Source organism: Pinus tabuliformis, chromosome J (assembly GCF_031772625.1).
Source record: "Pinus tabuliformis cultivar Carrire ecotype Pingquan chromosome J, CPIR1, whole genome shotgun sequence".
Lineage (NCBI taxonomy): Eukaryota > Viridiplantae > Streptophyta > Pinopsida > Pinales > Pinaceae > Pinus > Pinus tabuliformis.
Window position 1 is genome coordinate 1,510,694,711 of NC_142295.1, and position 72,089 is coordinate 1,510,766,799.

At 38.7% G+C, this 72,089-nt stretch overlaps 1 pseudogene; it reads right to left on the bottom strand.

Annotated features, from left to right (window-relative positions):
* Window positions 1–29,835: 29,835 nt before the first annotated feature.
* LOC149233188 (uncharacterized) lies at window positions 29,836–49,240 on the bottom strand (annotated as a pseudogene).
* Window positions 49,241–72,089: the final 22,849 nt, after the last annotated feature.

The following is a 72,089-nucleotide window of genomic DNA, read 5'->3' on the forward strand; positions in this document are numbered from 1 at the left end:
TTTCTTACCAATTCTCTGATGTAATGAAACCTTGTGTCAATGTGTTTCGTTCTCTTATGAAACACTAAATTCCTTGATAATGCAATAACTGAGCTATTGTCGCAAAAAATCATTGTTGCTTTTGCCTGCTCCTGGCTTAAGCTCCTTAACATTCTTCTCATCCAAACTGCTTGACATGTTGCTGCTGTAGCTGCCACATATTCAGCCTCTGCTGTAGACAATGCCACAATAGGTTGTTTCTTAGAAGCCCATGAAATGGCTCCTGAACCCATGTGAAAAACATAACCGGAAGTGCTTTTCTGATCATCTACACTTCCACCCCAATCACTATCAGTGTATCCAACTAAATCTGAACATTCTGAAATAGTATATAAAATGCCAAACCTTTTAGTACCTTTGACATACCTCAGAATCCCTTTTGCTGCCTGCCAATGTGCTTCCTTTTGCCTCTCCATGAATCTAGAAATTAAACTAACAACAAACATTATATCTGGTCTAGTTGCAGTTAAATACATAAGACTGCCAACTATGCTCTTGTACAAGCTAGGATCAAAATCCTTGCTGCTGTCCTCTTTGCTGAGTTTTAATCCCATTACTGTGGGAGTGATTCCTGCCTTGCACTCTTGCATATTAAATCTGTCCAACGCTTCATTTACATATTTAGCTTGTGAGATGAAAATTCCATTTTCATTTTGATCTACTTCTATTCCTAAGAAGTATCTCAACAAGCCCATGTCAGTCATTTCAAATTCTTCCTTCATGACTGATTTGAAATTCTCAATGAGATAAACATCATTGCCAGTGAAAATAACATCATCAACATACAACACAACAATTAAAATTTTACCATCTTTTTCTTTGATGTAGAGGGTGGGTTCTCCCTCACACTTTTCAAATTCTTTTTCCAGTAGATAGGAATCTATCCTACTGTACCATGCTCTTGGCGCTTGCTTCAGCCCATAAAGAGATTTCTTCAATCTGCACACTTTGTGCTCTTGGACTTTCTTTTCATAGCCTACAGGTTGTTCAATGTAAACCTCTTCCATTAACACTCCATTTAGGAATGTTGACTTCACGTCCATTTGATAAACTTTCCACTTGTTTTGAGCTGCTATGGACAGCACTGCTCTCACGGTTTCCACTCTTGAAACCGGTGCGAAAGTCTCCTCATAATCTCTCGCATACTGCTGCTTGTATCCCTTGACAACCAGTCTTGCTTTGTGTCTTTCTATTTTTCCTTCAGCATTACTCTTGGTCTTGTAGACCCATTTAACTCCAATGACTTCTTTACCTTTTGGTAGCTCAACCAAATCCCATGTCTTGTTTCTCTCTATGGCATTCATCTCCTCATCCATAGCTTCTATCCATTTCTTATCTTTAATTGCATCTTCGAAATGAATAGGGTCATCAACATGACAATACAAAGCAAACAAGGAATTCATTCCTTCATCATAAATATCACTTAAGTTTCTAAATTTCTTACCTCTTTCATTTGGTGTGCAAGTGCTTGAAGATGCACTTGAATTTCCTCCTTGTGGTGTGCTTGGAGAAGCACTCTCATTTCTCCTCAAGGGTGTCTCTTGCTGTCCTTGTGTTGGTGCTGTTGTTTGGGGATGTATTTCAGCCATCTCCTCATCATCATCATCATGAGACAAACAGTTTTTAACATTCACTGTTTTCTCTATGCTTCCATCCCAAGCTTCCTCCTCAATGAATTGAACATCTCTGCTCACAAAAAACTTCTTGGTAGATGGGATATACAACCTGTAGGCTTTGGATTCCTCACTATATCCAATGAAAATACATTTCTCCCCTTTGTTGTCCAACTTCTTCCTTATCTAATCTGGAATGTGTGCATAGGCCACACATCCAAAAACTTTCATGTGGGTGACTCCTTGCTTTCTCCCACTCCATGCTTCTTCCGGCACTTTGTTCATCACTACTTTTGTTGGACACCTATTCAAAATATATACTGCACAGTGTACAACTTCAGCCCAATAATCATTTGGCAAATGCTTTGACTTTAGAATACTTCTCGACATATCCATGATGGTCCTATTCTTCCTTTCAGCAACTCCATTTTGCTGCGGAGTGTGCCTTGCTGTAAATTGCTTGTGTATTCCATTTTCTCTACAAAACCATAGAAAGTCTTTGGAGATATACTCACCTCCTCTGTCATTTCTCAGAACTTTGATATGCAGCCTCCTTTGATTTTCTACAAGTTCTTTGAAATTTCGAAAATTTTCAAACACTTCGCTTTTTTTCTTTAGAAAATAAGCCCAAGTCTTTCTGGTGAAATCATCAATGAATGTTAGAATATATTGGTTGCCTGCTAGTGATGGAGTTTGCATTGGTCCACATAAGTCTGAGTGGATAATCTCTAAGGGTGCTTTTGCCCTTATGCTTTTCCCTAATGGAAAACTTTCTCTGTGTTGTTTTCCCAAGATACAACCTTCACAAAGGCTATCCGGTTTCTCTATCAATGGTAATCCTCTTACCATTCCTTTTCTGCTCAGCAAGTTAAGACCTCCAAAGTTGAGATGTCCAAATCTCAAGTGCCACAAACAATTTTCATCCTTTGGTACGCTTTGGAAAGCCTCTTGGGTCACTGCTGCAATTTCTTTATGTTTCAAATCTGCCCTTATTCTTAGAGGGAACATCTTGTTCCTCGTCATCTTCACTTCAGCAATGCATCTTTTGCTAGGTGCTCTATCCATGATGGTGCATACATAATTCACAAAGAAGACATTGTAACCCTTTTGAACAAGCTGTCCAATACTCAAGAGGTTACATCTCATTCCAGGAACATAGGAGACATCTGCTATGGTTTTCTTTTCACCTTTCTTTGTAAATATCTTAACTTCTCCTTTTCCCATAACAGAAATTTTGCCATCAGTTCCTAGTGTGACTTGCGATTTCACATTCTGATCTAAATTGGAAAACAAGGCTATGTTTCTTGTCATATGGTTGCTACAACTGGAATCTAGAAACCATATATCTTCACTGTTTGTTTCATCCATGTTACAAGCTAACAATACATTATCTTGGCTGATATTTTCTCTAGTGATATTTGCACTAGATCTATTATTCATATCATGTTGTTTCTTCCTACATTCACTGGCATAATGCCCATATTTTTTACAATAATAACATTGGACATTCGATTTGTCATACCTTTGTCCTTGAGCATGATGTTGTCCACTTTGTTGGCTGCTGCCTTGGCCTTGGTTTTGATTTGGATTGCTGCCTCTTCCTTGAGCATTTGTTGGACTGTTCCTTCCACCTCTATTTTGGCTTCTGCCTCTTCCTCTCTTGCTTCCTCTGCCTTGACCTCTTCCTCTTCCAAAGGACATCTCGGTCTTGAAGGCTTGATCTAGAGATGAGTTCTCATTTCTACTCAACCTTTGCTCATGTGTTATCAGTGACGCATGAATTTCATCAATTGAAAAGTTTGAGAGATCCTTTGTCTCTTCTATGGTGGTGACAATCACATCAAACTTTGAGGGTAGGACCCTCAATATTTTCTCCACAATCCTCTTTTCTTCAAGAGTCTCTCCATGAGTCCTTATCTGTGTGACCAGAGCAATTACATGTGTGAAGAATGAGTCAATATTTTCTGACTCCTTCATGCACAGATTCTCAAAATCTTTCCTCAGCAATTGTAGTTTTGTTGTATTCACTTTCTCCATGCCTTGATAGGCTGTCTTGAGGGTTTGCCATGCTTCTTTGGATGTCTTAGCTACTGCTATCCTTGGAAACACACTCTGGTCCACTGCTTGATACAAAAATACAAGGGCTTTTGAATCCTTCTTCCTATTGCTCTTCAACAGATCTCTCCCTGCCTGAGTTAACCTATTAAACTCATTTTCATCTATTGGTTCTTCAAAGCCATCTTCAACTAATTCCCATAAATCTTGAGAGACAAACAAGGATTACATGGTTATTGCCCAATAGTCATAGTTTTTCCCATTAAACTGTGGGAGCTGGGTGTTAAACATACCCATGCTAGTGCTTGTGCTGGCCATTCCTTGCATTCTCAGCTATGCTTCAAATATTGGACTGTGTATTTTATAATACTGATTGTTTTTTTTTTCAGCAGTAACACAAAAAAACTTTGAGGAATACCTGGATTCTTTTGCCTGAGACTTCACTTTGCTGGAGAAGATTTACTGTTGCAACAAAAAACTCCTCCCTTCAGCTTCTTTAACACCTTTAAAGAGCCTAAACCAGCTCTGATACCACTGTTGGGGATTTTTCTGGTAAAATCCCAAAAACAAAATAAACTGAACATAGAGACAATGCTCTATTTTTCTCCAGGATCTTTAACACAGGGAAGCTTAAAACATTTCTGAGCAGAGCATTACATACACCCACAAAATCTTTGTATTCATTAAAACAAAATTCCTGATACAAGATTCATCCTCTTTCACTCAGAGGGATTCACCAAAAAAAAAAAATCAACAACAAAAGTTACTCTGTCTCCTCCTGAGATTTCACACTGTTGTGTATAAAAATCTCTTTTACATTTACTGCTGTAAAAACAAACTTTTACATATACTGCTGTAAAAATAAAAATCACATTATGCACTTTGCATATTACAAAAAGCTTCCAGCACACAAGCCATTACATGCTCTGTTCTATTTCATTTCATCTTTGCACAGTTGTGCGGATCTCCTCTCACAATACAAAGTCAACAACCAAAAAAAATTAATCACGCTGCTGCGTATTTTCAAATTACATATTCTCAAAAGAAATTACAAATTACGTATTTTCGTCTTCGCCTTCGCCCGCGCACTGCTGTGCGTTCTACTGCGTCATTTCAGAATGGTCAACACACCTTACATTACAATGAGCAACACTCTTCTTATGCACTGTTGTGCATCTCAATAACAAGAGACTCTGGTAATTTTTTGTTCGCACGAGCTGTGCGTTTCATTCCCTTTTCATTTCATTTGCAAAATGAATACAAAACATTACATATACCAAAAAACAAAAAAAAAACTTAACAGTATGTTGACTTGCCCATACCTTTCGTAAATTAAAAACATTAAAATTTAAAGTTTCTACCAACTTTTACCTATCACAATAAATTTACATTAATTACTTTTCCGGTCAAAAAAACAAAAACTTCACGCGAACTCCATGATCAACCTTGTATGCATCTTTGACTTCAATCCGACGGTCATTATCCATCCTCGTGATCGAGCGATCATTTCTTGCCCAAGCAGAACGAGCGTTATGTCCCGATAGAAAAGTGGTTTTGAAAACGTACAGTTGACACGCGTCCAAAATTGATTGCATCGGATGAGTTTGTACGAATATTGCTTGCTGACCAAAAGCGGTCCGATAAGGTAGTGGTTTTCGGGAATGGTTGTATGGTCGCCGTTTTAATGCTGCTGCACGGCAGGTTGAAATTAATGTTTCAACACTCCCCTTTAATTTCAACTGCTGGGCATTCAGTCATACCCAAACATTTCCTCAAAAATTCGAAGCTTTTTTGGTCCAATGGCTTTGTCAAAATGTCTGCAACCTATTCCTGAGTCCTACAATGTTGTAAAGTGATTTCTCCATTGCTTACCAATTCTCTGATGTAATGAAACCTTGTGTCAATTTGTTTCGTTCTCTTATGAAACACTGAATTCCTTGATAATGCAATAACTGAGCTATTGTCAAAAAAAAGCACTGTTGCTTTTGCCTGCTCCTGGCCTAAGCTCCTTAACATTCTTCTCATCCAAACTGCTTGACATGCTGTTGCTGTAGCTGCCACGTATTCAGCCTCTGCTATAGACAATGCCACAATAGGTTGTTTCTTAGAAGCCCATGAAATGGCTCCTGAACCCATGTGAAAAACATAACCGGAAGTTCTTTTCCGATCATCTACACTTCCAGCCCAATCACTATCAGTGTATCCAACTAAATCTGAACATTCTGAGACAGTATATAAAATACCAAACCTTTTAGTACCTTTGACATACCTCATAATCCTTTTTGTTGTCTGCCAATGTGCTTCCTTTGGCCTCTCCATGAATTTGGAAATTAAACTAACAGCAAACATTATATCCGGTCTAGTTGCAGTTAAATACATAAGGCTGCCAACTATGCTCTTGTACAAGCTAGGATCAAAATCCTTGTTGCTGTCCTCTTTGCTAAGTTTTAATCCCATTACTGTGGGAGTGATTGCTGCCTTGCACTCTTGCATATTAAATTTTTCCAACACTTCATTTACATATTTAGCTTGTGAGATGAAAATTCCATTTTCATTTTGATCTACTTCTATTCCTAAGAAGTATTTCAACAAGCCCATGTCAGTCATTTCAAATTCTTCCTTCATGACTGATTTGAAATTCTCAATGAGATAAACATCATTGCCTGTGAAAATAACATCATCAACATACAACACAACAATTAAAATTTTACCATCTTTTTCTTTGATGTAGAGGGTGGGTTCTCCCTCACACTTTTCAAATTCTTTTTCCAGTAGATAGGAATCTATCCTACTGTACCATGCTCTTGGCGCTTGCTTCAGCCCATAAAGAGCTTTCTTCAATCTGCACACTTTGTGCTCTTGGCCTTTCTTTTCATAGCCTAGAGGTTGTTCAATGTAAAACTCTTCCATTAACACTCCATTTAGGAATGTTGACTTCACGTCCATTTGATAAACTTTCCACTTGTTTTGAGCTGCTATGGACAGCACTGCTCTCATGGTTTCCATTCTTTCAACCGGTGCGAAAGTCTCCTCATAATCTCTCCCATACTGCTGCTTGTATCCCTTGACAACCAGTCTTGCTTTGTGTCTTTCTATTTTTCCTTCAGCATTACTCTTGGTCTTGTAGACCCATTTAACTCCAATGACTTCTTTACCTTTTGGTAGCTCAACCAAATCCCATGTCTTGTTTCTCTCTATGGCATTCATCTCCTCATCCATAGCTTCTATCCATTTCTTATCTTTAATTGCATCTTCAAAACGAATAGGGTCATCAACATGACAATACAAAGCAAACAAGGAATCCATTCCTTCATCATAAATATCACTTAAGCTTCTGAATTTCTTACCTCTTTCATTTGGTGTGCAAGTGCTTGAAGATGCACTTGAATTTCCTCCTTGTGGTGTGCTTGGAGAAGCACTCTCATTTCTCCTCAAGGGTGTCTCTTGCTGTCCTTGTGTTGGTGCTGATGTTTGGGGATGTATTTCAGCCATCTCCTCATCATCATCATCATGAGACAAACAATTTTTAACATTCACTGTTTTCTCTATGCTTCCATCCCAAGCTTCCTCCTCAATGAATTGAACATCTCTGCTCATAAAAAACTTCTTGGTAGATGTGATATACAACCTGTAGGCTTTGGATTCCTCACTGTATCCAATGAAAATACATTTCTCCCCTTTGTTGTCCAACTTCTTCCTTATCTGATCTGGAATGTGTGCATAGGCCACACATCCAAAAACTTTCATGTGGGTGACTCCTTGCTTTCTCCCACTCCATGCTTCTTTCGGCACTTTGTTCATCGCTGCTTTTGTTGGACACCTATTCAAAATATATACTGCACAGTGTACAACTTCAGCTCAATAATCATTTGGAAAATTCTTTGCTTTTAGCATACTCCTCACCATATCCATGATGGTCCTATTCTTCCTTTCAGCAACTCCATTTTGTTGCGGAGCGTACCTTGCTGTAAATTTCTTGTGTATTCCATTTTCTCTACAAAATCATAGAAAGACTTTGGAGATATACTCACCTCCTCTGTCAGTTCTCAGAACTTTGATATGCATCCTCCTTTGATCTTCTACAAGTGCTTTGAAATTTTGAAATTTTTCAAACACTTCGCTTCTTTTCTTTAGAAAATAAGCCCAAGTCTTTCTGGTGAAATCATCAATGAATGTTAGAAAATATTGGCTGCCTACTAGTGATGAAGTTTGCATTGGTCCACATAAGTCTGAGTGGACAATCTCTAAGGGTGCTTTTGCCCTTATGCTTTTCCCTGATGGAAAACTTTCTATGTGTTGTTTTCCCAAGATACAACCTTCACAAAGGCTGTCCGGTTTCTCTATCAATGGTAATCCTCTTACCATTCCTTTTTTGCTCAGCAAGTTAAGACCTCCAAAGTTGAGATGTCCAAATCTCAAGTACCACAACCAATTTTCATCCTTTGGTACGCTTTGGAAAGCCTCTTGGGTCACTGCTGCAATTTCTTTATGTTTCAAATCTGCCCTTATTCTTAGAGGTAACATCATGTTCCTCATCATCTTCACTTCAGCAATGCATCTTTTGCTGGGTGCTCTATCCATGATGGTGCATACATAATTCACAAAGAAGACATTGTAACCCTTTTGAACAAGTTGTCCAATACTCAAGATGTTACATCTCATTCCAGGAACATAGTAGACATCTGCTATGGTTTTCTTTTCACCTTTCTTTGTAAATATCTTAACTTCTCCTTTTCCCATAACAGAAATTTTGCTATCAGTTCCTAGTGTGACTTGTGATTTCACATTCTGATCTAAATTGGAAAACAAGGCTATGTTTCCTGTCATATGGTTGCTACAACTGGAATCTAGAAACCATATATCTTCACTGTTTGTTTCAACCATGTTACAAGCTAACAATACATTATCTTGGCTGATATTTTCTCTAGTGATATTTGCACTAGATCTATTATTCATATCATGTTGTTTCGTCCTACATTCACTAGCATAATGCCCATATTTTTTACAATAATAACATTGGACATTGGATTTTTCATACCTTTGTCCTTGAGCATGATGTTGTCCACTTTGTTGGCTGCTGCCTTGGCCTTGGTTTTTATTTGGGTTGCTGCCTCTTCCTTGAGCATTTGCTGGACTGTTCCTTCCACCTCTATTTTGGCTTTTGCCTCTTCCTCTCTTGCTTCCTCTGCCTTGACCTCTTCCTCTTCCAAAGGACATCTGGGTCTTGAAGGCTTGCTCTAGAGATGAGTTCTCATTTCTACTCAACCTCTGCTCATGTGTTATCAGTGATGCATGAAGTTCATCAATTGAAAAGTTTGAGAGATCCTTTGTCTCTTCTATGGTGGTGACAATCACATCAAACTTTGAGGGTAGGACCCTCAATATTTTCTCCACAATCCTCCTTTCTTCAAGAGTCTCTCCATGAGTCCTTATCTATGTGACCAGACCAATTACATGTGTGAAGAATGAGTCAATATTGTCTGACTCCTTCATGCACAGATTCTCAAAATCTTTCCTCAGCAATTGTAGTTTTGTTGTCTTCACTTTCTCCATGCCTTGATAGGTTGTCTTGAGGGTTTGCCATGCTTCTTTGGATGTCTTAGCTGCTACTATCCTTGGAAACACACTCTGGTCCACTGCTTGATACAAAAATACAAGGGCTTTTGAATCCTTCTTCCTATTTCTCTTCAACAGATCTCTCCCTGCCTGAGTTAACCTATTAAACTCATTTTCATCTGCTGGTTCTTCAAAGCCATCTTCAACTAATTCCCATAAATCTTGAGAGACAAACAGGGCTCTCATGGTTATTGCCCAATAGTCATAGTTTTTCCCATTAAACTGTGGGAGCTGGGTGTTAAACATACCCATGCTAGTGCTTGTGTTGGCCATTCCTTGCATTCTCAGCTATGCTTCAAATATTTGACTGTGTATTTTAAAATACTGATTTTTTTTTTTTTTTTTCAGCAGTAACACAAAAAAAACTTTGAGGAATACCTGGATTCTTTTGCCTGAGACTTCACTTTGCTGGAGAAGATTTACTGCTGCAACAAAAAACTCCTCCCTTCAGCTTCTTTAACACCTTTAAAGAGCCTAAACCAGCTCTGATACCACTGTTGGGGATTTTTCTGGTAAAATCCCAAAAACAAAATAAACTGAACACAAAGACAATGCTCTGTTTTTCTCCAGTATCTTTAACACAGGGAAGCTTAAAACATTTCTGAGTAGAGCATTACAAACACCCACAAAATCTTTGTATTCATTAAAACAAAATTCCTGATACAAGATTCATCCTCTTTCACTCAGAGGGATTCACCAAAAAAAAAATTCAACAACAAAAGTTACTTTGTCTCCTCCTGAGATTTCACACTGCTGTGTATAAAAATCTCTTTTACATTTACTGCTGTAAAAACAAACTTTTATAGATACTGCTGTAAAAATAAAAATCACATTATGCACTTTGCATATTAAAAAAAGCTTCCAGCACACAAGCCATTACATGCTCTGTTCTATTTCATTTCATCTTCGCACAGTTGTGCGGATCTCCTCTCACAATACAAAGTCAACAACCAAAAAAAATTAATCACGCTGCTGCGTATTTTCAAATTACATATTCTCAAAAGAAATTAAAAATTACGTATTTTCATCTTCGCCTTCGCCTGCGCACTGCTGTGCATTCTACTGCGTCATTTCAGAATGGTCAATACACCTTACATTACAATGAGAAACACTCTTCTTATGCACTCATGTGCATCTAAATAACAAGAGACTCTGGTAATTTTTTGTTCGCACGAGCTGTGTGTTTCATTCCCCTTTTCATTTCATTTGCAAAATGAATACAAAACATTACATATACCAAAAAAAAAAAAAAACTTAACAGTACGTTGACTTGCCCATACCTTTCGTAAATTAAAAACATTAAAATTTAAAGTTTCTACCAACTTTTACCTATCACAATAACTTTACATTAATTACTTTTCCGGTCAAAAAAACAAAAACTTCACGCGAACTCCATGATCAGCCTTGTATGCATCTTTGACTTTAATCCGACGGTCATTTTCCATCCTCGCGATCTGATGATCATCGCTTGCCCAAGCAGAACGAGCTTTATGTCCCGATAGAAAAGTGGTTTTGAAAACGTACAGTTGACACGCATCCAAAATTGATTGCATCGGATGAGTTTGTACGAATACTGCTTGCTGACCAAAAGCGGTCCAATAAGGTAGTGGTTTTCGGGAATGGTTTTATGGTCGTCGTTTTAATGCTGCTGCACGGCAGGTTGAAATTAATGTTTCAAAAAACCTCATTCACGAGGTGGTTCTCCACGCTCAGGCGGATGATTTTTCCATATCCTCCCAATAATACACACACCAACTTGAAAAGGCATAAAGATCTCGGCATCTGCAGACCCTCATATCCTCCCAATACTACATACACCAACTTGAAAAGGCATAAAAATCTCAGCTTTTCAAATATAAGTTGATTACAAAATTGATTTTTTTGAATATATTTTGTTACGCATCTCAAAACATTCCCAAATTTTGATGAATATTAACCAAATCAATCATTTGACTTCGACTAGCATCATAAAATTTTCAAAATAACAATTTCCAAATAGCCACAATTTGTCTGGTCCTTTGTATTTTCCATCAATTTTTTATGAGAGAATGGGAAGGTACCCAGCTCAGAACTTTGTTCCAAATGGGGTAAATCTGTGTTTTGGATTGGTGAGAGCTGGAAAAAGTCACGACACATCATTGAATTCCATAGTTGGATAAAATTTGTAGATTTATATATGGAAGTCACAGATGATATTTGTAGATTTCTATATGGAAGTAACTGGTGTTAAACTAATCCTTTAGGCTTTGTTTGTATAGTCTAGGATTAGTTAGTTTTTTTAGTTTTTTTCCCGTACAGAGGAGTTATCCAGACATAACAGTCTCTTTCTCTTTTTTTTTTTCTTTTTTTTAATTTGTATAAATTACTTATCTTTGATCACGAATTCAACGATTTGTCTTGGTGAAGTTCATTACGGGCCTGACAATGGTATCAAAGCGAGGCTTGGAGGCACCGACTGCATTGTGTCGTGTGAGATTGTTACTTCTAGGAGAAAAGGCGATTGTCATTAGTGGTTTTGGAAACCACTGTCTTGGTGGTTTAACAAAGCGGCTTAGAATCCGCGTAGGAGGATTATAGACCTGTCTCGTGTGAGGGTTTGTAGGTGCGACATGACCTGAAGAAAAAATGGGGGCCAATTAAGAGGTGAAGACCTCGTTCATGAAAGATCCTTTATGTGATCCCAGTGCGAGAAGAGCCCTCCATGAATTAAAGATCCTCTGCATCGACCGGTGCAAGAATTGAAGATCCTCTGGCCTGGACAAGGACTGTTTTTCATTACCAGTTTAAGTGTGAATTCATAAAGTGCTGCCTATTGAGGCACAACATTGATTTCGATGCAGAAGTGACTGCCAACGATCAAACTTTGGAGGGGGACTGGTCCAAAGGTGAAATCGCCAGTGGCTATCCTTTAAGTTAAAAGCATAGTTTAAAAAAAATTGTGCTTGGTTGTGATTAAAACAAAAGCACTGAATTTGTTAGTTAAAACCAAGCTCTTTTAAGAGAAATATGTGCCTTGTGATATTGCGGTTGGAGCATAAGTTTTTTTTTGGTTGAATCATATTTAAAAAAAAAAAGGAGTTTTGTGCACAATCAGTTTTTTTGGCAGTTCAATAGCTCTTTCTAGAAAGGAAAATTTCCAAGAATGGTTCAAGAAGAATAAGAATACACTTATTTTTAATGATCTATGGGATGGACTCTATGAAGGAAAAGAAGGGAATGCACCAGATGAACCCGACGAGGAAAAAGACAATCTGGAAAAGTAAGAATAAGAAGGATTATTCCTTAATCTCCACTTTAACAAAACTAAAAGAGCTTTATGATTCACATTCTGAATTGGAGATAATTCAGTTATTGTTGTTTAATCAGTTATTGTTGAAGTTATTTAATCTGGAAATGAAAGATAACGATCCTCTAAAACTTGCTTCTAAAATTAAAGCCATCAATAATGAAATTGAATCTACTGGAGTTAAAGTTGATCTGCAACTCACTGCCTTTATAAAAGCTATTTACCCTAGTCATTCACACTACTTTGAATCTCTCCAAGCTAGTGGGAAATTAAAAGAATTAGATTTTGATAAATTAGTAGGGAAAATTGCAGAAAGAGAGAAGGCTTTTGGCAAGAAAGAAACATCACATAATTCTAATCCAAAAGAATTAGATTTTGATAAATTAGTAGGGAAAATTGCAGAAAGAGAGAAGGCTTTTGGCAAGAAAGAAACATCACATAATTCTAATCCTTTCTTCGAATCCTTTCTTCGAGCCCAATCACCCGTGTGCCATATTACAAGGCTAAATTTTGGATTACATGGGATAAACCAAAACATAACCAAACAAGGAATCTAGAGGAAATCCACCTCCACCCTTAATCCATAGTGATTTAAACTTAAAAGCAAGCAAAGTTTAGAAATAACCAAAACCACTACAATCTTGGATGCCTCATTCTTTTTTTCACCATACCCAAAGGAATTTTCGGCTCCACCTTCCTATCAAGGGCTCACCTAGAGAAAACCTTCTGCACCCTCAACCCTTGGCATTTTCTTGAGACCACCTCAACTAGGATCTAAAATCTATTTGCATCCAAAGCTCAAAAGCTATTTGCATCCAAAGCTCAACCAAACAAGGAACCCACTACATCATGGCTATCTAGGAAATGACATAAGGCAAGGTTGTACATGACTGTCAATCTAGGAAAATCTCCATGCCAATGACAACAAAAATAATCGGCAAATCAATGCATGAACCATACAACCAAATCCCAACAAGATAATAAAACATGCACACTATTACCTACAAAAATTCTCGTGCTAGCCACTCTTTTCTCTATTCTTTTCTGCCCTTTCTAGCTGTTGTTCCAACTTTCTTCTTTGTTTCCACTCAAATTCCTCTTTTGCTCCTTGTTTTCCTTGCTTGTCTCTTGCTTGTGTTGTTTTTATTCCTTGTCTCTTGTTTTTTTCCCTTGTGCCCAAGTGCTCTAGTGTTGTTGTAGCTTCTCTCTCTTTCCTCTCTTTTCCCCAAAAAAGAATGCTAGAATGTTCTCTCTCCAATTTTCTTTTTCTTTTTTTTCTTCATTTTCCCTTGGATGTATATTATTTTACTAGTTTTATCCTTTTCTTGTCTCTTATCCCCACTTGTTGAAGTGGAATTTCAATTTGGTTCATTTTCCTTTATTCTTTTTTATTTTTTGTGTCATGTCTTTGCTAGTCTGTAATAATTAATTTTCCATTTATTGTCTTTTGCCTCTTGCCAATGCCAATTTCCATAGCCAATAAATAGTTAACCACAATTTTCCCCTCATTCAGCTTGGAATACATGTCCCATGACCTTGGTTTGATTTTTTCTTTTATAATGTCCATACATTATTTATTTACATGGAAATTTAACTGGGGGTTGTTACACATGAGAAAAACCAGAGTTGTGGAAACCCAGAGTTCAAACACTACTAATGTTTACATGACATGACAACATCTCTTCCGTACTGGGTTCGAGAGAACCTATGCATGTAATTAAATTATTGTTAAATGTTAATATGCATCCATCCAACATTTGGGTTGGTCTCTACCCAGACTTACCTTAGAATGAACCAAAAAATAAAATAAAAAGGAAAGAAAAGAAAGAAAGAAAGAAGACTAAATTCATAGTATGTATTAAGACATTTACCTCATAATACATCTAACATGACCCATTTTTTTTACTAAATTATAACTTTATTTTAAACTACTACTATTATTATTAATTATAAGAAGAATTAAGCATATATATATGCCAAGATTTTTAATTGATTGATGGTAGAGATTTAAAGTCCATAGAGTATTTTAAAATATTCTTTATAGATAAAAGGTTACATATTTTTTTAAATGTATATTTGTTTCATTCATATATTATTTTTTTTAATAAATAACAACAACAATAATAATAATTTAAAATAAAGTTATAATTTGATTGATTTTTATGGTTTATTTTTTACTTTTTTTGGTAATGAGAAATGTATTAGACTGATGCTTCTCCACATTGTCTAGTTATTTATTTTATATGGTTGTGCTAGTTAAATTGAAAACTAAAAATATTTTTTGCTAATTTTTTTCCATGAATATTTATTGGAGGTTAAATCCCTACCATCCACCTCACGATAATCGATAATTCAATTAAATTTTTTGAAGCCTATCTCAAAATAGACACTATGCCTATAAAAATGGCGTAGCCTAGTTTTTTTTAGCTTTTTGTTGGATGCAAACCTTTCGAACACTTGGAATATACAAATTTCACATCTAAAATTTGTGATTTTAACCATCTCTATTAAATTTAGGACAAAATAGACTAGAAAATATTCCAAAAAAAAATCCAAATCATTTACATAGACAACAAAACTTAATTTAAAGGTACCTTGAAAATTTGTAGTTTGAGAATTTTTTTGGCTCGGAGACTGTTTTGAAAACCTCTGCTTCGTGCGCGCAGTAGCCCTTGGTGTGATTTGACTACTCCCTCCATTTCCATGGCCCCGGGAGGGGGTCTTGAGGCCCCTCCTCCTTCACCTCCTCCACTAGAGATCCTTACGTTCAGGAAGCTGATCGATGATAGTAGTAAACGCCCAACAAGGGAAACTCAGCACAAGTTTGTAAAGAAACTTGACAACATCCCCATAGTTTCCCTGCTCGTTGAAGATTCTTGTAGATCTTCTTTGAACTTAGCTGAAAGAGGGCTCATCGATCAATTTACAGGGCTATGGCCTTCCCCCAAGGTTGTCGAGGCGTGGGTACAGAGGAACTGGCGACCACTAGTAAAGGAAGGCATCAGAAGTTTCCTGGTTGGTAAGGGATTTTTTTTCTTTGTTTTTGATTCATTAGAAGACAAAAATCTCATCTTTAGGAATGAAACATATTTCATGGGTCCTCAGGGTTTGTATCTAAACTCATGGTCACCAGATTTTGATCTGACACAAGATGTGTCGTCAGTAGTTCTAGTGTGGGTGTGCCTCCCTCATCTTCCACTACACTGCTAGAACCCGAAGTCACTAGAAATGGTTGGTAACACCCTGGGAAGATATATAGACAGAGCAAAGAGAAGGGATCAATACTCATGTGCAAGAATATGCATCGAAGTCGACTTGGAAATAGGGTTACCTGAAGTCATAAAGTTAACAATAGCATACTGGTCTTATATCCAAGAGTTAGAATATGAGAAGCTACCATTCAAATGCAAAAATTGCCATGAATATGGGCATTTCGCAAGATACTGCAAAAAAAAAGGAGGAGGAGGAATATCTATAGAAGTCGAAAGGAGAAAAATGGATCCAAGTGCAAAAAATAGTCCAGGCCAAGGTGAGTAACAGGAATAAAGGGAAAGAGGTACCGATGGAGTCTGGAACTCCCTTAATAGGAATGGTTCAAATGGAAGGAAGAGGAGAACAACCAAAGACAATAACCTCAATAAACCCATTCGAAACCCTCATCACTTCAATCGAAATTCCAGAAACAGAGATAGAGGAGATTGAATGCCAAGTTACTTCACTCGAAGCAGAAAAGAAGAACATAGAAGTAACCCAACTTGACTCCCCAGCATGAACCTCCTCCTCACCTACATATGCAAAAATGATAAGGAAAAAACCCCTGGAAACCTCTGGGTCATCAGAAGACGAGACATTCGAGAGACCCTCTAAAAGAGTTGGAGGGAAATCTCACAAGGAAGCCAAAGAAGAAGAGGCGGAGAGGCAAAAATGCAAGGCATGCAATCCACCATTGAAATGTCTATAAGGAGAAACACTAGAACGAGGCCCTCTAAGGGGAGCAACTCACTCCAATCCCGTTAAATAATGAAACTAGTCTCTTGGAATTGCAGAGGCTTGGGGAACCCTTTGAAAGCTGAAGCAGTCAAAGATCTTCTGAAAATAGAAACTCCCGAGATCCTCATGCTCCAAGAGACTAAGATTGAAGGGGAAACCCTTCTTGAGATCAACAAATTAAAATGGGGAAAAAATGCAGGAAAGGCCATTAGTGCAAGAGGTTCCTCTGGTGGCCTAGCAACATTGTGGTCGGAGGACAAGTATCAACTAGAAAGCTCCTTTGGGACCCAACATTGGATATTCAACAAACTTCAACACCTCTCTAGTAAGCTCTCCATCTCTCTCTTCAACCTTTATGTTCCAGTCCACCTTACAAAGAAGAAAGAATGTTGGCAAACCTTGTCTAATTTCTTAGACATTTACTCCCCTCAGAATATAATAGTGGCTGGAGATCTCAACCTCGTCATTGATACAAAAGAAAAGAAAGGTGGCAATAGTGGCAGGAACCAAATGCTTCCATTAGTAGAGGAGCTAATACTTCATTGGGATCTTCTTGACTTCAGACTAAAGAAAGGTCTTTACACCTGGAAAAATAATAGAGTTGGGGCAGAACACATGTTTTCTCGCCTAGATTGCTTCCTAGTGCAGAGCTCTTTGTTGCTAGGAAAAAGACTGATCTCCTCGAAAATTCTCCCAAAGCTAGCCTCAGATCACAAACCTATTCTCTTACAGCTAGAAGAGGAAGAAAATTTGGGCCCTATCCCCTTTAGATTCAACCCGCTTTGGTCAGGGAAACAAGGGTTCATGGAAATTATTCTGGAGGCATGGTCCATACCCGTGACAAGATCTCCTAGCTTTGTGTGGGAGAAGAAACTAAAAATAACCAAGAGAGCTCTGAAAAAATGGATTAAAGAACACTCAAATTCTCCTACCAACAATAGAAAGGAGATAGTTCAGTTTTTATCAGATCTGCAAATGGACTTGGAAAGTAAGGAGATCTCTGCTTCAGATTTAGAAAAAGAACAAGCTACCCAAATCAAATCATTTCGCGCTTTCTGCCATGAAGAAGAGACTTGGAGGCTTAAGTCTTGTAGCCTGTGGCTTAATGCTGGAGACCAAAATACCTCTTTCTTCCATAGGCAATATAAAGCCCGAATATCTCGCATATCTATGAAATCACTTGATCAGATGGGACTGTGCTCAAAGGTCAAGAATGGCTAAAAAAGGCAGCAAAAGATCATTTCTAGAATCTGTATAAAGAGGATGGGAATGGGAGTGAAGAATTCATCTTGGAATTTCTCTCCCACATTCCATCTTTGGTAAGCAAGGAGGACAACACTAGTCTTACGAAACCTTTCTCCAAGGAAGAAATCTGTAAAATAATATGGTCCATGGAACCAGACAAGGCACCAGGACCTGACGGCTTCTCAATTCATTTTTATAGAATCTATTGGGAAATAATAAAAACTGATCTTCTGAGGATGATTAAAGCTTGTCATCAAAAAGCCAAAGTGGGAGGCAGTACTAACTCTACCTTCCTTGCATTAATACCAAAAGAAGTGAATTCAGGCACTTTTGACAGGTTTAGGTCAATCTCGCTCTGTAGTGCATCATACAAAATAATGACAAAATTGCTGGCAAACAGAATCAATCCATTGCTTGGGAAACTCATTTCTCCCACCCAAGGAGGCTTTGTCAAAGGGAGACACATACTAGACAATGTAATACAGGTGCAAGAAGTCATACACTCCAATTACCTTCGGCAGGAGCAAGGTATGCTCATAAAGTTCGACATGGCAAACACATTCGACTGGGTAAATCTTTGTTTCCTGTACAAAATCCTCCTTTCCTTTGGTTTTAGCTCTAACTTTGTCAATTTGATTAAAGCTTGTATTGAAAAGCCATGGATAACACCTTTAGTTAATGGCAGGCCAACAAACTATTTTCAAGCCTCAAGGGGAATAAGACAAGGTTGCCCCCTCTCCCCTTTCTTGTGCATACTGATGGCAATCTCGTTAAGTAGAAAACTGACAACTGAAAAGAAAGCAAGGACGAATCCAGGAGTCTGGTTGACAAAAGAGCTAGAGCCTTTCAACCATGCATTATTCGCAGATCATTCTCTTCTTTTGGGTGAAGCCTCCATCAAGATAGCCAAAGTTTATACTGGAATCCTTCAAAAAAATTGCAGTATATCAGTAGCTCTTATAAATAAAAGGAAAAGTGCAATATATGGGTGGAATGTGGATCAAAAAGAAATTCAGAGAATAGCCTACTCCTTAGGCTTTTTGGGATATGCTTCTTGGGATAAAATCAAATATCTTGGGTTACCAATAACCCTGGGCTCTAACAAATTATCGCTGTGGAAAGAGGTAATAAGCAAAATTAAGTCCAAGATTATAGCTTGGGGAGGGAAATGGCTCACCAATGCTGGCAAACTCATCTTTATAAAATCTATTTTTTCCTCCCTACCAATCTATCAGGCCTCCTTTCTGCTGGCTCCAAAGAAGATCACAAAACAGATCTCCAGAATGATCAGGATTTTCTGTGGAGAGGAGGAAGAGGAAATCAAAGAAAATTCCATTTAATGAATTGGGACACAGTTAAACATCCCATCTATGAAGGAGGCCTGCAAATAAGAGACCCAGGCTTTGCCAATTTGGCTCTTGGAGGCAAATACTTTGGACCCTCATCTCAAACAACAAACACCCTGTCAGTCAGGTCATAAAAAATATATATCTAAAAGGCTCAATGCTAAGAAACATTCAGATAGATAACAACATCAAAGGGACGTCGATATGGCACCTCTGCCACTGGGGGCTCGAGTTCTTTCAAAATCACTTGTATCGCATCCCAGGCAACAGAAAAAACACGATGTTGTGGCAAGATAGCATAATGGGACAGTTGCCTCTGAGCAAAAATGAAGCAATCAAAGAAATCAAGAACTTCCTCATGCAATAAGGAATCCTCACCCTGGCTGATATTTCGACTTGGGACGACTCCGGAAAATGGAGAAATTGGGAAATTCCACGAGTTCCTGAGCAATTGCGCAGTCAAAAGACTCTCTTGGAAGAAGCGGTAACAGGCCTGACACTAGTTCACATGCGTTCAACAGATAAATGGGGATGGGGAAAGACTGGAATTTACAAGGTAAGGCATGGATTTTCCTCTCTTCAAGCACAACAAGCTTTGAGCCACACTGCATCGGTATGGAAACAGATTTGGGATCCTCTTGGGCTTCCCAAAATAAACTTCTTCACCTAGGTTTTAATGCATGGGAAAGTGCTAACTGGCGACAATCTGAGTAAAAGAGGCATTCATGGGCCACATTGGTGTTCTCTCTGCTACAAAGCTCAGGAAACCATGGAGCATGTGTTCGTGGATTGCACTTTTTCTCAAGAAGTTTGGGCTGCATCCTCCAAGGTCTCAATGTCTCTGCCTCATCGCAAGTCAAAATAGCTAACCTTTTCAGCACCTGGAGAATGCGATATCCTCACAGGACCCAAAGAAAGACAACATGGAATAGAACCTAGAAAGCAATTCCTAAATACGTTTTCTGGAAAATATGGCTCACCAAAATTGATAAAATCTTCAACAACATTTCAAATTCCCCATTGAAGGTGGCAGCAGAAGCAAAAGGACTACTCCTTGAGACTGTGGCCAATCACCCCCTTAAAAAATGATAACATGCTTCTCCCTGAAGAAAAGAAATGGATGGGAACATATATTTTTCAAGACAAGATAAAGAACACCACTTGCCCCAGTAAAACTCTTGTATGGAGATTATGAGAAACAGACTGAGATTTTCAAGATTGGTGGAGGAAACAGGATAAAACAACAATCTTTTTTGATGGTGCCTCCAAAGGCAATCCAGGGATAGCAGGAGCAGGTGGAGTGATCTACTCCTCAGAGGGAATTCGAGAAGATAGCTTCAGCTGGGGCCTTGGATAGAGAACCAACAACCAGGCAAAAATCCTTGGGCTGCTAAAAGCCTGTCAGATAGCACGTGAAAAAGGCAATAAGGAAATACAAGTATTCGGGGACTTAGAAATTTTGATAAAGATATTAAACTTGGAGGACCACTTCAGCAATCCGACACTCAACAAGACACTTCAAAGGCTGAGATATGCGCTCCAGGATTTCTCCTCCTACCTTCTTTTCCATATTCTACGAGGCTCAAATAAGGAAGCAGACACAAAAACAAATCAGGCATGCCTCCTGCCACAAGGAGCTTTCAACAAGAATGATGAAGAATCTACATGGATCCTGATCCCGTAATCTAGAGTAAATCTACACCTATGTAAGGAAAGGATAACTACAACTAAAAGTATTTCTAAATATTGTAATGATGGTTGTTTTTTGCCTCGGCCCAACCGACTTTAAATAATTAATATAACCGTTATAGTTAAAAAAAAAAAATTGTAGTTTGAGGAGGTTGGGATTTTATGCATAGTTTATACCAATTGAAATTTGCGATTTCAACAACCTCTATTAAATTTAGGATAAAATTAAATATAAAATATAAAAAAACGTAAATGGTCAAAAAAAAATTCAAAAAAATTACGCTGTTGTATAAAAAAATAAAACTTACCTTTTTGAAGAGGTTGATATCTCATCTTTTGTATTTGTGGTTTATCTAATAGGAATTAATTCAATGTTAAATGTTGAATATCTTATATTTACAGTGCACTATGTTTATTTTGGAATAGGGTTTCCAAAATTTCAATTTAATTATAAAAATTTATCAGATAGTTTGTAGGGATTTAACTTCCATGAAATATTTTGGAATATTCATAGTAATATGGTTGATATTTATCTTTAAAGTTATTTTGTCCTTTTTAATCTTTTAAATAAATTGATTGATTAAAGAAAATGTCATATTAACAAGTGTCATATGAAGTGAATTATGGTTTTTTGGGCATGTGGTATTGATAAGCCATGGTATTGTAACCAAGCCTATTTAAAATTTAAGAATTTCCATAGTAAAATGAGAGTAAATCTTTATGGTTAAAAATCTTGTTCCATGTTATATATATATATATATATAAACTATTTTTTATAATTATAATAATTAATAATAAAGTATAATTTAGTTAATTTTTATGATTTTTAAAATTTTAACAATGTGAGATATATCATGAAGTATTTTGATGTTTATTATGGATTGATGCTTATCAACATTTATCAACCATTTAATTTATATGACTACTTTAAATTGTATTTATGACAGATAACATTAAATGATATTTTATAATAAAATTGATTTATAGAAATAGTTGTATTTTTAATAAATAAATAAATAAATGTATATAATATCATTTGTTTATTTTTTTGAAAATATATATATATATGAATGAAAAGGAATCTTTCGAATCGTTGGTAATATTGATAAGTGAATATTTATTCTTAAAAGTATAATAATACAATTATTTTAGAAAATTAGTATTTTATTTACAAACAATTTAAGGAAAAATGTTTTTTTTGTTTGTGAATTTTTGTGGTGGTTAAAATTTGAAGAAATTTAGTTTGGAATTTGATTAGTAGTTTCTATTTGTAATCAACTTTTGGAATCTATAATAAGATCTATCATCAAAACGAAATGGTGGAGAGAAAGAGAAAAAAGAAAATACATAAATATAAAGAAAAAAAACACACGGACAAAAACCTAACAATAACAACCACTAAAGATTAAAAACCTAGATAAAAAAGATGATAAAGCAAGTTAAATAATAAGGAAATTAGATTAATACATTAATACTAATGTATTAAATTAACGTGAAGATGAAAAACCTAAAAAACATAAATGGATAAAAAATGATAAAACCAAGTTAAATAATAAGGAAATTAGATTAATATATTAATACATAAGCACTAATGTATTAATATTAATTTAATACAATAATATATTAAGGAGATATATCAATATATAATGTATTAATATCAATGTAATACAATAATATATTAATGTAATAAGATAGTAAAATATATAATACATAAGAATATTAAAATAATAGAGTAATAGTATTAATATTAAGACCTTGATATTAAGTGATATTATTAATATTAAATTTATTATTGATATTGAATCTTCATGGATGAAATTAACTTTAGAGCTTAGATATAAGAGGGAGCTAGTTTCTTCTAACTTCGATTCCACCATCTCTATTGAAGTTGTTTGGATGTCTGTTATGAAACCAGTTCACAAAAAGATAGAAAAGATAGATCAACGCCTTAGAATTCAGCCTCTTCAAGGGGGCAACCTCCTTTACATTACACAAATGAACAATTCTTCGATGATACAAATGACAAGGCCTCCTTTCTATATATAGGAGTCTAAGGGGTCATAATATAATCAGAGCCGACATAACAATAATAATGTAAGGGCATAATAATAACAATAGTGAGCTTCTATGGGGCACAATAATTACAATATGGGGACTACGTGGGTACAACAATATAATAAGGGGGTTGTACTAAGAACAATAAGGGGTTACACTAGTAGTATAGGGGCCTAACATGCCCCTCTCCTTCAAAAAGTGTTGTCCTCAACGCTTGAGTAGTTCTTGATGCTTATGTATAAAATTCGTGTCCTCCCATGTGGACTTGATGAGATACTCTGAAATTGATCGATTTCGTAGCTGTTGGTTTTTGTTTCTGTGACTGCTCCAGGTTCCAATATGATTTTTCCTTCCTCTTCAAGTTTTGGAAATATTGTTTGAGTTGGGATATTCTGCAACTTTTCAATGAGTGGCTACACTTCTTTTTCCTTCTTCCATTCATCCCTTTCTTCATTTATCCAATTTGATTGGATAATAAAAATAGCACAAAACAATGCTTCCACATCCTCATCCTTTCTTGAGAGTGCATCTGCAACAAAAATTTTCTTCCCTTTCCTGTAGATGATGTCAAAGTCATAACCCAACATATTTGTGACCCATTTTTTTAATTATTCTAAAGATAATATTTGTTCTAAAAAGTATTTAAGACTATCATGATCCATATTTACCTTGAAGTGTCTTCCCATTAGGTAAGGTCGCCATTTTTTAAGTGCATGTAGTATTGCCAACATTTCCTTCTCATAAATAGCTTGCTTGAGATGTAGCCGTAAAAATACCCAACTGCCTACATCAAAACTTCTTTTACTGCATTGTTGATCTGCATGTTGTTTCATTCGATTCTGCACCAAAGTGGCGTTATCCTTTAAAAGTTGGAGAACTTGTTGTTGATGCCCGATGTGATCTTTCAATGCTTGAATCTTTTTCTTCTTGATATGTCCTTCTATCTTAAGAGTTTGAGGAGTGGTAATTTCTTCCAATGCATTACAAGATATGGTAAAATTCATTTCTTAATGCTTGATGTGATCTTTCACTTCTTGAACATTTTTCTTCTTGATATGTCCTTCTATCTTGATAGTTTGAGGAGTGGTAATTCCATCCAATGCATTACAAGATATGGTCGGATTCATTTCTTCTTTCTTGATATGGTCATTCAATTCTTGAACCTTTTTCTTCTTGATATGTCCTTCTATCTTAAGAGATTGAGGAGTAGTAATTATTTCCAATGCTTTACAAGATATGGTCAGATTCATTTATTCTTTCTCTGGGGTTGGTTCTTGGTGTATATACTCTTTTTTTGACGTTTCTTGATCCTTTTCTTCCTCCTCTCCACAATCAATGTAAAATAATTTCTTCTCAACACACTTATGACCTTTAATGTATTTTTTATCACAATTGTAACAAATCCCTTTTTCTCTTTTTTCTTCCAATTGTTGTGGTGTAAACCTTGTAGGTTGTGGAAGGCTAGGAGAAACAAAACTTCCATCTTTATAGTTGTGAGGGGTGGACTTCCTTGTTGCCATAATTTTTCTTTCCACTTTGTAACAAAGCCCCTTTTCTCCTTTTTCTTCTAATTGTTGTGGTGTTGCTCTAAATAAGGTGTTGCTCTTTATATCCTCATAATGTGCTATCATTTCCTCCGCGAAAATTAACCATGTAACAAGTTGTTTACGAGAAAAAAGCCCTTTATACCATAAAAATTGATCCAGTTCTAAATATGAAGATGCAATACATACCTTTTGTAATAGTGGTACGCCATGTAGATCAAAATATTGCTCCATCTGGAGTAACCAATTTACCGGATCCTTGCCATCAAACTTCCTCATATTGCCTTTTCTTGATTTTAGGAGCTCGATCTTGAAACGCATGTAACTCTGTAATTTTAGATCTTCAAGTTCTAAAATTTCTTCCTGTAGTATCTCTCTGTGTTCACTTTCTAATGCTGAAAGTATGATCAAGATTGGATTCTGCAAGGAAGTGTTGCGTCAAATCTCCCATGATGACCTGATTATAGACTGGCTTAGTATAGCAAACTTGTACGAAGTTCCACGTGTCATGGTTTCAACCTTAGTACCTAAAACTGATATAAATAAAATTACAAGAAGTCCTCTTTCTGAAACTTCTTACGAAATTCCAATCTGATGCTCAGAACAAAAGTTATGATGCTTTTCCCCAAGTCACCTATTTGGAATGTAATTCGAGAGTCTGCAAAATCTCTAACTTCCTCAGATCACATCTTTGAAAATATAGCGAAACAAGATCTGTAATTTGGGCCTGAGGTTCAGCGTGATTTCGTCTCAAATGGGTTTTTGTTTTTTGCTTCTGAAATGTGGCAGAAAAAAATTTATAGCGAAAATGCCACGATGACCTGTTTGGAGCAGCGAAACCCTAGAATCCAAAGCTCTGATACCAAATGTTATGAAACCAGCTCACAAAAAGATAGAAAAGATAGATCAACGCCTTATAATTCAGCCTCTTCAAGGGGGAAACCTCCTTTACATTACACAAATGAGCAATTCTTCGATGATACAAGTGACAAGACCTCCTTTCTATATATAGGAGTCTAAGGGGTCATAATATAATCAGAGCCGACATAACAATAATAATGTAAGGGCACAATAATAACAATAGTGGGCTTCTATGGGCACAATAATTACAATATGGGGACTACGTGGGTACAACAATATAATAAGGGGGTTGTACTAATAACAATAAGGGGTTACACTAGTAGTATAGGGGCCTATCAATGCCTTAATATCTCCAAAGTCACTCTAAAGATTATTTTAAGTAGTGATATTCTTTTGAGATGATTGTAGTGTCTTCCAAGCATATGCGATTCTAAGTATGGAGGGAATGCCTTGCAAGAGTAGAGGTGCGATTGTGTCGATTTTTGATGTCAGATCCATGTTCTTTTATTCTTATTTTAAAGTATTTCTTAGTTTCACCAATGTATCTCTTTCCATTAGAGAAATTGATTTTGAAAACACCTTTGAGATGATGTTGTTCAATACTGTGTTTTATAGATTTCATTTATTGTTTAGTTGTTTAAAGTGGTTTGAATATATAACTTATATTTCTTTTTCTGAGAACCTTGGCTATTCTTTCAGTCACACCACATATGTATAAAAGATGTGCTCTCCTATTGGAAGGTTGCAAGTTTACTAATTATGCCTATTTTTGTTAATTAAGATTTCTATTGCCTTAAAATATCATTATACAAAACTATAGATTGTTGTTTAGATTGCTACCTATCATAATCTACCACAAAGAAAACCAAAACTATTGATAATTGAAAAAGGTATAGATATATCAAAATTCAAATACAAGTTACTGCTACATACATAACTATTGAAATAAAATATTCTATGGAAATTAAAAGACATAAGAAAAGAGGGTGAATGGAACATCAAGTATGATGAAGTGAATGGGGCTAGATCTTGGGTGCTTGTACTTGCTGGAGTTGTAGGCTCAAGGTCATATTGGAGATGTCCCTCTATATGCACTAAATGAGCATCTAGGATGATGATATATGATCGTTGGTGGTATTGGATTCATTGAATTTCATTCAAACAAGAGATGATATCATTGTGGTCCTCATGCTTTTCCTTTAGGAACCTGCCCAGGAGCATCTTCATTTGCTAGTGAAGGATAATGGAATTAAGATATTGAATTTGTCATCCCATGGTATTCCGAGGGCCAGGAACCCAATTAACTACTTTATTTTGCATTTAAGAATTATAGTATGCTTGGTAGTCATTGGTAGTAAAGGATTCGAGTTGGAAAATTTCGCCTTGGATTTCCAAAGGGGTGGAAGAATGGAATATGGATACAAAATTTTTGATCTTGGGATTGAGCCTAAGGCTAGCCATGTGGGCCTATGCCTCCAAAAGCATGGAAAAAATGCATCCACTAGGATGCCAGATTAAGGACGAACCCAAGTAGATAGAGAAACTAATGAAACAAATGATAAGACCCCTAAAAATATTAACATAAATTTATGACTCAACTTCCAGAAAGGTCTATTGTGTAGTCTAGAAAGTTCCAACAAAGGATACATAAACAAAGAAGAGATTTGGGCAGGGTATGATAACCATAGAAACCCAGGCACACCAATGATAGTATACACCAACAAGACATTTTGTAAACCATGAAACAAAGTCCACTATGCATAGACTAGAAAAATGAAAGAGCTGTAGAGATTGGACATAGAAAAAATATATGTTCAAGATATGTATTCAATAATCCTGTGATAAAATCCATGGTTATGGTTTCCCACTTCCATTCTGGAATTGGGAGAGGTTGCAATAAACCTGTCGGGTGCTTGTGCCCAACCTTAATTTGTTTGCATTCCAAACATCTAGCAATGTATTGCGTGACTTCCTTCTTCATCCTAGGATGTAATCATCTTCTGATAACTAGGGTGTCCAAAATAAGGCTTTTTATGTAGTTCATCTATAATGAGCTTCATTAGTTCAAGGGAATTTGGTATATACAACCTATCATGGTACATTAATAATCCATCATCAAAGTATTGCTCCATAAATATCTCTCCATATTGATAAGAAACTCTTTCTATGACATATTAGTTTATTTAATGCAATTATTTGTCTTAATTCTTTGAAATAATAGGTATACGTTGTTTGTAGACATAGCTAATGCAATTATCTATCTTAATTCCTTGAAATAATAGGTAAATTTTTTTTTTAACCTAGTTAATAGAATGTTACATTGAACCACATAAAAAACAAATTATCAGATTTTTGAATTTCTTTTCCTAAAAATAACATCGCGTTGTTTTTTTTCTTTCGCTTTACTAGCCACAACATCGTCCTTTCACTTGGTGAATTATAATTCATACTTTGTTTCACATTATTAGTTCCAGGATCAAAACCTAGTAGCAAAGTACAAACTTATAATAATAATACTCATTTATTTCATATATTTATGTCATGTTAATGTAATATATATGTAATTGTGTTTTTCAATTGCAACACATATGTGAAAGATGCATATGACTACTCATTGACACTGAATAATTAGCCTTGGGCAATCTCTCTTTGGGTTTGAAAAAAAAAGAAGAACCATCCCAGAAACTGAGCTACTACTTCCAAGACCAAGAAAAAGGTCTATAAGTTGATCATGATGTCCCTTTGGGTTTAAGAGGAGTGTTAGTATTGGGCATTTTTCAATGACTATCTGGCTAGATGGATTCTATAAATGTAGGTAGGATGGTTGGTTGACTCATCTAGTGCTTGCGAGGATTGAATTGTGATCAAGAGTATCAATATTAAACTGGTGGTTATGGTTTTTTGGTAGCAGTATAAGCATTATGATCAGTCCAATGCTTGACAACAACATGAGAATTATGGTCAATCCCTACAACTTAGTTATTTATTTCAAAAGTTAGTATTTCTGAAGTGGAAGCATCCATACAAACTGATTTTCTATGGCAAGGCATGCCTCATGTACATAGTAGAATGTAACACTAATGAATTAGTGTGTGTCCTAGAATGTAGCACTAGTGAATTAGTGTCCTGCTTGTAATGTATTTTGAAGTAGCGTGTCCAGTCCATGGCTAGGTTTTGAGGTTGATGGAAATGGGAAGGTGTAGAGTGTGTTGGATTCATTCATATTCTCTTTTGTAGTGGTCTGACAAGGAAATCCTACAAAAGTGGGCAGGTCTTTTTCAGAGCAATTTTTAGAAATTTACAGGTTATAAAATTGGCAACAATGGTAAGCTTACTGAAGAAATCCTTGCAGCCGGGTAGACTTTTATACTATCCTACTAATTGTGGGAAACAATAAAGTTTGGTGTGAAATATAATAGCAATAATAGAAATAAGTACCATTAGAGCAGAATAAAATATTATTTTTCAAGTTACCTCAAGGGAACCTTGGAAAATCATATTTTTTTGTATGGTTATCATGTAGAAAGTAAGTTTTTATTATGGGCACATGCTCAAATGTTAGAATTTTTGGCTTTTTCAAAAGGAAATCCTTATATTCTTATTTAATTGATGTAACTCTATTTCAGAATGGAACTGTTTGTTCCAGGAAGCAATAAAAGATGCATTTCACCTCCATTTATTTATGCCAAACTATAGTTCTATCATATGGTTGAGCTGTAAATAAATTATTTGTTCGTATTGATTTACATTTTCAGTTAATGGTGGTGGGTTTGTTCTAGCCCTAAATGTGTGAAATATAGTAGACCACATTTGGCCAACTATACAATATCATTTATAGCTGCAAAACAAATACTTGTTAAAAGTAGGAAACATATCCAACGATTTTGATCTTTCCTAGTGTTTTCTTTTGTATTATTTTTTACATGAACCAAGCAAGTGAATTGTATAGGAAAAGTATACAAAATTTATAAAGTCATTAGTAAATTATTTGCATATCTTTTTAAGGTGACAACAAGCATAATTTCATTTTTGTCAGTAATCAATTAACGGTCTTGCTTTTTATTGCTATTGTGTATGTTACCTTAGTTTAAGAATGATATCTACGACATTCCAACCATGTAAACTACATATTTCATTAACAATACATTTGGTTTGAGGATAAAAAATTATCAAAATAACAATCAAAAGGACTTCACATCACCATCTTTTTCTACCAGAACTTTCCATAGCCATTATGCCTCACCCAAAGCTTGGTATTGTAAAATTAGTGATTAGGATAATCCAGCTGAATATATTCTTAAACAAGTAGCATAATCACAATCTAGTAGGCATACATAATGACTGATTCTGGGTGGTAAAATGCTACTTGTTCCTTTAAGATGAAAATGTATACTGAACTTTTGCACAGTCCAACAGGTATCTAAGAATTTCTCTCAAGTTCTTCATCATGACATAATATCTCATATGTGTTTTTCCACAGTTTCCAACATTTAATTTCATAAGACCTTCAAATGGTCCATATTTATCAGTCTATAGACAAGAATACACCTCTTCTTTTGAAGATCACATCTACAGAACTTGCAGGAACTCATAGTTTCGAAATACAAAGTTCCTTTCGCTTCTACACAAGGAAAATTGATAAAAGTTTTCCCTTCTTCAGGTGGAACCAATCATCCTCCATAGTTACCATTGTTGTTGTTGATCACTGAAGAACTGCTTTCATTAGAACGTAGGTAACTAGGGCCATTGAAAAGATTTGATCTAGGAGAGCCATAGGTTGGTATCAAAGTTGGAAGTGAATTGGACTTGTGGCCTGGCCACAAGAAATTAGTGTTATGATTAGACATTTTTTCTTTTCTATTAACCGTGTGTCCTCGTAGTGTGAAAGGTAGCAAATTGTGATCACATTCGTCTTGATACGACTTCATTTTCTTGTTCTCATTCAATTTTAGATTCTTTTCACCATTTAAAACATTACTTGTTTCCTTCCGAGCATCATTAGTTATGCATGAATCGCTTGGAGGTGCAATGACACCTTGACCCAAATACAAATTAGGGGCAGAGTGTAGAAATTCCCACTGTAGATCAACAAATTATGCAATATACTAAAGCAAAATACAAGATCTACTTCTACAACAAACTTTGCAGAAGCTTAATCGAATATGAGCAAGATCAATTAGAACACATATAACTGAGAATGAGAAATCAATCACACATGAACATAGAAGAATAACCCAGGGAAAGCCTCAGCCTAAAACCCCAATCTCTGTATTATCATACAAGTGGAAATATGTTCAAATTACAAAAAGAATCAGCTCACAAGCTATCCTGCTCTCTTTGAAATCAAACAATGCTGCTCATAGATAGTCAAAGGCTTCTCCAAACCTTCTCCTCTGCCCTCCAAGCCTCCTATTTCCTTGCGCAATTTTCCTTGGGGTCCAGTGCTGCCACCTGTGTGAATTGGCCTCTTCACACACTCACTAACCTCTAATCTAACTACGTAATCCTCAAGGAGATGATTCCTTCTGCATGGATGAGTTTCCTATATAGGAAAATTCCTCCAATTGATAGTACACTATCCCTTCCTTTAATCTCAACTGGGTCTTTGTATGAACTGACATGCATGAGTTATTTATGAGAGAATATTCAGTTATATGGAGAACACTAGTTGCATGCATGCATGCATTAACTGACTGAACTCACAATTAGTTCCAAAAAATGTTGGAACTAATCTAACTGGACTTAACTCAGTTAACTAAGCTAACTAATTACAACTCAAAGTACAACTCATCATGATCTCCTTAATTAAGGAATAACTTCCTCAATCAAAGGGATAACTGTTGCATGTTTTCACATAGACTTCATGTTTGATTTTCTCCAACTAATTAACTCAAGATGAATTAATTAATTATTTTTCAAATAGCTGTTAAGATCAAATTCGAATATTAATTCTCAATTTTAGTTCAGGGACTAATTAAAATTGTAATATATCCCAAAATGCAATTTATAACAAAGCTATTTTTAGCATTTATATTTTTTGCTATTTCCAACAGAGTTGGAGTATATCCTAAAACACTATTTATAGCAATGCTATTTTTAGCATTTCTATTTTTTATCATTTCTTGTTTCCATTTCAACACTCCCTCTCAACAAGAAAGGCATTCAACTCGAACCCGATCCTGAACCTTTGGAATGTTCTGCATGCAACACTTCTCTCAAGTGTTGTTGCTCCAACAACTCCAGAAACAAAAAATATCCAACCTGAATCAGAATGATGCCTCTGTCATCAAAGTCTCTTACTGTTATTGCCTCTGTCGACTGAAAAACTCTGCACCTCTGTGCTCTTCAGTATCTAACTACTCTAGCCTCTGTCACTTTGATATCTGACTGCATCAATCACACTGTGTTGGGTCCCTATAATACTAGTGATTACCCCATTACTATTGTAGTTGTATCCCTTATTAATATTGTTGTGCCCCTATTGTCCCCATATTGTTATTACTATTCCCCATAGAATCCCTCTATTGTTATTTTTGTGGCTTTATATTATTATTGTTAGGTCAGCTGGGTTATATTGTGACTCCTTAGACTCCTATATATAGAAAGGAGGTTTTGTCATTTGAATCATTCAAGAATTTCTCATTTGTGTAATGTAAAGGAGGTTTCCCCCTCGAAGAGGCTGAATTCTAAGGCGTTGATCTCTCTTTTCTATCTTTTTGTGAGCTGGTTTCATAACATTTGGTATCAGAGCTTTGGATTATAGGGTTTCACTGCTCCAAACAAGTCATTGTGGAATTTTCGCTATAACTTTTTTTATGAAACGTTTCAGAAGCTAAAAATAAAACCCATTTGAGAAGAAATCGCGTTGAATCTCGGGTCCGAATTTCAGAGGTTTTCACACTATATTTGCGGAGATATGATCTAAGGAAGTTGGTCTTTTTGCAAACTCCTGAATTACATTCCAAACATGTGACCTAGGGAAAATCGTCATAAGTCTCTCTCTGAGCATCAGATTGAAATTTCGTAAGAAGGTACAGAAAGAGTACGGACTTTAGTTTCTTTCATATATTTTTTAGATCCAAAGGTCGAAACAGTGACTCGTGGCACGTCGTACAAGTTCGCTCTACTGAACTAGTCTATAATCAGGTCATCTTGGGAGATTGTGCATAACTCTTCCTTGGAGAATCCAATTTGGATCAGACTGGTGGCATTGGAAAGAGGACACAGAGGGCTACTACAGATCACAATTTCAGAACTGGATGATCCGAAATTGCAGAGATACATCAGATTCAATATCAAGCTTCTACAAAGTGAAAAAAGGTGTGTAGTTTTTTTTAAATTTTTGCATAAGCTTGGTTTGAAAAATTAGTTTGAATCGGTAATTGATGCCCCGAGTAAATAAAATGCAAAAACCTAGTAAGAAACCTGAAAGCTCTAGCATGACTCATGAAGAAGAGGAAGAAATGCAACATGATATATCAAAATCATGAGACCAAGTGCAACAAGTGTCATTTGCACAAAAAGCAACAGAATCTAAGATGGAAGGCTTAAGAAAATATGTAGAAGCTAAGATGGATGGTTTAAAGAAAGGTGTAGAAATTAAGATGGATTGTTTAAAGAAAGGCATAGAAGCTAAGATGGATGGCATGGAAGCTAAGATGAATGGCATGGACGCTAAACTTGATGGCATGGATGATAAGATGGAAGAATTGAAGATAAATATGAATAAGTTGCTACAAGAAATGGTCACTAATGGTGAAAGGGTAGTAAAGGAAACTCATGATGAGAACAAAATAAATGTTAATCATGATTCCATAGACTCTAATGTTGGATCAAAGACCCACCATATTCCAAAAATCGATATGAGGAAGTTTGATGGCAAGGATCCCGCAACATGGATGTTACAGATGGAGCAATTTTTCAATCTCAATAATGTGAAAAACACACAAAAGGTACGTATTGCAACTTTATATTTGAAACCAAATCAGTTGTATGGTATCAATGGCTTTTATCTCGTAAACAAATTATCACTTAGGCAATTTTTACAGAAGAATTGACAGCACATTATGAGGATACAAAAAGCAACACTTTTTTTAGCCAATTGATAAGTCTCAAACAAAAGGGTTCAATAGTGGAGCACATTGAGGAGTTCCAAAAATTGAACATAAGGGTAAAAAATATTCCAGAGGAGCATAGAATTGATGTGTTCATAGGGACTTTAAAGGATAATATCCAACATGATGTTTGCCTTTGGGAACCTGATTCATTAGAGAAGGCATTCAGGTTAGCAAGAAAAATGGAAAGCAAAATTATGGCAACCAGGAAGCATACCACTCACAACTATAAAGATGGAAGTGTTGTTGCCCCTAGTCTTCCACAACCTATAAGGTTGACACCACAAAAATTGGAAGAAAAAAGAGCAAAAGGGCTTTGTTACAGTTGTGATAGCAAATACACTAAAGGTCATAAGTGTGGTGAGAAGAAATTATTCTACATATATTGTGAAGAGGAAGAAGAAAAGGAGCAAGAAAGGTCAAAACAAGAGGATATACTCCAGGAACAAAGCCCAGATAAAGAAGAAATGAATCTGACCATATCTTGTAATGTATTGGCAGGAATTACCACTCCTCAAACCATCAAGATAGAAGGACAAATCAAGAAGAAAAAGGTAATAGTGTTGATTGATTTAGGAAGTACCCACAATTTTATTCATTGTAAGGTAGCAAAAGAATTGAATTGCTTCTTATATCCAGCACCAGAGTGCCAAGTGATGGTTGCAAATGGAGGAACAATAAATTTCTCTGGAAAGTGCCATAATATCAAGCTATCCATGGGAGAATATGATTGACTATCCCAATGCTTTCCATTCCAATGGGAGGTGCTGATGTTGTACTAGGAGTCCAATGGCTACAATCTTTAGGTACAATAGCTTTTAATTTTCAACAACTTTTCATGAAATTTTTTGTGGAAGGAAAGGAAGTTGAATTAAGGGGTATTGCAGGGAAACCGAGAAAGATAATCAGCTCTAACGGTATGACAAAGCTTCTAAAAAAGGAACAAAGAGGTGTAATTTCACAATTATGTTCGCTAGATGTTTCCACATTGGAATCATCTATTTCTCCAGATCTCCAAAAAGTCTTGGACAATCATTTCAAGGTATTTGAGACTCCCAAAGGTCTCCCACCTATTCGTGATCATGATTGTTGTTGGGAAAAGTATCTATTCAGAACGCCCCTATCCCACTTTAAGGTGTGATAGTGCCTTCGCAACAAACAAGGAAAACTACTTGAGTATTCTTCTTTATGAAATGTAAATGAGGAGAAAGGATGTAACTAACCTGTGTCTTTCGCTAGTTTGTTGATCCAATCGCTCCTCTCTTCAATAGCTCCAAGCTCCCTGCTCCTTTACCGGCCCAGCTTCACCGAATTCCTGCAAGATCACAAGAGAGAGAAACTACACGAAGATATATATATACATTCATAAAAAGCTCAGGATCAGATTAAGCTAAACATGCAAATATAACAAAACATCATTGATACACAGCATGTAGGAGAAACTCAAATAGTTTATTGATAGAACAAGAAAGTCCAAGAGGAGATACAACCAAGTGATTCCCGATCCAGCATCTACCTCCCAGCAAAGGAATCCCTTCCTCTCCTCCAACAAAGCATAAATCACCCAATGTACTAATCTCAATCTCAAACCAACAGCAATTCTCTACAAAGTACAAAATTCCAGCCTCTGGATCTCTGGGATGAGGGATCCATATATAGATGTAAGCAGAGAGGATGAGTCAGCTTATGTTTTGACTTGTGGCTCTCTCTGTTAGTTCTTGCTTCCACTTGGAGACTGAGAGCCTCTTACTCATCACTTGGTCGAATTCAGTGAGGCAAGTGTCATTGGAGAAGATTCTGGAAGTTTCCATGGTCTTTCCACCTCGTTGAATGACTCTGCCACTTGTCATTTCCTGCTCAACGCACCTGGGTAGTGCATTCAAGTGCATTGCAATGCACCTAGCCAGTGTATTTGGGTGCTTTGCAACACAAGCAGCTAGTGGAGCTTCTGAATTGATCCTGATTTGACTAGTTCTGAGTGGTTTTTGGTGGAGAACTTCTGGGAGAAGTTGTCATTGGTTGAACTTGTTCCTTTAGGAGCTGTAACAACATCTTCAGGGACTTTGGATCCCTTGAATTATGGACATTTCATGCTCAAAGCTGTAAGGCACAAAAATGTCTATAAACGTTGCCCCTAAAGTATGAGGCCATTTATCGGGTGAAATGCTTTATTAGGAGGATCTGAAGTTCATTCAATGCTGGGAGGAGACCTGTAATAAGATACAATACAATACATTATTTTTCATATTGTTTTCATGATCTAGCTGAGGTGGGCATTCCCATGCTCAGCTTTATAAATTCGTTTTATGTACATAGGACAGACAATCGTCTGATGGTAGACTGATGATTCTGATGAAATCATCATCCTTTTGGTAGGATGATTATCTGTTCTGCAATGTTGTACATGTCAATGTCTTTATTTTTCCTGAATATATATCGCAGCCCGGATGGATGAAACTAGATTCGGGGTCTTCAATCTCGTCCGATCTTCACTCTAAGTACAAGTCGATCCATGTGAGAAATGTTTTGAAGTCGAACATGGAAATACATCGCTTGATTACCAGTCAATGATGTAAACTGTTAACAAGCGCGAGAGGAATCACCGATAATGATAATGACCCTCAAGGTACTGTAGTACAATTCACGTGGTGTGAATAAAGGACTTGGCGTCGAACACCACGCAAAATCTTTCGGTCGAAGGTCATTGATGTATACCTGTCGCCGGAAGTGAGAAACTTGCCATTGAGGCATGCAAGCTTCAAAGTACTGAAGGGGGTGTTCCTAGATCAACTTCTTGGATAATGAGCTGATGTCGACAAGAAGCGATCCGTCAAAGGAGGGCCTTGATGTATCCCACATCAGTGACACGGAACAGAGCAAATTATTTTGATGGAGGTGAAAACGATCTGATGATATATGGTTCAGGGTGGCGGTCATGAAAGAATGGAGTATAATGTATGGTAGTGGATGGGACATGGTTGACTTCTCTGGATGACTTCTCTTGAACATATTGGCGACACTTGTGTGATGGATTGGTAGCATTTACCCCAAAGGTGGATGGTATGGCGAGACCATGGTGATGTGACCGGTGAATGAAACAACCCAACCCGATTCAGGCACGGAGTGGAAGTGTCATGTTCAAGAGCGACTTGCTACCAACAAAGGTTCTTTGAGTTTCTTCCCAATTTTTCCCCAGTCATTGCTGACCAGTACCTCTTTATTTTTGTCAAGCTTGAGGAGGATAACATATGCTTGTTCTATAATTTTCCCTTCGGGCAAACCCATCGCTATGTTTTAACGAGCCTAGCGATAGTGAAACTCGTTCTCGTCTAAAGACAAGTTTGTCGCTATTAATGTTTTTAACGAGTCTAACGACAAAGATAACTCGGTCCTTTTCATTTTTAGAGAGTCTGAAAAGGTACGTAAAGTTAACTCCGAAATTCCTTTTTCGTCATCTAATCCCTTAAGTCCGAAAAAGTATAAAACAATACAGAAGGGATGAATTTTCGATAGTTTTAACGAGCCGAACAAAACAAGTGCTCGATCTTTTTGTGCAATAATCCCTCAGGTCCAAAAAGATTAAAATCTAGAGGAGGGATAGCTCTTCCGGTCGCTTTAACGAGATGGAAGGCCAAAACTCGGCAATCTTTTCATATTTTACGAGTCAGATGAAAAGAGCTTAAAGAAGACTCGTCTTTTGAGGAACGAGTGATAAAATGGGTAGCAGCTGATTCCAGGTAAGGGTTGGAATTTTCCAAGCACGGCAGTGTCACAAGGATGGCTAGTGAAATCACTCTTCGCAGCTGTTCCTCAAAATGGGTAAAAAATCAAATGGAGGTGAATGATCGGCCAATGGAAAAGTGGAGGCGACGGTGCAAACACGACCAAGGCTTTAATGGCTGATAATGCTACATTCACGGTGGTCATTTACCGGAGGGTAGTTTATTTTTTAATGAGCTTAAACACGGGTTGAAACACTTGCTCGATCTTATGTTTATTTTTTAACGAGCATGAACTATGCGCTAAAACTGCTCGATTAATCCAGTCATATGATAAGAATGTCTCATGTAAGATGCCAATTTTTATGGAGCTTGCGCCTTACAAAGATATGCCCCGCATCCTTTCGTTATGCAAGTTCGGAAACGACTAATCCTACGAGTTTAAAGGGTTAGAGGTCTTAAAAATTTAAAAAATAAATAGTCGCCCCTTGCTTGCACTCCAAAAGGTTTGCATGCCCCCAGGTATAAAACAGAGTTTCAAGGTTACCTCTACTTCACTTCCGCCAAAACAATTGTTTTACCGAGAGAGGCCTACCTCTTTCAGGTCACCCAAAGATTGTTCTGTTAATCTTTCAAACAAAACACTTCTTCGGCGATGTCTACCAAGATAAACAAAGGTGAGCGACGATGCCCGCCAACTCACATGACTTTGACAAAAGAATCTTATTCTAGAACAACCCCTCTTCCAACCACGGACGGGGTATGGACTAGTCATATTCTCCCACAGAAACCTACCCTATACCCAGATTTTTCCTGCCGAAGCAGACCAGGACGCATGCCCCCTGGGTTCCAGTCATATCCCTCCGAATTACTCGCGCTCATCGGGAGGACGGACCGTGGGTTGAGACATTTCTTGCGTGAAGAGACCATTTAGGGATGGTATATGACTATTTGCTATGCGTGATCCGGGAAATGAAAGCTGGTCCACGAGCTTGACCACTCTTCCTTCGTGCGGAAAACACATTACTCTAAAGAGTGAGGAGATGATGGCTCCCATGCAATATATATAGTCTCGTCCAAGGAGTAGGTTATAATCCAAGGGTCCTTGAACGACCATCACATTCATTTGAACGGTCTTCCCTTTCAATGTTATGGGCACATTGGGGAGGATCCCTAAAGGTCGACTGGTTCCTTTATCAAAGCCTGTCAGATTTCTCATTTCAGGCAAAAGCGATGGCGAACCAAGCGCTTTCCAAGCAATAGAGGAAAGGATACTCACAGATGCCCCCTCATCAATGATGGTACCAGCCATGACCATTCTATATATTTGGACGATAATTCTGAATGGTATGCTTGCTGGTAAACGGGGTCTGCCTAGTTGATTCCAGTCGAAGGAGACAACTAGGTTGCTTGGAGGTGGGACCGAGTAAACGACCAGGTATCGCTCTGACGAACTTCCTTCCCGTGATAAAGGAATGGGTGGATTGCCCCCATGTTCGTCGGAGTCTGTGTTGATGAAGAGAATTTGGACGGTGTCATCCTTATTCTCCTCAGTGACTGTATCATTCGAAGATAAAATCTCTGAAGGCAAGACCGGGTCAACTGCCGCCTCGACCTTTTTACTTTCGTCGGGTATGGATTCAGCTGGTTCATCTTCAATGACCGGCGCTTCAGCTGACCACTTGAGCGGGCCAGCTGGATTTTCAACTAACGAAGGACTCGGCAAGAGTTTTTTATATCCAGGAGGGAGTCGTAACGGTGAAACCGGACGATCATCCAAAACTCTTTTAGCTTCATCTAAGAAAGGACAACGGTGGATGGTGTGGTTGCCTTCGCACAGACTACAGGGAGATCTAGCTCTCCCTTTTTGTCCTGGGACTTCACTTTCGCTAGTTGACGGTGTGCATTCAACATGGCTATCAGAGGTTGACGCCACTGGATTGTGCAAACGGGGAGACCAGTCCCTTAGTATCCGAGGGATGCAGGGACAATCTTTGTGAAAGTGGTCTCCCTTGCAAATGACACATGGCGATTTAGGCCTGGTCAGTGCAGTGTGTGGATTTTCGTTAGACGACACTCGTTTACCCCCAGTCGCTTTTGGCTCCTTCTTATTCTTCTCTTTCTTCTTCTTTTCCTTCTTCTCCTTAGGAACTTGACTTTTGGCTTTGCCAGCCCCATCAAGCGAAGAGGAAGGAGGAGAGGAAGAATTAGAGGAAGTAGAAGGCTGGTGGGTAACTCTGGACTGGTCTAACTGTTGATTCGACCGTTCAGGAATAGTGGTGTTCTGAACGACATTGGTTGAGAAGAGCCAGACCGGCAAGCCAATTGTCAGTCCTGGAAGCGACAATGTGGCCATATGGGGCGCACCAACATCTCCCCAAGAGGAGAAGGGACTAGGATTTCCACCAAGGGGAATTCCTTGGTTGGTAGGCTCCATTTTCTCAACCTAAAGATCAACGCAGGAAAAAGGGTATGAATATTCCGTTTAAAATAAATTTTAACGACGCTTGGACACAACTTGCTTTTTCAATTTTAAAGAGTCGAGAAAAAGCAAAAAATGACTCTAGTCTCCTTCGATTTTTAATGAGCCTGAAGTGACAAGTGCTCAGATGGACCTTTTCCGTTAAGGAGTCTGAAAAGGAACGAAAGGGACTGCTCTGGAGTTCTAGGTAGAGGGTGTGCCAAACCAATCGCAAAACCGTAGAATACTTTTTAAGGTACAGGTGGTCAATCTTCCCGAATGCTGTGTTCAGTGCATTGCGATCAGTAGGGTGGCCGACACGGCTTCCTATGGATAAAGGTTTTATGCCTATAGGGGTCTCCCAATATATACTCGACGGTACGTGGGAGCACAATCCATACTGGCACTTATTGTCTCTCAGGAGGAATCACCCAACCATCAATGAGGCCGACAGTAACCAGGTTTTACGACGTCGGAACACGTCTCTAGCCTAGACCTCTATGTTATGTGTTAAGTTACAAAGCGTTGTTAAGTTCATTCAATTTATTTTAGGTTGATCTTTCTTAGAAGTTTGCCTTTTTGGATCACCACGAGATGTAGATACAATTCCTAAATGCAGTCTAAAGATGATAAGCAAGCATTTATCTCTTTTCAACAATGAAAATCCTAGCTACAAGGGGAAAAGAAAGACACAATCTTTTCTCAAAGAGCAAAGAGCACACTATAAATGCACTTTTCCTAAATCAAACCATACAAACTATCATTATGCAAATGCACAAATGCATGTATTTGTTTTTACTTTCTTAATATTGATGCCTAAAAAGAAAGCTGTTGTACAAAATTTGAATTCGATTTCAAGTGAAAACACAAACAAGTTTCTTTTTGAAATCAAAAAGACGATTACGACACTTTATGATTTTGAAGTAAACACTTGTTTCGACACTAGAAATTCACAATTTCAAACCAAAAGACAAAATTAAAAGCGCAATCAACTGTCAACAGCAAACAAATTTACTCCTAAGATCAAAACGACACTTACGACAGGTCTAGATCTAAGGGCGACAGTATGACTAGTTTACTTTTGTAATGGGAAACTGCAAATGATGTAACAAATACACAAAAACAAATACAGTTTCTTTTATACAACTGAGGCAGAATCAAGGCAGAGAAAAGGGGTTTTCAGATAGGTACACACACTGATAACAGGCTGCAAAAAATAGAGATAAAACTGAACACAAGGATGCAAAGAACCACAGCTACACAGGGCAAAGGCTAATCAGCGCACCTGTTGCACAGAGAAACTGAATTGCAGCGCAGGTAGCCCTCTCGGGACCTGCGTTGAAATGCAGAGTCTCTTCACAGAGCCTGCGCTGAAGCAGAAACGAGAATTGTCTCTGGGTTCTGGGTCACGGTTTGCAGTCTGATCTGAGGTTTTTGGCCGGATAAAAGCTATCAATAAGGTACAATTAGGAGGATGATTTAAAGGAGGACTAAGAGCTATCACAAAGGGTTGTTAGAGCATTTGTGGATCAGCTTGTTCAGATCATAAACAGGTCCAGTAAATGGACTAGAGTAGCAGATCTCTACTTTGCATTTGTAAATGGCAAATGCAGTTCGATTCAGCACTCCTGAGTTTATGAGAAGAACAACAATAGAAACACAAATAAACTAACTAGATACGATCCCCAGCAGAGTCGCCAATTTGTTGTTGGGAAAAGTATCTATTCAGAACGCCCCTATCCCACTCTAAGGTGTGATAGTGCCTTAGCAACAAACAAGGAAAACTACTTGAGTATTCTTCTTTATGAAATGTAAATGAGGAGAAAGGATGTAACTAACCTGTGTCTTTCGCTAGTTTGTTGATCCAATCGCTCCTCTCTTCAATAGCTCCAAGCTCCCTGCTCCTTTACCGGCCTAGCTTCACCGAATTCCTGCAAGATCACAAGAGAGAGAAACTACACGAAGATATAGATATACATTCATAAAAAGCTCAGGATCAGATTAAGCTAAACATGCAAATATAACAAAACATCATTGATACACAGCATGTAGGAGAAACTCAAATAGTTTATTGATAGAATAAGAAAGTCCAAGAGGAGATACAACCAAGTGAGTCCCAATCCAGCATCTACCTCCCAGCAAAGGAATCCCTTCCTCTCCTCCAACAAAGCATAAATCACCCAATGTACTAATCTCAATCTCAAACCAACAACAATTCTCTACAAAGTACAAAATTCCAGCCTCCGGATCTCTGGGATGAGGGATCCATATATAGATGTAAGCAGAGAGGATGAGTCAACTTATGTTTTGACTTGTGGCTTCTCTCTGTCAGTTCTTGCTTCCACTTGGAGACTGAGAGCCTCTTACTCATCACTTGGTCGAATTCAGTGAGGCAAGTGTCATTGGAGAAGATTCTGGAAGTTTCCATGGTCTTTCCACCTCGTTGAATGACTCTGCCACTTGTCATTTCCTGCTCAACGCACCTGGGTAGTGCATTCAAGTGCGTTGCAACGCACCTAGCCAGTGTATTTGGGTGCTTTGCAACACAGGCAGCTAGTGGAGCTTCTGAATTGATCCTGATTTGACTAGTTCTGAGTGGTTTTTGGTGGAGAACTTTTGGGAGAAGTTGTCATTGGTTGACCTTGTTCCTTTAGGAGCTGTAACAACATATTTAGGGACTTTGGATCCCTTGAATTATGGACATTTCATGCTCAAAGCTGTAAGGCACAAAAATGTCTATAACAATGATCATGCTATTCATCTAATTCCAGGAAGTGTTCCTCCAAACATCAGGCCGTACAGATATCCCTATGCCCAAAAAAGTGAAATTGAATATATGGTTGCAGAAATGCTAGAGGATGGTATAATTCAACCGAGTCAAATTTCTTTCTCTGCTCCAGTAGTATTGGTTCAAAAGAAGGATGGATCATGGCGCATGTATCCGGATTATAGGGAGCTCAACAAGCTCACTATTAAAGATAAGTTTCCCATTCCTATCATTGATGAATTACTGGATGAATTGCATGGATCAATTTACTTCACCAAGTTGGATCTTCGTTCAGGATATCATCAAATCAGAATGAAGACTAAAGACATTCCGCAAACAGCATTTAGAACTCATGAGGGTCATTATGAATTTTTGGTCATTCCTTTTGGCCTTACCAATGCACCTTCAACATTTCAAGGTTTGATGAATTCCATTTTCAAACCATTCCTTAGAAAATTTGTGTTAGTGTTTTTTGATGATATACTAATCTACAACAAGTCTTGGAAGGATCATGTTGAACATGTTGACATGGTGCTACAACTATTGGAGGAGAAACAATTATATACAAAAAGATCCAATTGTTTCTCTGGAGTACAAGAGGTGGAATATCTGGGTCATATTGTATCTCATGAAGGAGTTAAGGTATACCCTAGCAAAATTAAAGCCATTAAGGAATGGAAAATCCCCACATCCATAAAGCATCTGTGAGTATTTCTCGGGTTGACAGGGTATTATCGCAAGTTTGTTAAGAATTATGGGAGAATAGCAACAAATTTAACAACATTATTGAAGAAAGATGCATTTTCATGGACTCCAGAAGCAACAAAGGCCTTCGAGCATCTTAAAGAGGCAATGTGCCAAGCACTGGTCTTAGCTACACTAGACTTCACAAAAACCTTTATTGTGGAATGTGATGCTTCAAGAAATGGAATTGGTGTTGTTTTAATGCAAGATGAAAGACCCATTGCTTTTGAAATTCATCCAATCAAGGGGAAGTTTTTACACAAAGCTATTTATGAGAAGGAAATGTTGGCAATACTCCATGCACTTAAGAAATGGTGACCCTACCTAATGGGATGACACTTCAAGGTAAAAACGGATCATGATAGCCTTAAATACTTTTTAGAAAAAATATTATCCTCTGAAGAGCAACAAAAGTGGGTCAAAAAGATGTTGGGTTATGACTTTGAAATCATCTACAAAAAAGGAAAGAAAAATGTGGTGGCAGATGCACTCTCAAGAAAGGATGAGGATGTGCAAGCATTTTTGTGTGCCATTTCTATTATCCAACCAGATTGGATAAACGAAACAAGGGAGGAATGGAAGAATGACGAAGAAGTGTGGGCACTTATTCGAAAGTTACAACAAGACTCCAGTACGTCTAATACATTTAGCTGGAAAAATGATTCGTTATGGTACAAAGATCGCTTATACCTCTGTAAGAGTTCCCAGCTAAAACAAAATATTCTTATGGAATTGCACACTTCTCCCTTAGGAGGGCACTCAGGATTTTTAAAAGCTTACCACAGGGTTAAGAAGGAATTTTTTTGGGAGGGCCTTAAATCAGATATTCAAACGTTTGTGGCGGAATGTTTGGTTTGCCAACAAAATAAAGTTGAAACAATTAAGACATCGGGTCTATTACAACCTTTATCCATTCCAAGCCAACATTGGGAGGAGGTTTCAATGGATTTTATCACAGGTTTATCCAAGTCTGAGGGAAAGAGTGTCATCATGGTTGTAGTTGACAGACTTACCAAGTATGCAAACTTTTGTGCATTATCACATCCATTTAAAGCCAGTACAGTTTCTACTGCATTTATGGAAACAATTCAAAAGCTACATGGAAACCCAAAGATTATTGTAAGTGACAAAGATCCCATTTTCACTAGAAATTTTTGGACAGAATTATTTTCTTGTCTTGGTACTCAGTTAGCTCATAGCTCATCTTATCATCCTCAATCTGATGGGCAAACTGAGATAGTAAACAAATGTTTGGAAGGATATCTTCGTTGCTTTGTATCTGATAAATAGACACAATGGGTCAAATGGTTGCCTCTGGCTGAATGGTGGTATAACACTTCCTTCCATACAGCAACAAAAATGACCCCATTTATGGCACTTTATGGATATCAGCCACCATCCATCACATCATATTTAAGAGAAAATTCTAAGGTTCAAGTAGTGGAACATCACATCGAACATCAACAACAAGTCCTCCAACTCTTAAAGGATAACCTCGTGTTGGCACAGAATAGAATGAAACAATAGGTAGATCAACATTGCAGTGAAAGAAGTTTTGATGTAGGTGATTGGGTATTCCTACGGATACAACCATATAAGCAAATGTCCCTCAAGCAAGTTAAGAAGGATAATAAATTATCACCAAAGTATTATGGTCCATACAAGGTGTTGCAAAATATTGGTACTATGGCATACAGATTGGAGCTTCCTGCAGCTTCTCGATTGCACCTAGTTTTCCATGTTTCATGTTTAAAGAAGGTTATAGGCGACAAGCTCCCAATTCAAACAATATTGCCAGAACTTGACGAGGAAGGACAAATTATATTGGAACCAGAAGTATTCATAGAAACAAGAACTCGATAGTTACGAAATTGATCAATTTCGGAGTATCTTATAAAGTGGAAGAACTTATCCGCTGAAGATTCCACATGGGAGGATGAGAATTTTATACAGAAGCATCCAGAACTACTCAAGCGTTGAGGACAACACTGTTTTGAAGGAGAGGGGCACGTTGGGTCCCTATAATATTAGTGATTACCCCATTACTATTGTAGTTGTATCCCTTATTAATATCGTTGTGCCCCTATTGTCCCCATATTGTTATTACTGTGCCCCATAGAATCCCTCTATTGTTATTTTTGTGGCTTTATATTATTATTGTTAGGTCGGCTGGGTTATATTGTGATTCCTTAGACTCCTATATATAGAAAGGAGGTTTTTTCATTTGAATCATCCAATAATTGCTCATTTATGTAATGTAAAAGAGGTTGCCCCCTCGAAGAGGCTGAATTCTAAGGTGTTGATCTCTCTTTTCTATCTTTTTGTGAGTTGGTTTCATAACACACCGATTCCTCCAGCTACATCCGTGTTGCTGCTAGTCCTATCTCCCAGCACTGCAACTGCACTGCACCTCCTCTCACCATGTTGCATCGTGCTACCCACTACTGCATTGCAACTCAGTTACTGAGAAGTAAGTAAATTATCTCCCAACTGACCTCCTTGTTGGGCTAGAAACACCCTCTGATGCTGAAGCTTCCTTTGACACTGAAAAGTGCTCCCTTTCTGACCTCTGCACTGTTGCAACAACTCCCTGCATCTCACACCATTGCACACCTCTCTGTGCCATCCTACACTGGTGCAACACTCCTGTGCCTCTTGCATTGCTGTAGCCTGTTATCTCTGTGTTGTCTTGGGACTCCTGCACTGTAGCTCTCTCTGCTACTCCATCCGCATCTGTCTCTACCCACTCAGCCAGTCCTGCTATTGCTCGTCGGGGCTCTCGTAGCAAGGTCTAATAAAAGAGGTTGGGTACCTCAAGGATCCTACCCCTATTTCAGCCTTCTTGGGACACTTCACATTGCCCCACCTCACACCTGGAGGTATGGATGCATGTGATCCCTCTTCCTACTTGGCTTGAAATTTCCCCTACTGGAGGTCTCTGCATGAGTGGATGCCTCTACTCGGTCTCCTCTCAGCTTCTCCAGTTGTGGCTACTCCACAACCTCCTAAAGCTGCTTCACCAATTGTGGCTCCTCCAAAATTGTTTGAGACTTCTTTTGGCGCTGCATGTTGAGAGGTAATTTACTCTCCCTGTCAACCACCAAGTATCTGACCTTGGCCTTACTCCTCAAGGCTTTGCATGCATCTTGTACCTCAAGTGCATACAAGTTCCTAGCTAGCACACCAATCTGTTTCATCTGTCTCATGGTGATGTGTTGAAGGAAAACCTTTCCCTTACTGAAGACTACATCATAGCCTTTGTCTTCCAGCATTGCGATCGACACCAAATTTTTCCTCAGTCCTGGTACATACTTGACATCGGTCAAGGTAATACGAGCTCCATACTCCCTATGAAAAACAACTGTTCCTACACTTGAGACACTATACTTTTCATCATCACCCATCGCTATGAGTATCTGGAGATCTTTCTCCTCCAAGGTACTGAATAAACTCTTGTTGTTGGTCATGTGGAAAGAAGCTCCACAGTCAAGAAACCAACCACATCCCACCATGGATGAAACCATGCATGCAAAGAGGGTGAAATCCAACTCGAATTGTGAGGCCAATGCCTCACCTTCAGATCATTCCTTGGATCCCATCTTGGATTTCTTTAGTGGAAAATTTGTAGCAAAATGGCCCACCTCATGACAATGGAAGCATCGCACTTTCGATTTGTCAAACTTCTTCCCACCATGGGAAGAACTCGATTTGGGATGAGAATCCTTCTCCTTCCCTTTCTTCGCCTTACTCACTAAGGCGCAATTTTCTTCATCCTCCTTGGATGAAGAACCATCTCTGGTGCTTCTTCTTATCTCCTCCTACATCAGATCCGACCAAAGTCGTTCCTAATATGGCAGTTTTTCTCTTCCATTAACCGAGTCTTGGTAATTATGCCAGCTCTTAGGAAGACTGAGGAGAGCAAGACTCACCATGTCATCATCGGCTGTCATGATCCCTACACTTCCAAGCTCATCCCTGCAGGTGGTGAGCTTGTTTAGATATGTAGAGATCGTGTTGCCATTTTCAAACTTGATTTTCGGAAGCTTGTCTTTCAGCACCAGCTTCCTCTAATCACTGCTATTCTGATATAGATCTTTCAATGTTTTCCACATCGAAAACGATGTCTCCTTCCCATGGAGGCTCGAGACAATGTGGTCTTGAACTCCCTACAAGAGGATTCTCCTTTCTCTAGCCACACATTTCTTCCATTCCGCCAATTTAGTAGCATCAGTCGGCTAGGGGACTTCTTGATCAATGAATTCGTTTAGACCGTTATCCTCTAATACTGCTTCCATACGATCCTTCCAGGCTATATAATTCGAGCTGCCATCAAGGGCATACTCGAGTCTTAAACCATTGAATGCCATTGGTGAAATTGAGATGTGATAAGAACTCGATTTCTATATTCAGAAACTTGAAACTTGAAACTTCTCCCTTGTTTTATACTGTTCTTCACTTTGATCACCTTTGCTCAGATACCATGTAGAAATTCCCACTGTAGATCAACAGATTATGCAATATACTAAAGCAAAATACAAGATCTACTTCTACAACACATATAACTGAGAATGAGAAATCAATCACACATGAACATAGAAGAATAACCCAGGGAAAGCCTCATCCTAAAACCCCAATCTCTATATTATCATACAAGTGGAAATATTTTTAGATTACAAAAAGAATCAGCTCACAAGCTATCCTGCTCTCTCTGCAATCTAACAATGCTACTCATAGACAATCAAAGGCTTCTCCAAACCTTCTCCTCTGCCCTCCAAGCCTCCTATTTCCTTGCACAATTTTCCTTGGGGTCTAGTGCTACCACTTGTGTGAATTGGCCTCTTCACACACTCACTAACCTCTGATCCAACTGCGCAATCCTGAAGGAGATGATTCCTTCTACATGGATGAGTTTCCTATATAGGAAAATTCCTCCAACTAATAGTACATTGTCCCTTCCTTTAATCTCAACTGGGTCTTTGTCTGAACTGACATGCATGAGTTATTTATGAGAGAATATTCAGTTACCTAGAGAACACTAGTTGCATGCATGCATGCATTAACTGACTGAACTCACAATTAGTTCCACAAATTGTTGGAACTAATCTAACTGGACTTAACTCAGTTAACTGAGCTAACTAATTACAACTCAAAGTACAACCCATCCTGATCTCCTTAATTAAGGGATAACTTCCTCAATCAAAGGGATAACTGTTGCATGTCTTTACATAGACTTCATGTTTGATTTTCTCCAACTAATTAACTCAAGATGAATTAATTAATTATTTTTCAAACAACTGCTAAGATAAAATTCAAATTTTAATTCTCAATTTTAGTTTAGGGACTAATTAAAATTGGAATATATCCTGAAATACTATTTATAGCAATGCTATTTTTAGCATTTCTATTTTTTGCTATTTCCAACAGAGTTGGAGTATATCCTGAAATGCTATTTTTAGCATTTCTTGTTGCCATTTTCAACACAGAGTACGCACAACCAAGGGCCGAGGAGCACATGCTATGTAAAAAAAGAGTAACATACCCCTCATGATATTGGTGCAGTGATAGTCCATCCACATTTCCAGATTGATATGGAACACTATAGCTCCCAGAATATCTGTTTGTCCTTTGAACCAAATGTTGATCCATGTTCTGAGAATTAAGTGCTAGTACTGATGCATGCAGTTGTTGAGCCCAAACATGAGAAGCCAGAGCAACAATTGGATCATCAAATCTATATGCAACAACAGACCTTGGCAGATTTAGGTCTAGCTGGTTCATGTTTCCATTTTCAACATTCATCATATTGGATGAAGACCTATATGCATCAAGCTTCAATTAATCTCTAAACCATCGCGCTTCAACCTCCATCCTTCCATTCTCCCACTGTGAAAGGGAAGCAAAGTACTGCTATATAATAAATCTAATATTAAACACAATATTAGAAACCCTAATATCAAACCACAATTTTCTAATGTTACATTACAACATTGAATATCACATTATTATTATATTGATTATCGCTTGAGACAATGTTTGTGACAATGCAATGTTTGACAAATTTTCAGACAAATGTGACATTCGACCATTATTGACCATGATTGACTATGGTTGATGATGACTAACAATGGTTTACCATTGTTTACAACAGTTGACCATGGTTCATTTTCATATTAAGACAATCTTTGTCTAGGAATATGAACCCTTAAATTAATAAACCCAAGGGATTGATATTATAAATCCAAGGGATTAATATTAAAACTCCAAGGGATTATAAACCCAAGGGAATAATATTAAACCCAAGGGATTAATATTATAAACCCAAGGGATTAATATTATAATCCCAAAGTATATAGACACTAAGATAAATATTATAAACGACATGGTTAATTGTTCGTTTACCATGGTTGATTTTCATATTGAGCTAATCTTTGCCACAATGCGACGATGGACCATCATTATCCATGGTTGATCATGGTTGGTTTTCATATTGAGACAATATTTGTCATAATGTGACGTTGCACCATGGTTGACCATGGTTGATTATTTTACAACAGTTGACCATGGTTCATTTTCATATTAAGCCAATCTTTGTCTAGGAATATGAACCCTTAAAATTAATAAACCAAGGGATTGATATTATAAACCCAAGGGATTAATATTAAAACCCCAAGGGATTATAAACCCAAGGGAATAATATTAAACCCAAGGGATTAATATTATAAACCCAAGGTATATAGACACTAAGATAAATATTATAAACGACATGGTTAATTGTCGTTTACCATGGTTGATTTTCATATTGAGCTAATATTTGCCACAATGTGACATTGGACCATCATTTTCCATGGTTGATCATGGTTGGTTTTCATATTGAGACAATATTTGTCATAATGTGATGTTGCACCATTGTTGACCATGGTAGACCATAATTGATTTTCGTATTCAGACAAATCTTTCTCACGATGAGAAATATTGTCTCAATATCAAAAACCCAAGTGATGAATATAATAAACCCAAGTAATTAATGAACCTAAGCGATTGATAAACCTAAGAGATTTTCATATTTAGACAATCTTTCTCACAATGAGAAAGATTGTCTCAATATCATAAACCCAAACAATTAATCATCCTAAGGGATTGATAAACCTAAGAGATTAATAAACCCAAGGTATTAGTATTATAAACCTAGGGGATTAATAAACCCAAGGGATTGATATAAATAGTAGGATTAATATTACAAACCCTAGGATTAATATTAAACCCAATAATAAAAACCCTAATGTTATAATCCCAATATTAAACTCTAAAATTATAAATCTAATATTAAACACAATATTAGAAACCTAATATTAAACCCCAATTTTCTAATGTCACATTACAACATTGAATAAATTTCAATGAAATATAACATTGCAACAAACATTATTAGATTTATTATCGCATTGAGACAATGTTTGTCACAATGCAATGCTTGAAAAATTTTCAGACGAATGTGACATTCGACCATGGTTGACCATGATTGACCATGGTTGATGATGATTCACAATGGTTTACCATTGTTGACAACAGTTGACCATGGTTCAATTTCATATTAAGACAATCTTTGTCTAGGAATATGAACCCTTAAATTAATAAACCCAAGGGATTGATATTATAAGCCCAAGGGGTTAATACTAAAACCCCAAGGGATTATAAACCCAAGGGAATAATATTAAACCCAAGGGATTAATATTATAAACCCAAGGGATTAATATTATAAACCCAAGGTATATAAGCACTAAGATAAATATTATAAACCCTAAAATAAACATGGTTAACTATGGTTTACCATGGTTGATTTTCATATTGAGCTAATCTTTGCCACAATGTGACGTTGGGCCATCATTGACCATGGTTGATTTTCATATTGAGACAATCTTTTCAAAATTTGGCGTTGGACCATGGTTGACCATGGTATATCATGGTTGATTTTTACATTTACACAATCTTTCTCACAATGAGGCATTGGACCATGGTTGACCATCATTGACAATGATTATAAACCCAAAGTATTTTTATCAAACACTATGATTAATATTATAATGGTTGATTTTCATATCGAGACAATCTTTTCAAAATGTGGCATTGGACCATGGTTGACCATGGTAGATCATGGTTTATTTTTACATTTACACAATCTTTCTCACAATGAGGCATTGGACCATGGTTGACCATCGTTGACAATGATTATAAACCCAAAGGATTTTTATCAAACACTATGATTAATATTATAAACCCTATGCCCCGGATGCGGGTGATGGCACGTCAAACAGGGACGAGCCACATGCCCAGCATGTGCCGCCCCGTGCTAACGCTGCATATTAATGGTTCACTGCCGCCGAGGTTTAATGTTCAGCCACCCGAGCTCTTGGCATTCAATGTTGCGCAGGTTGAAGAGATGTGGATGCAGGAAGCAGTTATGGAGGGCTCTTTTCGAGGGAATGTCGCGAGTATTAACAGGGAAGGCGGATCAATGCAGGCGCATTTGCATGGTAGAGCCTGGGTGGTGCAGGCTTGGAAATATTCTGGACGGGTGGGCGCTCTCCTCCCTCAAAACGCAGACACTGCAAGTCGACATTGCAAAGCTGGTGAACGTCTCAGGAGGGAACAAAGCTCCAAGAGCAATTGGAGTGAATTTGAGGCGAAAAGTGAAGATTCTCACTCGGGCAAAGTCCGTTCTGGGTTTGTTACTTCTGTGTGTGGTCTTTGGGCAGTTGAGTTTCGCCCTGCATCAATCTGGGTACTGCTATCCTTTGGCAGTCACAGCGGGGACTTCAAGCCCACGAGCTCGGTTCTGGAACAAGTCGAAGAAAACGTGGAGTCTATGGCACGATTGCGGGAAAGACAACCGAGCAGAAGGGGACCGGGGCGAGGTGCATCTTCACGACCCCCTGCAACAAATGTGCACCATCACTGCTGTTGCTGCTACTGCTACAGGAGGGCGAGAGCCACCCCAATTCAGGCCAGTCAGTTCATGGAGGTGGGCAGCTCCAGTGAAGGAGAGCCCGTGCTTCCAGCATTCAGCTCAGTCGTTTTCACCTTGGGCAGCTCGAAGGATAATGCAGGCATCAGTGCAAATATCTCAGTTCTCTTTACTAAGGTTCCTGAGGAGAATGAAGATGGAAAGCTACCAGTTTCGGCTGAGCCACTTCCAGAAGGCAATCGCGAGGAAAGTCCAGTGCTGCAGCCATCAATTGAAGAAGGAACTTCTGGGAAAGAGCCCAAGCAAGCTCCTCCCCAACCTCCAGAGCAGGAACCTCTAGCCACTGCAAAGGATCCTATGGCAATGTGGGCAGGCATCCCTGAAGGCCAAGGCTGGTGCTACGTCGTTGAGGAAGAGCCTGAAGATTGACCCCCAGCGGCACACTCCGGCCTTCTCTTCTCTCTCTCGGCTCTAGTCTAAGTCAAAGGTCTCAGCAGGTACTTGGATTATGCTTCGTTACTGTGTTTGTTTAGTTTCAGTTCTTAATTATGTCATGTGTATGGCGGTTATGCGTATGGGCAAGGTTTACCGTGAGTTTTTTGAGTGGAAGCCCCTACGTGGGCCGTATCGCTACTGTCTGAGCTCAATTCTGTTTCATGTTCTGGTATAGCCGTGTCATTACTATCTTATGTTTTGGTTTGCTCTGGATGTGTTTTGGTATGTTCTGGAGGTGCTGCCCCTACGAGGGAGCATTTTGTGTCAAGCTAAGCTATCCAAGGTGCCACAGTTGGCCCTGGACAGCCTGTCTCTCTGCATGTAAAGTTTACTTGTAAATATAATATAATATATTAGCTAGTTTTACCGAGAAAAAAAAAATTATTATAAACCCTATGAATAGTATTATAACCTATGAATATGAACCATTGGATTAATAAGCCCAAGGTATTAATATTATAAACCCAAGGTAAATAAACCCTAAAATAAATATTATAAACCCTAAAATAAAAATGGTTGACTAAGGTTTACCAAGGTTGATTTTCATATTGAGACAATCTTTGTCACAATGCGACGTTGGACCATGGTTGATTTTCATATTGACACAATGTTTGTCACAATGTGACATAGGATGATGCCTAACCATGATTTACCATGGTCTACGACGATTGACGATGGTTTACCATTGTTGACCATGGTTAATGATGATTGAAAATGGTTTACCATTGTTGACCATGGTTAACGATGATTGACAATGGTTCATTTTCATATTGAGACAATCTTTGTCACAATGTGACATTGGACCATGATTGACTAAGGTTTACCATGATTATAAACCTAGGGGATTTATATTAAACCTAAGGATTAATATTGTAAACACTATGAATAAACCCAATGGTTTACCATTGTTGACCATGGTTGATTTTTATATTGAGACAATCTTTTTCGTAATGTGATGTTGGAATATGGTTGAAAATGATTATAAACCCAAGGGATTTATATTAAACACTATGTATAAGATTATAAACCCTATGAATAATATTATACCCTATGTATATGAACCCTTAGATTAATAAACCCAAGGTGTTAATACTAAAATCCCAAAGGATTACAAACCCAAGTGAATAATATTAAACCCAAGGGTTTAATATTATAAACCCAAGGTAAATAAACCCTAACATAAATATCATCGTTGACCATGGTTGATTTTCATATTAAGACAATAATTACAGTCACAATGTGAAGATGCAGCATGGTTGACCATATATCTTGGGTTTATAATATTATTACCTTGGGTGTTTAGTATTGATCCCTTGGGTTTATTATTCCTGTGGGTTTATAATATCAATCCCTTAGAATTATTAATCTAAGGGTTCATATTCATAGGGTGTACTATTATTCATATGGTTCATAATATTAATACTTGGGTTTAATATAAATCTCATAATCTCCAAACAATAGTCAACCATGGTCAACCATATTCAACCATAGTCAACCATATTTATATTTATTTTATTCAACCATGTTTATTTTAGGGTTTATAATATCTATTTTAGAGTTTGTATACCTTGAGATTGTAATAACCCAATATATTGAGAGTATAAGCCCAACGCGTTAATACTAAAATCCCAAAGGTTTACAAACCCAAGCGAATAATATTAAACCCAAGGGATTAATATTATAAGCCCAAGGTAAATAAACCCTAACATAAATATCATCGTTGACCATGGTTGGTTTTCATATTGAGACAATATTTGTCACAATGCGACGATGCAACATGGTTGACCATGGATATTATATCCAAGGGATTAATATTATAATCTCAAGGTGTACAAGCCTTAAAATAAATATTATAAACCCTAAAATAAACATGGTTGAATAAAATAAATATGGTTGACTATGGTTGAATATGGTTGACCATGATTGACTATTGTTTGGAGATTTCTGAGATTTATATTAAACCCAAATATTAATATTATGAACCATATGAATAATAGTACACCCTATGAATATGAACCCTTAGATTAATAAACCTAAGGGATTGATATTATAAACCCACATGAATAATAAACCCAAGGGATCAATACTAAACACCCAAGGTAATAATATTACACAGAAGGCATAAATATTATAAACATAAGATATATAAACCCTAAGATAAATATTGTAAACCCTAAAATTATCATTGTTGACCATGGTTGATTTTCATATTGAGACAATATTTGTCACAATGCGACGTTGCAACGTGGTTGACCAAGGATATTATATCCAAGGGATTAATATTATAAACTGAAGGTATACAAACCCTAAAATAAATATTATAAACCCTAAAATAAACATGGTTGACTAAAATAAATATGGTTGACTATAGTTGACTATGGTTTACTATTGTTTGGAGTAATATTAAACGAAAGGGATGAATATTATCAACCCAATTTAATTAACTAAATCCACGGGATTTATAGTAAACCCAAGAATTAATATTATTAACCCTATGAATAATAATACACCCTAGGAATATGAACCCTTAGGTTAATAAACCCAAGGGATCAATACTAAACACCCAAGGTAATAATATTACACACAAGGGATAAATAACCTAAGATATATAAACCCTAAGATAAATATTGTAAACCCTAAAATTATCATGGTTAACCATGGTTGATTTTCACGTTGAGACAATCTTTTTCATAATGCAACGTTGCAACATGGTTGACCATGATTTATTTTCATATGCAGACAATCTTTTGTCACAATGTAATGTTGGACCATGGTTGACCATGATCATAAACCAAGGGGATTTATATTAGACCCAAGGATTAATATTCTAAATCCTATGAATAATATTAAGCCCTAGGAATAAGAATTCTTAGATTAATAAATATAAGGGATTGATATTAGAAACCAAAGGGATTAATACTAAAAGCCCAAGGGAATAATATTTAACCCAAGGGATAAATACTATAAATCCAAGGAATATAAAACTTAAGATAAATATTATAAACCAAAAAATGGATATGCTTTACCATGGTTGACTGGTGGGCTCCAGTATTGTAGCAATAATGCTACAACACCTGGAGCTTCCTTCTCTAATTTTATCAACCTGGTAGTTCGTAACAAACTTGGAAGCGACGGTGCTGTATGCACAAGTACTAGCTCTTGCCGCAGCTGTCACTTGGTCAACTGGCACAAGTCCGCTAGGGGCTCAAGCCAACTTCTATGAGCTCTTAGAAGAAGCTTTTTAACCGATGAACGAAAGCTAACTCAAAGGAAATTAACCTACTTTGCAAAAATGAACTAAAAGCCAACAAGAAATGAAAACCCTAGCAAACCCTAATTCTACCAGCTAGTCCTATTGATGCAACGGTGAGAATGCAAACTACTGAAAGTGATGCCATTACTTCTATTAAGGTGAGATGCATGTGTCTATACTACTTTTAACTGAAGAGAACATATTTTTGTATTTTTGTTCAAGTTGTTGGAATTATTACGCATGTGCTTCTAACTGGGTCTTTACTGTGCAGGGTAGGTCAAGGGGAGAAATGCTTGGAAGAGGTCAGGAAGGCTCAGAGAGGGTCTAAGGAGTCCCTAACATCCTTTCAGAGAGTTTCACAAAGTTTGGATGCCAAGCAACCGTGTTTATGAGCTTCTACAGGAAGTCTGCAGGGGTTCTACAGGATGTTCAGAATTTCTACAGGAAGTTCAGTAGTTCCTACAGGATGTCCTATACTCGGATTTTTGGGTGATGGGTGAGTGGAAGAGGCTACATGGATGGATAGGGAGGTAAGGGGGGAGTTTGTAGTGACTCAGTGACAGAGAGATGAGATGAAGAGGGGGTGTGCTAAACTAAGTTGTCTTAAAGAGGGTAGTAGGAATGGAAGGTCGAAAAAGGTAGAATAACGAGGGTGATAGAATGGTTGAGAGATAGGGGTCTAATTGGGAGATGAGTAGTTGGCCTAGGCACGGTTTAGAAGGATAAGAGAGTGAGGGAGCAGTACTGCACAGTGTAAACGAAACAAATCATCCACATCCTACACATAACCGAAATATCATGATCCTATTCTAACTGTTTAGTAAAACCAAAGAACAACAACGTTATTGCTAAGGAAAATCATGCATGGTACTGCAACAAAGAATCATTCCACAAGATCTGAACGCATGGACAACTATTACAGCGAAAACATTGTATCAAAGATTGCATGAACATGTAAAACAATGTTTTTGGTGGGTGGCACTGTCTGCAATTCCAGCCCCTAAACAGAGGTGAAAGTGAGTGTGCAGTCAACCCTTTTTGGAACTCTTATTAACTCCAATCTCCTTACTCTATTCTAAACTACTGAAGCAACTCTGTTCATAAAACTAACCTACTTAACCACACCAAGAAATTCAACTCAGCAAACTGCGTTTCCAAATGCATGTAAAGGAAAAGAAATACAATGCTAAAAGAAAGGTAACAATACAAAGGAAGGAGGCCTTAGGCTCTCAGGTTGGGCCCAACCCCGAGAGCTATGGCTCCTTTAAGAACTCAGAACTGAACTCAAATCTGCCTGTTTTCCATTAAAGGATAACAATCATAAGTCAAATAACATGCCACTAATGGCTTACAAAAGAGCAAAACAGAGCTATCAGCTCGTATTTCAGAATGTGAAACAAGGTTTCAAAAGTCCTTTTCGAAGGCTACAGCCTCATCATTTATACATTATGAAGGCCAAGCTGGCCTCCTAAATTAGTGGGATTTGGCTGACCAAACTAAGAGTGATCTGCTGCTTCCTCAAAATTTGTTTGGCTGCCTTCTAACTCGGTGGTGGTGGCTGTTGGAGCTCGGAGTTGGGGGTGAAGATCACGAGGAAGGCTGTTCAATGTTGTGGAAAACCTTCCTACAAAATCTCAATCCCATCTTGGCTGTCTCCTAGCCCTCATCTGCGTGGTTTTGCTCCATTAAATGTCAAAAAACCTGAAATAAGCACGTGTTAGCCACCTAGGAATAGTGACTACCCTCATTCGTACAAATGACATAAATATACTAAAAAATGATGCATAAGTTATGAAAAATGAAGGGTTGAGCAAGGGTAGTTAGGCCAAATGAGCCCAAAATGTTACCAAATTTGGGGCTCATCATCACCCCCCAGCTAAAATGATTGCTCATCCTTGAGCAACTAATCCAGCTCCTCGTCCTTCATTGCCTTTACTGCCACCCTCACATCCCAGGCTGCTGCAGTAGTGTCCTCCTTACTGACATGGAACCCAGCCTTTCTTTCCACCTCTTCCCACTGTTCATGCTCATCTTTCTCTGTGCTGCCTTCCATCAATCCTAACAGCAGAGGTTGGCTTAGCTTGAGGCCAATCCAACTGGCCTGGAGGTTCTGCATGGATTTCTTATAGAGGGGCACCCGTACTAGAGCTTCCCTCATTCGAGTTGGAGTGTGATATTCCCTGATTTTTAGACTGTGGGCCAATGTGTTCCATCGGCGGGTGCAAGCTTGAGTACAGTTGTCGCCTAACAGTCTCTCCATATCCTTGAAATGCGCTATGGCCTGGGCCTGCTGATCCATATATTTCAATAAAGCTTGAGGGTCGGTGGATAAGTGTTGGTGTGCCGATATTAATGAAGTTGGATCCCCTGGCTCTGCTCTAATTAGTAATGGCTTGTTCAGCTCTCGGTTCATGACCGCTTTGACTTCTGCTGCTCTTTTGTCTTCATGGTTCAACCATGAGGCAAATGCCATTAACTGCATATCCCCTAAGACCGTGTTGGGATCCCATGAAGTCACATTAGGAAGGGCCAAATTATGGAGATAGAACTCTGATAGTTTGGCCTTATCCTCTGATGAACTGGTATTGCATAATTCAGTGAACTGTTGCGGGTCTTGGAGCTGAGAGATACCTCTTTGTGCTAATGTATTGATTTGAAATTGCAGCCACTGGTCTCTTAGGTACAAGCCATAGGATTTGGCCGGCTGTCTGCATTGTATAGCATCCATGGCCCAACTGGCCATGCAGGCCAATTGTGCCTCTTTTTGCTGCAACTGCTGTTTGAGTGCTTGTATCTCAATTTGTGCTTGCAGCTCCCCTTCCTGTAGATGCGTGGTTGGCTCCCCAAGACCGACTTGCAGTCTTTCTCTGCCTTGTTGTTCTGCTGTGATGTCCCCTGAGGATGTGCCCTTTCCTTTCTTCAGTTCCTGTAGCTGCAGCCTCAATTTTTCATTCTCTTCCTGTAGGAACACCCGCTGACAATTTGCCACGTGTTTGGCCATAGCTAACTCCTTTCGTGCCTCCTTGAGTTGTTCCTCCAAGGGGCCTATATCTGCCACGCCTTTTGACTTAGCTATTTTCATCCACGTGTGCGTTCTCACTCTTTCTTCCTCCAACGCAAAGAAAAGTGGCACAGTGAATTTCTGTGGTATGATCTTTCCAGCTTCTAAGAAGTTATAATATGAGCTCTGACTTGGCTGAGGACTAGGCTCTGGAATATACTCTTTCTCTTCTTCTCTTGGTGGCTCTACTTCGTCTTCCCTCGATGGTGATGAGGGTGCTTCTCCCTCCATCCTCTCTGTCTCCTTAAGCCAGGCCAAGGTTTCCTGTAGAGCGGCCTCAGCATCCTGTAGCCGGGCTTTTGAAGCCAACTGGTCCAACCTCTCTTTCCAAGTAGTTGTTTTCAGGCTCCCCCTCTCATAGGTGACTGATATCTTTGAGGGGGACCTCTCCCTGGGCGAAGTAGGGGTATCCTCTATAGTAATTGGGCTGCTGGACGGAGGTTGTGGCTTGCCCGTTTTGATTCTCACACTCCTCCTAGCTTTGAAATATAGGGGGGCCTCCCTCTTTCTCTTTTCCTTTGGCTCAGGAGGTGTACTGAGGGCAGCCAGCACAGCTGCTGCCTCCCTTGCAAGAATGTCGGCTCTCTTTTCCTTGGGTTTTCCTTTCTCAGGGCTTCCTGTAGAAGGCCCTTTATCAGCTGATTTCTGGCTTCCTGTAGAAGCCGTTTTTGGTTTTCCTGTAGAAACAGGTGGCACCGTTCTAGCCTGTTTTGCTGAGTGTGTTTTGCTTTTTGACTTGGTCGAGGCTGCCGTCGAGGTGCCTTTACTGACGTGGACTTGCTCAGTCCTGTCCACCCTACTTTGTAACCTTTTCTCTCTGGGCGTCAATATGGGTGTGTCATCCTTCTCTTTTGCAACCTTTTTCTCTTGTTTCTCCTTTTGCTCTTTCTTCGGTGCTTTGGCCGTGGGTTCTTGGCCTTTTCCCTTCTTCTCTGTGGGTACTGACTCCTTCTCCTCGCTGTTGGAGGAACCAAGCTCTTCGGTCAACATTTTTATATCGCCATCCTTCGTCAGATTCCGGAAGGCTTCCCACGAGAGAGGGACTTTGTATGTGTGAAGTGCATCCTCCACGAGGAGCTTAATGAGCCCATGGTGGGCTACCTGGTCTGGCGTGCCTTCTTTTAACTTGGTGGCACATTCTGTCATAGACTGCAGTAGAAAGTAGGGAATACTTAGTTTGTTTTCTGTAGGTAGGTCCATCTGATGTCTCAATTCAGTGAGTAGCCGGAAATGGTACCCATACACAATGCTAAACCGTCCTTCGCATGTGATGTATTTCATAATTTGGAGGCTGACCTCGCTCCAAAGTGGCAGTAAGCTAGTTCTGCGAACCCCGTTCTTATCCTCTGAGAATTGCTCCTCTGGTGGGAAGAACTCCTTTTTAGCCTTTTGGCCTAATTTCCTCTCCTCCTTGTCCCACGGTACCCCCATTGGGAGCTCAGTGACTCGGCTGATGAACTGTGGGGTGAGTCTGAGACTCAAACCCCTGAAATTGACGGTGGCCAGCGTTTTTGATTTTGGCTTCAGAGCTCGCAAGAACTCCTCTGCCACCTCATCATCATATCCTTGCAATTTGTCGCAGAACGACATCCATTGCGCACGAGTGAACAGCTCTACCACCTCAGGGTTCTCCCTTAGTTTCTTTGAGTCGGTCGGTTCCTTTCTGATGAATCCACCCGGCATGGTGAAAACCTGCTACGTTAGCTGGAGGTGGCGGGTGCGTATTCAAAAACTAGCCTTTTGGGACAGAGCGTAGAATTACGCCTCTGCCACGCACACAATTCGCGAAGACTATCTACAGATGAGCCTTAAAAATCACCTCCTGTAGGAAACCTTACATACACTTCGACGACAATTCACGCAAACGAAAGACAACACTTGCAATTTTTATGATCAGACTGTAGTTTTACGTTTTTGAGAACGTCGACTCCACCACCCTCGAAACCAAATGCATGGGAGGAACAGGTTCAGGCTTACCTTCTCCAATTCGCCACCTTTGACGTGAAGAGCCCAATTTTCCTCGTGGCAGTGAGCTTCCTGTAGCGTAGCTTTCCTGTAGAAGCAGCGCACGGGTTCTGGAGAGCACTGCAGTGGTTCTGCTCCTTCTGTGCCGCTACCAGATGCTCGAACAAGCCGAAGACTTGGAGTGACGAGCTTCAGATAAATTCGGACGCTCACTCGACTTCAAAACGGCTGATGATAAATGCGTGGGGTGGCGATCTAGCCGATAGATTTGAATCTGGCGGAATTCGTGGCGCGGGGGTGAGCTGTCCCTGCCGGACCATTGGACGACGTCATCTACTCATTCCACTGTGAGTTCCCTGACTGTTGCATCATTCTCCGCAGATCCGCTGCCGTCATTTCTGTTAAAACGCGCTTCTCCCCGACTTGACGGTTCTCACGTGTCCAATACCCGTTCTTCTTGCCACGACCACCATTTTACACATCCGACTAGACCATCTGACTGGTCGTCGTGGCCAGTTGAATGGCCATACGACTGCTCAACCCGTTCATTTCATACTTGCAAACATTTCAAAGTATTATTCATGTAATTTGATGAAAGAAAGGGCTAGGCACTTACCTGTGCGGCCGCGACATGATTTTCCAGGTTTCAGGACGATGATGATTAGATTTGCTCGCTGCTGCTATTTACACAGGCCCGGAGGTCCTTCCTTTTCGCAGGCTGCTGATGGTTACGATGCTTATTACCTGGCTGCGGGTGGTGCATGTGCCTTCTCTATTATTGCATGTTGCAGGCGATTTAATGGTGTACACTCTAGCTGGATGAACTGCTACGGGATTCCTGTAGGATGTCCTGTAGCATTTTTTCCTCCTCGGGTGCATGCTGAACAGTGGAGATGGTGGCATCTCAGCCATGAACGCAGGGCCCTTGGATAAGTATTGCATGGTATCTCTGCATCTTTTTTCCATTTATTTGAGAAGCGCTTCCTCTGATAATTCAGTGTTCTGTTTTGACTGTGCAGGTTCCTTCATTGCATGGCAACTGGGGTGGTAGAAGGAGGTGACAGCAGTGTGTGATGGAGAAAATAGTAGCTTGCATGCCTCCATGCCGGACCTCGGTCGTTAGATCTCCCCACATAATTAGTTCTGGGCCGTCCAAAACTTCTACAGGAAGTTTCCTGTAGAAATACAGAACTTCCTGTAGAAAGTCTGTAGCTTCCTGTAGAAGACTAAACTGTGATCAAATCGTGCCCATACCTTGGAGAAGATGAGTGTTTCCGGAGGGGGTGCTGGTGAGGTCACCTGGTAGCATAATAAGGACCCTTTTCTTTGAGTTTAGGGACCTCTCTTCCTTCATAGAATACCTGCAACCTGCATGCATTACCACATTGTGAACTTGTTGTCCCTATTTTTTTGTTTATTGTTTTTTTTTTTTTTTTTTGAAAGGCAGCAGGGGCGCCTCCATGAGGTTTTCACCCTTACTATCTGCCTTGAGCGCCTCAGAGAGGTTTTCACTCAAGGGTCTTTTTCAAACCTCTTTTTTTTTGAAAGACAGCAAGGGCGCCTCAATGAGGTTTTCACTCCTACCATCTGCCTTGGGCGCCTCAGAAAGGTTTTCACCCAAGGATCTTTATTTTTATTTTATTTTTTTTCTCTCTTTTTTTTTTTTTTTTTTTTTTAAGATCTTCAGGGTGTGCCCAAAACAGGGGCAGAACCCTTCTCTATGACCAGCACTGATTTTTCCACAGTTTTGATGAATTCTTGTCTTGAGAGAGGTTTCCTGTAGATCTTCAGTCGATGCCCATTGACAAGCATAGGGATGGCCTCCTCATCAATGGTCCGAATAAGAACAGATCCATTGTCATTACACTTTTCCACCACATATGGTCCATGCCTGGAATCATACAATAGTGCCCAATCTCCCGGCTGAAATTGCTTGTCATTGAGGTGTTGGTCATGCCACACCTTCCTCTGAAGTTGAACCACTTCTGAGTGAAGAAGGGCCTGCATTCGGTGCTCGTCCAATCCATTCAGCTACAATAACCTTTCTTGTTGGGCATGGCTGAGATCTAGGTCCAGCTGAGCTGCCATCCTCAAAGTGTTGTACTCGAATTCAATTGACAGCAAATCTCTCTTCCCATAGACCAGCTCATAAGGTGTGAAGCCGGTTGTGGTCTTCCAAGTGGTGTTGTAAGCCCATGTGGCCTCAACCAGGCGATCTGCCCAATCTTTTCTACTGCTGCTCACCACCTTAGTCAAGATCCCTTCTAGTGCTCTATTGGTGACTTCCACTTGCCCATTTGCTTGAGGATGATAGGGGGTGGAAGTCCTATGCTTGATTTTGTGATGAGCGAGTAGGTCTTCAATTAAGTTGGATGTGAACTGGCTTCCTTGATCGGTGACTAGCTCTCTTGGGTAGCCAAATTTGTAGAAGATGTTTTCTCTTAAGAACTCGGCCACCTTTTCTTCTGTTGCTGCTTTGATTGCCTTGGTTTCTGCCCACTTTGTCAGGTAGTCTGTGCACACAATGATGTAAGATCTTTGCCTCGAAGGAGGATTGATTGGACCCACAAAGTCCATACCCCACTTCTCAAATGGCTCAAGAGTCACTTGAGGTTGGAGAGGCATTTCATCCCTTGGAGTCAGTTTCCCCATCCTTTGGCATCGGTCACATTGGCTGATATACCTTCTGACATCTTGATGAAGCGTGGGCCAATAGTAGCCTGCCTGTAGGATTTTGAAGGCAGTCCTCTTTGCTGCAAAATGTCCTCCACAAGGCCCATCATGACAGGTGAGGAGGATATCAAAGACTTCCTCCTCCCTTACACAACGCCTTAAGATCTGATCAGGGCCAAGCTTGAACAGGTTGCCCCCGATCCAAGTGAATGAGGCACTTTTTCTGACGATTCTGCTCTTCTCTCTTGAGGATAGGTGCGGAGGGAACTGTGCTGAAACAAGGTAGTTTGCTATATCAGCAAACCATGGAGAGAGTACTGAAATAGCAAACAGATGTTCATCGGGCATCTGGTCATCCACTGTTCCATCCTCATCTGCAGATAAATCCAATCTAGACAAAAAGTCAGCAACAACATTTTCTTTACCTGGTTTGTCAACGATAGTCAAATCAAACTGCTGCAACAAAAGTAACCATCTAATAATACGAGCATTCACATCTGGTTTATTCATTAAATATCTAATTGCAGCATGATTAGCATGTACAAATGTTTGATAGCCAGTGATATAATGTCGGAACTTGTTCAGTGCATGGACCACGGCCAAGAATTCTTTCAGTTACAGTGTAGTTCAGTTCTGCCTTGGATAAGTTTTTGCTAACAAAGTAAATGGCATATGGAAGTTTTTGTTCAACTTGTCCTAAGGCTGCCCCTATGGCTTTGTTCGAGGCATCAGTGTGGATGTGGAAAGGTAGGGCCCAGTTTGGACCTCTCAAGATTGGGGCAGACACCAGCTTGTCCTTTAATTCATTCAGAGCCCTCAGACAATCGTCAGTCCATTTAAACTCAACATCTTTTGCCAAGAGGCCAAACAATGGCGAGGCTAGCTTGCTGAAGTCTTTAATGAATCTCCTATAATACCCTGCTAATCCTAAGAAACTTCGGACATCTCTTACCTTCTGAGGAGGTGGAACCTTCTTGATGAGAGCAATTTTGTTAGAATCTGCCTGTAACCCTTGGCAAGAAATGGTATGGCCCAGCACGGTCCCTTCAGTCATCAAGAATTCACATTTTTCAGGACTAAGGGACAGGTTCATCTCAATGCATTTGGTTAGGACTTTTCCCAGATTGGACAATGCTTCCTGGAAGTCGAACCCATAAGGAGTGAAGTCATCCATATAGATTTCCACCGCATCATGGACCAGCTCAGAAAAGATGCTCAAGACGGCTCTCTAGAAGGTGGTAGGAGCATTGCATAGTCCAAAGGGAAGAACTCGGTAAGCAAAGGTACCCCAAGGACAAGTGAAGGTGGTCTTATCTTGGTCTTCCGGGCTGATCTGGATCTGGTTGTACCCGCTAAACCCATCCAGGAAAGAGAAAAACTTCTTTCCTGCCAGTCCATCCAACACTTGATCTATGAAAGGTAGAGGAAAATGGTCTTTCTTGGTAGCTTTGTTCAGTTCTCGGTAGTCCACACAGATTCTCCACTTCCCATTTTTCTTGGGAACCAACACCAGGGGGGACACCCATTCGCTATCTGAGATGGGGTAAATGAATCCGGCATCCAATAGTTTCTGCAATTCTTCCTTGACGATGTCCTTAAGGGCTGGATTCATTCTCCTCTGGGGTTGCCTAACTGGTTTACAATCCTCTTTGATGTAGATGTGATGGGTACAGACCGAAGGATGGACTCCTTTCATCTCCTTATAGCTCCAAGCAAAAGCATCTAGATGACTGGCCAACAGACTACACAGCTCCTTTTCCTGGGAAGGAGATAGGGAGGAGCTGATATTTAACGTTCTCTCAGGGCCGAACTCCACATTTTTGACTCTGGGAGTGACAGGGTTGGTCGCACAAAGGTCCACTAAGGTGCTGGCTTGGGCATCCTCCACCAATTCCTCTAAGGACAGTGCACTGGGAGGTGGATTCTGGATCAAGGTCTCAATCAAATCATCCTCGGTTGGGGGATCTCCCCTAGTGGTGTCTAGGGTGCACAAAGGTGCTGAGTACACCTCGTCTTCTTCTCCTTCCTCCAACCAAAGTGGTAAGTCATGCTCTAATAAGGGTTGGGCAGGAGGGTATAGGACTAGCTGCTTGGACATAGGACCATTTTTTATGGTCATGTTTCCTGCACGGCAGCTTACGTAAGCATCTGCAGTGGCTAACCAAGGCCTTCCCAAAATAAGAGGGTATCCAGTGAGCTTTTCCTTTGGTTGCAGAACCAAGAAATCTGCAGGGTATTCCCAAGATTCAATAGAGACCAAGACATCCTCTACAATCCCTTCGGGAGTCACGGTGGAGCGATCTGCTAGTTGTAGGACTGTCGAGGTCTTTCTCAAGGAACCCTAAAGGTTGAGTTTGAGCATGGTATCTCTGGTCATCACATTAATGGCAGCCCCCAGATCAATCAAGGTGTGAGGTATGATGGTGCCATTGATGTAGACATCCACTACAGGACTCCCAGGATCTAGATACTTTGGGCAGATGACTTGTCCCAACATAAGATCAGACAGTTGTCCTATGACATTGATGGTTGAAGCATCTCTCTTTCGCCTGCCTGGGTGTCTGAAACACTTTTCCTTAACCAGTTTGTTGTATATCGGTACATCTTTGATGGCTTGGAGAAGTGATATTTTAACACACAACTGTTTGAGCTCTCCCAGAAGCTCATCCTCCTCTGGGTTGGGTTGTGTGGTGGCTGTTAGTCTCTCAGGAAAGGGTGGAATGGCCTTTGGTTCACTTTCCTGTTTATCTTCCTCGTCCTCTGGGGGAGGAGGTTGGCGATCCGGAAGAGTCTTTCCAGATCGCAGATTGATCTCCTGGATCTCCACAGCATAGGTAGGGCATGATGTTTCCCCAGTATATACCTGCTGGGCCTGTCTGTTGTTGGGGTTCGGGTTCGGTTGAGCAGGCATTTGAGGTTGCCTTGGAGGAGCAGGAGGTAATGGTTGTGGTTGAGCTGGTGGTGGAGGCAAAATGGCGGGAGGAGTATTGTACTGGGGCCTCCACCCCGATTGAGGTGCATTCCACTGAGGCTGTGGCTGGGCATGTGAGTGATACGAATGAGTAGTAGGTTGAGTATGGTATTGAGGTGGGTAAGACCATGGAGGCGGTATAGACCAGGAAGAATGAGCAGGGGGACCCCAGGAAGGCATAGGAGTAGATTGGTTGGGGCTGTAATAAGCTTGGGGTGTCTTTTGCATCCCCTGTTGGTAAGGTATAGGTCCTTGTGGCCTCCGTTGGTTGAGGAAATAGAGAGGTTCAGTGGGTGCTTCTGTCCCTTGATACATGGCTTTAAGCCCAGGTAAGGTTGGACATTGGTTTGTGGGGTGGTCCTCCTCACAAACAAAACATACTTCAACCGAATGTAATGGGCATTCGTTCTTGGGGTGTTTCCTTGTACACCTAGGGCAGAAGATAGCCAAGGCCCTCTTAGCTTCTTCTTTCTTCTGCTGGATTCGGAATGTATCAAGTTGCATGTCCATGGTATGTCTCACCTCACTCTTGAGATCCTCTAATTGATTTGCAAACTCATGTTTGGAGAAAGGAATACCAACTGAGAAGAGGTTTCCTCTACCTCTTTTCCGGGCTGCCCTAGAGTGGTTTCTAAACACAGTCTTTATGTCCTCATAAGACAGTTGGTAAATATCTCCTCCAGCTAGCATGTGAAGGGTATCTAAGATGTCTTCAGGGACTCCTCGGAGTAGAACCAACTTGAGGGATTCAGGGTCAAGTGTGCGCCTGGCCCGTTTATAACTAAGTTGGAACCTTTCCTCGTAATCCTCTAAGGACTCATCATTTCCCATGGTCATTCGAAAGATTTCTCCCTTGGTTTCCTTGGACCTACAGTAGTCTCGGTATTTGGTATTGAAAGCTTGCTGCATCTGAGCCCAAGTGGTGATACTGTTCCCAGATAAGCCCATGAACCAGTGTAATGCTGCATCCTTAAGGATTGAGGGGAAGAGTTTCAGTTTCTTCTCATCTTCAGTATAGTCATAGGTTCGACAAAGGACAGCAAAATCAAACAGGAAGGTATCAGGGTCCTCAGTAGTCAGTCCATGGAAGTGAGGTAAAGCAGAAGGGCTTATGTTCTTCATTTTCATGTCTCCATTGGTCTCTCGGATGGGGAAGGCACCTTCTATTCTCTCATCTTCTCCCCTATGGTCAGCCATGGCTTCAAATGGAGTGTTCTCTAACTCTTCTTCTGCTATAGGATCTTCGTATATCTCAGGAGATTCGCCTATAGGTTCTTCTGGATCACTGTCACCAAAGAAGAGAGAAGGGTGACTCAGTGATGTGGTGGGGGTGTTGGGTAGGAATTTGCCTGTTTTATCTCGATTCCTACGAGACATGAAATGGAAAGACTTTTGATTGCTTTTGTTTTTTCTCTGGTACCTGCAAAAACTGAAACAGATTGATCTACAGCTAACTATCTTGCTGAAATGAAAATGCATAATTGAAATGAAAGCAGGAAAGAACTAATCTACTCTGCTCAAATGAAATTGCAGGAATTGAAATGCTAGTCTATGCTTGCAGAATTGAAATGCTAATCTACGCTTGCAAAAATGAAATTGCGGAATTGAAATGTTAATCTATGAAATCAGGAAATGTCTATGCTACTTTTGCAGAAAGGAAATTGCAGAATGGAAATGAAATAAACTACTTAGTAGAAGGCGAGAGTAGGAAAAGTAGAATAAAAGCAACAATCACTAATACTCTGACGCTTCCCCGGCAACAGCGCCAAAAAGATGGTGGGCTCCAATATTGTAGCAATAATGCTACAACTCCTAGAGCTTCCTTCTCTAATTTTATCAACCCGGTAGTTCGTAACAAACTTGGAAGCGACGGTGCTGTATGCACAAGTACTAGCTCTTGCCGCAGCTGTCACTTGGTCAACTGGCACAAGTCCGCTAGGGGCTCAAGCCAACTTCTATGAGCTCTTAGAAGAAGCTTTTTAACAGATGAACGAAAGCTAACTCAAAGGAAATTAACCTACTTTGCAAAAATGAACTGAAAGCCAACAAGAAATGAAACCCTAGCAAACCCTAATTCTACCAACTAGTCCTACTGATGCAACGGTGAGAATGCAAACTACTGAAAGTGATGCCATTACTTCTATTAAGGTGAGATGCATGTGTCTATACTACTTTTATCTTAAGAGAACATATTTTTGTATTTTTGTTCAAGTTGTTGGAATTATTACGCATGTGCTTCTAACTAGGTCTTTACTGTGCAGGGGTAGGTCAAGGGGAGAAATGCTTGGAAGAGGTCAGGAAGGCTCAGAGAGGGTCTAAGGAGTCCCTAACATCCTTTCATAGAGTTTCACAAAGTTTGGATGCCAAGCAACCGTGTTTATGAGCTTCTACAGGAAGTCTGCAGGGGTTCTACAGGATGTTCAGAATTTCTACAGGAAGTTCAGTAGTTCCTATAGGATGTCCTATACTCGGATTTTTGGGTGATGGGTGAGTGGAAGAGGCTGCATGGATGGATATGGAGGTAAGGGGGGAGTTTGTAGTGACTCAGTGACAGAGAGATGAGATGAAGAGGGGGTGTGCTAAACTAAGTTGTCTTAAAGAGGGTAGTAGGAATGGAAGGTCGAAAAAGGTAGAATAACGAGGGTGATAGAATGGTTGAGAGATAGGGGTCTAATTGGGAGATGAGTAGTTCGCTTAGGCACGGTTTAGAAGGATAAGAGAGTGAGGGAGCAGTACTGCACAGTGTAAACGAAACAAATCATCCACGTCCTGCACATAACTGAAATATCATGATCCTATTCTAATTGTTTAGTAAAACCAAAGAACAGCAACGTTATTGCTAAGGAAAATCATGCATGGTACTGCAGCAAAGAATCATTCCACAAGATCTGAACGCATGGACAACTATTACAGCGAAAACATTGTATCAAAGATTGCATGAACATGTAAAACACTGTTTTTGGTGGGTGGCACTGTCTGCAATTCCAGCCCCTAAACAGAGGTGAAAGTGAGTGTGCAGTCAACCCTTTTTGGAACTCTTATTAACTCCAATCTCCTTACTCTATTCTAAACTACTGAAGCAACTCTGTTCATAAAACTAACCTACTTAACCACACCAAGAAATTCAACTCAGCAAACTGCGTTTCCAAATGCATGTAAAGGAAAAGAAATACAATGCTGAAAGAAAGGTAACAATACAAAGGAAGTAGGCCTTAGGCTCTCAGGTTGGGCCCAACCCCGAGAGCTATGGCTCCTTTAAGAACTCAGAACTGAACTCAAATCTGCCTGTTTTCCATTAAAGGATAACAATCATAAGTCAAATAACATGCCACTAATGGCTTACAAAAGAGCAAAACAGAGCTATCAGCTCGTAGTTCAGAATGTGCAACAAGGTTTCAAAAGTCCTTTTCGAAGGCTACAGCCTCATCATTTATACATTACGAGGGCCAAGCTGGCCTCCTAAATTAGTGGGATTTGGCTGACCAAACTAAGAGTGATCTGCTGCTTCCTCAAAATCCGTTTGGCTGCCTTCTAACTCGGTGGTGGTGGCTGTTGGAGCTCGGAGTTGGGGGTGAAGATCACGAGGAAGGCCATTCAATGCTGTGGAAAACCTTCCTACAAAATCTCAATCCCATCTTGGTTGTCTCCTAGCCTTCATCTGCATGGTTTTGCTCCATTAAATGTCAAAAAACCTGAAATAAGCATGTGTTAGCCACCTAGGAATAGTGACTGCCCTCATTCGTACAAATGACATAAATATACTAAAAAATGATGCATAAGTTATGAAAAATGAAGGGTTGAGCAAGGGTAGTTAGGCCAAATGAGCCCAAAATGTTACCAAATTTGGGGCTCATCATTGACCATGCTTGATTTTCACATTGAGACAATCTTTTGCACAATGTGATGTTAGACTGTGGTTGACATTGGTAGACCATGGTTTATTTTCATATTGAGACAATATTTGTTACAATGTGAAATTGGACCATGGCTGACCATGTTTATAAACCCAAGGGATTTATATTAAACCCTATTATTAATATATATATATATATATATATATATATATATATTGGTAGGTAAGCACCCACGGGGATTTGAACTAGTGACTTATCGCAAGGAGTGCCTTAACAATGCACCCATTGACCATCAATCCAAAGCCCCGTGGGCTAACCATATTATTAATATTATAAACCATATGAATAATATTATACCCAAGGAATACAAACCCTTACATTAATAAACCTAACCGATTGATATTATAAACCCAAGGGAATAATAAACCCAAGGGAATAATTCTAAAACCCCAATGTGTTATAAACCCAAGGGCATAATATTTAAACCCAAGGGATTGATATTATAAAATTAAGGTATATAAATCCTAAAATAAAAATCATAAACCCGAGAATAAACCTAGTTCACTAAAATAAATATGGTTGACCACAATTTTAGAACATTGATTATGGTGACTATGGAATTAATGAACCGAAGAGATTAAATCCTTGGATTTATTAATCACTTAGGTATATAATATTAATCAAATAAGGTATATAATATTAATCAAATAAGAGGTGTTAGATCTAAGACTTTTGTGATCCATCATTTAGAGAACAGTCTTCCGCCCTCTCCTCCCCCTTATCTTTCTTGGCCTTAGGTGTTTTCTTCCTCAAATTTATTTTCTCTCCTCTTGTTGTTGGTTATTCCTTACTTTTCTTTCCTCCTTTCAATGAGGTGAGCTCTCCTCTAGCTTATAACCGTTATTGAGGTTTTGATAAAATTTAGTTCTTAAATATTAGGTTAAAAAAATAAAAAATAAAAATCTAAATCAAATAAAGTTTTAACCAAATATTCTTTAAAGAAATTTTCTAAATAACTAGTTTAGGTCATAGTATTTTAAAAATTGATTATTAATTTATTACATTTCAACTTTTTTCAACCTAATATTATTATATAAATTAATAATATTAGTAACCAATTTATATCATAACCACTAGTCTCTAACTATTAATATTATAAATTATTCTTGAATATTATTATTTGAATTGATATATTAATTAATTGTAATATTATCACCACCAATTTATTACATAACATCTAATTCCTTACATAACAACTAGTTTTTACCTAATTTTATTATTATATAAATTAATTATTTAATATAACCACTAGTCTCTAACTATTAATATTATAAATTATTCTTGAATATTATTATTTGAATTGATATATTAATTATTTGTAATATTATGGCCAACCAATTTATTACATAACATCTAATTCATTACATAACAACTAGTTTTTACCTAATATTATTATTATATAAATAAATTATTTATTATAACGACTAGTTTTCTACATAATATTACTATTTAACAGCAAGTTTTCTTCCTAATTCTCATTGACTAGGTCAACCCTTGCTTTTAATATTATTTTATTAGATTATATTATTATTTAATTAATAAATTGCGACTATTTCGATAATAATTTATTATTTATTACATAAAAACTAGTTTCTAACTAAATAATTTTATTTCACCAACGACTAATTCTAAACGGCTAACAGTGAACAAT